This window comes from Lemur catta, chromosome 7 (genome assembly GCF_020740605.2).
Source record: "Lemur catta isolate mLemCat1 chromosome 7, mLemCat1.pri, whole genome shotgun sequence".
Lineage (NCBI taxonomy): Eukaryota > Metazoa > Chordata > Mammalia > Primates > Lemuridae > Lemur > Lemur catta.
In genome coordinates this window covers 16,654,816-16,715,763 of record NC_059134.1, presented here as the reverse complement: position 1 = coordinate 16,715,763, position 60,948 = coordinate 16,654,816, and the positions used below count along the sequence as shown (strand labels likewise).

Here is a 60,948-nt window from a genome sequence, read left to right as displayed (position 1 = left end):
AAAGTGGTTGCCTCTGGGGAGTGGAAGACAGTGTTGCTCCTTTTTAGAATTAAATTTGAGTTTTTTACACTAAGTGCACAATAACAGTGAAAATGAAAAGTACATTTTTTAAAAAGATAGCTTCATGTAGCCTAGAAAGTACCAAATTAAAATCTTAAGAGCACCACTTATAGTGACAAGTTAAAGCGTTATATCCCATTAATACTATAGAGGAAGATCATTAATGATCTCTAACTGGTATTAATCATATTGATAAATAAAATTGAGAATAACCTCTTCCACTAGGGAGGAATTCAGTATCTAAATCAAGTAATTTATTTACATATTGTAAATCAAACCTTATATCAAATCTAAGAAGAACATGGTATATATATTGGTTTGGAAGGCTAAGTTCCCTGGGTATACCAGTATGCCCGAGCCTATCCTTTATGAGCACCATTTTGACTTAATCTAAGTCATATAATTCCTCCTATTTTCTTGAACAGATGATACTAAACAATTACCTTTTGTTAATGACTTAGGGTTTATATATATCAGTGATAGGTCATATGTAGTAAAATACATGCAATGTCTTACTATGCTGAACATAAGGCTCTTTGTCCTGACATGAAATATCCATGGGGGGGGGGGCCGGATAATCCTAGCACTTTGGAAGGCCAAGGCGGGATGATCACTTGAGGCCAGGAGTTCAAGACTAGCCTGAGTTAGAGCGAGACCCTGTCTCTACATAAAATGGGAAAATTAGCTGGGCATGGTGGTACGCACCTGTAATCCCAGGTATTTCAGAGGTTGAGGCACGAGGATCGCTTCAGCCCAGGAGCTTGAGGTTGCAGTGAGCTATGATGATGCCACTGTACTCTAGCCTGGGTGATAGCGTGAAAGACTCTGTCTCAAAAACAAACAACAACAAAAAAAAAAAACCCCAAAACATGGGGACCACTGTGCTTTTGAGTTAAATATTTTTAACAAGTTTCTCTTTTCTTGCAGTCAGTTAGCACTGCTCTCTAAGTACCTGCTACTAGCAATGCTTTCTCCTTCTAATTTGTTGATTATTTGGCAAGGGCTTCAAAACCAGGTAATAGCAACAAATAGGCTATGACTAAGGGAGAAAGAAGCTCACCTTTCGATAAGCACAAGAGTTTTAGTGCACAGTCTAAAGGAAATGAGCAAAGAGCCATTTACTGTGTCATGGACAAGTAAGAGTACTAAAAAGCTAAATTTCAAATAAATATTTATGATTATATTTAAGCTGATTCAAAAGCATCTACTGATCGATCATCAACTCCATACGTAATGTTGGAAAAGTTTCTTCCACTCCATTAACAAAAAATTTCACTCTTTCAGTCTTCAAAACTGCTGATTTAGTCACACTTGATTTATTCCTGCTCAAAATTAAAACAAAACAAAACAAAACAAAACAAAAAAGCCTGGCTAGTCTCGAAGAGTACTGGTGAGATAAGGTCTGGCTAGCCACCATCTGTCCCTTATAAAGTCAAAGAGCCTCTAAGGACAAGAGACATTGAGAATGGAGACACAATAGCAACAAAGCTGCCTTTCCTGCCAAGAAATGGCATTCCTCTGGTCCCACAAACATTTATTCATTCAATAAAAATTTATTGAGTCACACTGTGTACAAGGAATTTTACTAAGTGCTGCAATGAAGAAAGTATGACAAAATGGTTTGTATATCAAGGATCTGAACAAGTCCTTAATAATTTTCCTGATTTGAGAAAGATGTTCCTACCTTAGCTCATTTAGGGAGCTAAGAGCATGGATCAGGTCTGCTATCTGTTCTTCTATCAGCCCAGTATAAACTTTTGTCTTCCTCAAATCAGTTTTAAGTCAAAACAAATAAGGCACATTTTTAAAAAATTCCCCCCTTTAATTGACCAAAGTAAAGCCATGACATTTCATTTGGTAACCTGCTCAGAATTATAAAAATCGTTTCATTTGGCCCAACCCATAGTGCCCAGGACAAAACTTCCAGACAATTCTAATCCCATCCGGCTCTGTTTCTTATAAACTTCGTATTTAAAAAAAAAAAAGTCTTCAACGTCCTAAAATATGATGCGCTCAGTGTGAAGCATGTCAGAGCTGGATGTGATATTTATGTCCTTGACAAGCCTCGATTATCCAGGTCCTTTACCTGCAACATAAAAATGTCAGTTTAATATATACAATCAGATCAACTTCAGAGAGCTTTTCTACTGAAATGGATTCACCCAGAGCAAGAGGGATTACGTTGGGCTCTGCTGCCTGGTTTGGGGCTGTGGATAAACAAACACTGGTTAGAGACTTGCCACTCTCTATTTAGTTTGTCGAATCCTTCATACCTCTGTGAAGAGCAATGTAAATGATCCACCCTCTACATAAATCAAGAGTTCTCAATCTTTTCTTATGTAAGACATAAAACACACTCCCATGTGACTCTGTGTGACTTTATATGGCATAAATTCTTCAGTGGAAGGGAAGAAAATGTAGCTCAAAAAACATAGACATGAACTTTTTTCCTCTTTTTCCCCCCAAGCCTAATAATCACTGAAGCATGTTGAGTCAAGTCCAAACTGGAAAAATATCACTGCAGCAACTGCCAACATGACAGAAGACTGGGATGTCTACTCTCCAAGAACAATCTAAAATAAAAAGTAAAATTTTGAGTGAGTTGCAAGCTACTTTTCAGACACAGGTGTCATTAGAAATTTCCCTATTTGAGAAATATGTGGCCCATTTTTTTAAGCACTAGAACCAATGTGCAAACATGAAAGTTGCTTTCTGAGATAGTATAGCATCTCACCTTGTATATCCTGACCAGCCAATGTTCTGTGGTATATGCTTCCTCAAGGACATCAAGCTCAAAGTCTTTATTCCCAATCTCAGCATTTCGGACACGGTCAAAGCCTGGTGGACGCTCTAGAAAAGGACAAAAAAGAACACACTTCCTTCTACAATGCTGATTTCCTAAAGAAACAGTAAATGGATTTGGTACATCATCTACTAATTGAATGGCTATTCCTTCGCCTGCAGATAGTTAAGGGTCTGCAGAAAAGGGCATCAGGTAGTAAGGGCAAATCAAGTTTAACCCTAACTCAAGTCCTGTCCAAGATGATGCTTGGCAGTCAATGGAGCTTATCTCTCCTAAGAGATAGGAAGCTGACTTCCAAGTTCCTCTATTACTGTGCATTGTCATCCAGAGGACACACTAGTAACCCTTACATGAATCAAAGAAGAACCCATCAGAAGCCAAAGGCCTGCATTCACTTCAGAAATTCTCCCTAGTGCAAAACCAAGAAATTGACGTCAGAAGGAAAGATTTAGCCTGATAAATAACTCTCAAGGTATTCATCTAAAGAAATGAAAAGTCTTTTGTCTCATTCTATCCCCCTTCCCTTTCTCACTGTAATACCCTTCGCTGAGATACAATAAAAAGCAATGGTTAAAAGAATCTGGAGCCAGACTGCCTGAGTCTGAATCCTGACTCTGCTACTAGTCATGTAAGGTTGGGCAGCTGAGTAACCTCTTTGCACCTCAATTTTCTCACATATAAAATGACAATAATATTAGTATCTACCTTTTGGGGTTTTGTGAGGATTAAACAAGTTACTAGATATAAAGCACTTACAGCAGCGCCTGGTATACAAAAAAACACTGTGTATTAGCTATCACTATTATAATACTATTGTTATCAATATTAACATTATTATGAATCACTCACTGGCTTCTGTGTAGACCTGTCCAAAGCGGTAGTAACACATCTTATACATGAGGCAGTTGAGCAACACTGGAGAACCCTCACGGTCCACACGGAATTCCCCAGTTGGAGTGTAATAGTCATTTTCCTTGATATGTTTGCCTGTGTCTGTGCTCCCTCCAATCCGGACCATCCAAAGAAACTTGTTGATATCTAGGGGGAAAAAAAGAAAGAACTGCTACAGCACAAAGGTTGCTAGAGCTAAATCAGGCCAATTTCTTTTTTTTTAGACACAAGGTCTTGCTCTGTTGCCCAGGCTGGAGTGCAGTAGCATGGAGCACTGTAACCTTGAACTCCTGGGCTCAAGCAATGTTCCTTCCTCAGCTTCCCGAATAGCTAGGACTACAGGCATGCACCACCATACCTGGCTTATTTTTTAAAAAATTTTTTGTAGAGATGAGGTCTTGTTATGTTGCCTCCGTTGGTCTTGAACTCCTGGCCTCAAGCGATCCTCCTGCCTTGGCCTCCCAAAGTTCAGAGATTACAGGAGTAAGCCACCGCACCCAGCCAGATGAGTATTTCTAAGAAAATTCCCCAACATATTTTTCTAATGGAGAATGGTACCATTTAACTCTAATTTGCAAAAATAGGAAAAACAATGTGTGGGCAAACATTTTTCCTCAAAATGTACAACTCTTCTTAGAAATTATTAGGCTGCAGAAATCCCATGCTATTAGTCCACACTGAAGCCACAACTAAAATTGGTCCTATGTATCAGCTGGAGCTAAGCTATCTAATATAATAGCCACTGAGCACTTGAAATGTGGCTAGTCCAAAGTAAGATGTGCTGTAAGTATAAAATATGCACTAGATTTCTAAGAGTTAGTAAAAAAAAAAAAAAAAAAAAAAAAAAAACCCAAAACCACAAAGGGGATAAAATACATTGGTTACATGTTTAATTAAATAGCAATGTTTTGATATGACTATATTTAGTTAAATAAAATTATTAAAATTAATTTCACCTGTTTATATTATTTTGATGTGGCTAATAGAAAGGTTAAAATGACACAGCTCCCATTTTATTTCTATTGGACAGTGGAAAGCACTAACTAAATTACCAAAAAAGCAGAGAAGATACAAGTGTGATCCCTCTTGGCTTATAACTGCAAAGTTACAGACCTCCAAAGCATATATATAAGAAATCAGCATTTCTATGTCAAACACACTCCAAGTCTCCAAAAATACTGATACTACCATTGACTCAGGATATCTGTTAGATTTTGTAATTCTCTGTACTGCTTCCACGGGTTTTAGGGAAATCAGTTGCTAGGTGTTTCACTGGATGGTTAGTCTAAAAAGTATTACTGATCCGTAAGAAAGTAAGATTCCTACTGCACTACTGCAAAGGGTTCCAAGGGGTATCACAGTGGTTAAGAACTGACTCTGGATCTAAAACAGCCTGAATTCCAACACTGCCAAATCTAGCTGGGTGACCTTAAGAAAGTTAGTTAACCTCTCTGTGCTTCAGTTTCCTCATCTGTCAATTAGAAAAATAAGGGTATCTACAACAATAGGGCTGTTATGATATTATGAGTAAGAGCATGTAAAGCATTTTAATACATTTTTTGTCACACTGTAAACATCCAAATAATATTACTATCTTCATGCAGTATCTGCATTCTTACCTTCATCTTACAAATGGAAAAAATGAGGCACAGAGACGTGCCTAGATCAGATAGTCAGAAACAGAAGCAAAAACAAAACCCTAGAACATCAACTCAGCTATTATAGAGCACTGGTATTACAGCTTTCTGGCAGGTATGGCTGAAGGAAAAACCTGGCAAGCTTTATGAATGGAAGAGTGAAAATAACAGGAATTGCATGAAGGACAACCCACTGCTCAAAATATTAATATATGGTTATCTACAAAAAAAGAAGTTAAAGAAGGATAGTATCGTATTAAACTCTCCTATGAGAAAATCTGGACTACAAGCAGATCTAAATAGTTTCTTTTAAACCTGCATAAGCATGGAATAGAAAATAAGTAACATAAAATAAACATGACTTACAAAAGGGAAAAATCTTGTTCATGACACTAACATTCAAAGGAAGTTTAAATTAAGAACATTTAAGAATCATAGTTAGATGTGACCATTAAATAATAAAACTTTTAAAAAACATAATAGAATTTTTATACCCAAGTGCCTGTTAAACTCTTTTAAAAATGTCATTTTTATGGCCTGGTGGCCCAAGCCTGTAATCCCAGCAATTTGGAGGCCAAGATGAGAGGATCACTTGAGGCCAGGAGTTCAAGACCAGCCTGAACAAGAGCGAGACCCCATCTCTACAAAAAACAAAAAAATAAGCCAGGCATGGTGGCACATGCACCTGTAGTCCCAGCTACTCAGGAGGCTGAGGCAGGAGGATTGTTTGAGCCCAGGAGTTTGAGGTTGCAGTGAGCTATGAAGACGCCACTGCACTCCAGCCCTGGTGACAGAGCAAGACCCTGTCTCAAAGGAAAAAAAAATTAGAATTGCCTTCAGAGACCAAGACATATGTTTTTTGTTTTTCTCTTTAATAAACTCAGAAGAAGAATAATGACTGAAGATGAGCTGTGAGGACTGAGGGGCTGAGCAGTAGAGGCAATACCAAATACCAGTGAAGTTTGTGTTTTGGAACATATTCTATGTGTGTGTCTATGTGTGTGTGTGAGAGAGAGAGATGCTATTTTAAAATTCTAAAAGTATTCATAGAAGGTCCCAGCTGGAATATTATCATGATTAAATAATAATAACATTAATAATAATCTTGAAACTTTGGGTAGGGTCACTCCTTCTCATTATATAATACCTCTCAAATTTTTCAGAACTCCTATTAATAAAGCCTAACTAATAATTTGACTTTGAGAAATAAATCAATACAGTCCACATCTCTAGATTCAACCAACCTCGGATGGAAAATATTCATAAAAATAAAATGGATCGTTGTGTCTGTACATGGTTTTTGTTTTTGGTCATTATTCCCAAACAATATAGTATTAATTATTTGCATAGCATTTACATTGTATTAAGTATTATAAGTAATCTAGAGATGATTTAAAGTATACAGAAGGATATGTGTAGGTTATATGTAAATACTACACCATTTTGTATAAGGGACTTGAGCATCTGCAGATTTTGGTATCCTCGAGGGGTCCTGGAAACATTCCCCCATGGATACAGAGGGACAACTGTACTGTCTTCTTTTATGATTTTCACATAGATGCTTTCATGGATCTAGCTAATGATAGTGTTCTGCATTGTTATTTAATGGTTATCTTATTATCTTCTTCAAAAAAAAAAAAAAGTCTAACTTACATAGTTGGATCAGAGCAATTGTCAAATTATCATTCAACAATTCAAGAGTATGGCATAATCTCCAAAAAATTTTTTTCCTGTTAAGGTCTTTCTTTCTGAATGAATCTTTATGTATGTACACTTGACTATTATTCTCAAAATTAAGCATCAATCTGACCTCACTAAATCTCTAATTTTTACATATTTATAGTCCTACATGACCAATTTATTTTGAAGGAATAGCTTCTTCATTCTCATTAAGACATCTATTTCACTCTAGCCCGGGCAACAAAGCGAGACTCTGTCTCAAAAAAAAAAAAAAAAAAAAAAGACATCTATTTCACCACTACATACAGGCCCAAATGAAAAGACAAATAATACCCAGTGTAGGCAAGGATGTACAGCAACAGAGAATTACAGATACAGCTGGTAGGAATGTAAATTGGGACCACCAGTCTGAGAATCTCTTTAATAGTATCTCTTTGTTCTCTTAAAGCTGAATAATATACAATCCCTCTAAACCAGTATTTCTACTCTTTGGTATATATATTCATCAAAAACATGTACAAGAATGTTCATAACAGCATTATTCATAATAGCCCTAAATTGGACAGAACACAAATATCCATCAACACTAAAATGGATACACTGTGCTATAATCACACAACAGAATATTATACAGGAATGAGAATGAACAAATTATAACTACCTGCAACATGAATTAATCTTGTATACATAATTCTAACCAAAAAAAGCCAGAAACACAACAAAAAAAGAAAAAAAAATTTTAATTGAAAAAATAAAAGCCAGAAACAGGGGTACCTACTGTATTCTTATTTATAAAGTTCAAAAACAGGCAAAACTTCACAGACGTATATATATGTCAAAATTTACCAAATTATGCATTTTAAATATGTGCAGTGTGCAATATGTCATTTATACTTCAGTAAGTCTGTTTAAAAAACAAATGGCATTAGAAGCCAGGATAGTGGTTACCCTCAGGAGACAGGGATAGATATTACAAGGGAGTGTGAAGAGGAATTCTAGGACACTATTAATGTTCTGTTTCTTGTTCTGGTGCTGGTTACATGGCTGTGTTTTTTGGTGAAAATTCATCAAGCTATATGCAGACAATATCTGCATCTTTTTAAACATTATACTTCAATGCAAAGTTTACTTTAAAATCTAAATCTAATTGAGACTTCCTGACTTTAGTACTATCTCTTTTCATGTTATTTTGTCAAGTATTTCATATGCTAATTGCTAATTTCCTTAATTTCACACAAAAAAATTATACTATATTCCAAATAATGACACTCATTTTTATTCCAACATTAAAAATATTCTTCTATTTACCTCAGCAGCCAACAAAAGATTGATGTTAACAATGGATACTTAAACAGTGGTTAGGCTTCAGGGGACTGTCCTTTCTACCACACATCACACATAAGCGAACATACATATATATGTACATATATACATACACACACATATATACATATGCAATCAAATATATTTCTATAGTATTTAGATTTTATTATTATAAAAAGAAAACCTATTATCACATACAGCCAAATAGGGCTGGGCCCAGTTATGCTGAAAGCTGAAGTCTGCTGACATATGTCCCTGCTATCGTCATTCTTCCTTTGCTTGTATGAGACACACAAGAAAACCAGTCCCCCTACTTGATACTTACGCTTTATACTAACTGGGTGGACTTGTCAAGTCTGTCTATATGAGAAGCCAGAGATAATCTAAAATATCAACATCTTTAAGAAGCAGCCACATATTCAAAGAAAACAAAGATGAAAATATGAGGTAATTATTAACTCCAGGAAAACAAAAGTTATTCCAGGTTAAGACTGTAACCATAGTGTACTGGTTGACTCAACAGTGAATAATATTTACATAGGCATGCTTTTGTAAATACTCTATCTGGATTTAACCAAAAATTATAAATTAACTACACTGAGAAGATGAGAGAGAATATTAAGTGTAACTAAAACTTATCAGTCACTGGATAGCACAATATAATTGTTCCTCAGTATCCATGTGTGATTGGTTCTAGGACCCCTTCCCCCCAGGATAACAATTTCATGGATGCTCAAATCCTTAACAGAAAATGGTATAGCATTTACATGTAACCTACAAATATTCTCCCATATACTTTAAATCATCTCCAGATTACTTATAATAACTAATACTGTATAAATGCAATGTAAACACTTGTTAGGCTGTATTTTTTTTAATTTGTTTTATTTTTATTGTTGTATTTCTTTTTAATTCAAGTACTTTTGATCCATAGTTGGTTGAATCCATGGATGCAAAACCCATGGGTACAAAACCCATGCATACAAAGGGCTAACTGTATGTATACACGTTATTTAGCAACATGAACATAAGTAATAGAAAAAACAGCTGAAGGAATAATTGCCTCTGGGAACTAATGTTAAGGGGGCTTAGGTTTAGGGACAAGGGACTACCATTTTTTATTAAAAACCTTCAGAACTGGGCCTGACGCAGTGGCTCATGCCTGTAATCCTAGCACTCTGAGAGGCCGAGGTGGCAGGATCACTTGAGCTCTAGAGTTTGAGACTAGCCTGAGCAAGAGTGAGACCTCATCTCTACTAAAAACAGAAAAATTAGCTAGGCATGGTGGCAAGCACCTGTAGTCCAAGCTACACAGGAGGCTGAGGCAGGAGAATCGCTTGAGCCCAAGAGTTTGAGGTTGCTGTGAGCTAGGCTGACGCCACGGCACTCTAGCCCAGGTGACAGAGCGAGAGTCTGTCTCCAAAAAAAAAACCTTCAGAACTGTTTAACTTTTTATAAAGTATAAATAGGTATTACTTCAATTTTTAAGGTAGAAATTTTTATTTGGATGTTTCTTCTTAGAACTTTTTTTTGCCCAGAACATGGTAACATGTACCATTTTAAACATAGATACGCATTTTAGATAGATAGATAGATAGATATTTTTTTTTTTTTTTGAGACAGAGTCTCACTTTGTTGCCCAGGCTAGAGTGAGTGCCGTGGCGTCAGCCTAGCTCACAGCAACCTCAAACTCCTGGGCTTTTTAAGCGATCCTACTGCCTCAGCCTCCCGAGTAGCTGGGACTACAGGCATGCGCCACCGGCTAATTTTTTCTATATATATTTTAGTTGGCCAGATAATTTATTTCTATTTTTTAGTAGAGACGGGGTCTCACTCAGACCTCAAGCGATCCACCCGCCTCGGCCTCCCTAGATATATATTTTAAAAAACTTTTTAAGCTGGCCAATGATTATACAGCTTAAACCCTCTAAAAAAAATTGCCTTTTTTTTTTTTGAGACAGTGTCTCACTCTGTTGCCCAGACTAGAGTGCCGTGGTATCAGCCTACCTCACAGCAACTTCAAACTCCTGAGTTCAAGCAATCCTCCTGCCTCAGCCACCCGAGTAGCTGGGACTACAGGCATGCATCACCATGCCCGGCTAATTTTTTCTGTGTATGTTTTTAGTTGTCCATATAATTTCTTTCTATTTTTAGTAGAGACGGGGTCTCGCTCTTGCCCAGGCTGGTCTCGAACTCCTGAGCTCAAACGATCCACCTGCCTCAGCCTCCCAGAGTGCTAGGATTACAGGCATGAGCCACCACGCCCAGCCAAAAATGCTAATTCTTGAGTTCATTTTCACAAGCCTCATGTTGTTTTAATGGTTGTGAAACAATTCCTGTGTCTTCAGACAACCATAGCATGCTGTACCTATATGAGAATTATTTACATTTACTTCCTACTTGTTGCAAAAAAAAAATTTTAAAAATCAAAATACCCCAACCTCAATTTGCAAAAACTTAGGAACTTCCCATGTAAGAAAAGTCTCTTAGTAAGATATTCATAAAAGGACAGAAAAATAGGAGATTCATCTAGTTTTCTTAGAATCTATGCCCTGCAGCTAGAAATAGAATTAAATACATTACCATCAGAGGAATACCCAGTGAGGCCTCCAAAAATGACCAGCACATAGCTAACATCGAGCTCCCTCATGATCTCATAGGCTTTTTCCTCTGTGGATGCCATTGCCTAGAAAAATAAATGTACAATTCTCAGAGCAAAATCCCAAGTCATATGATCACCTCATGGAGACATATTTCCCACTATACTCTGCACACCAAACACTGAAATAATCCCTTCACCTTACCTGCCCTACTCGAGAAATATGGGTATTATTCCATGTGTTATTGTCCACTAAAATTGTCCGATTTGCCATAGCTGTAATCTGGTAGCCATAATCCCACCATGACATGACCTTTGCATCCTGAAAGAATGGGAAGTTGAAATAACAGGTTTCTCACTGCCTCTAAAAATCAAATGCAAGAGAAGGAGTAGAAGGGCATCTTTGGTCTGACAGAAGTGAAGCCTGGCTAATTTATCACTTTCTCCATGCAATTTCTCAAATGCCTAACCAGAATATAAATCTTGGCACCTAGTCTTCCATTCATATGCAATCATGAAATCTCAGCACAAACTACATACAATCTAACATTCCCAACACTTGAATCCCAGATCACTTTATACAAACAAGCATAATGGGGTGGGAAGTGTGGAAGACTGTACAACATAACCAAATAAATAGCCTATCGTCATTACATGACTTTATTAAATAAACCTTTTTAACAATATCACAAAAATTAACTATGATAAAAAATTAGTTATTATAAAGATGAGGTAGAAACACAAATCAAGGGATATAATGGACAAGGATTAAGAGATTCTTAAAGTTTTCACTCCTAATGAATTTGATTCAGAAATGCTATTCCCTATGGGTATTATTACAAAAGAAATCACTTCAGATCCTCAAAAGGTACAAACTAAAATGTTAAAAGTAGTTATCATTAGGTGATCACTTTATATAAGATTTATATCTTTTTTCTTGCTTTTATCTTCTGATTTTTCTATAGTGAAAAGTGTATGTTTTTCTTCTTTTATAATTGGGATTGTCTACCTCATGTTAAAATCACCATGTCAATAAAAGTATCCAAGCAAAGTCTAGATAATTATCAGTAAGTGTCACTGTAAAAGAAATCCCCAAATTGAATGGAGGTTGACCTTTAAGTCTCATTCAAGAGTAGGGTTCCAAAGTTCCAATTTCATCAAGCTTTCCATACATCCAAAAGCTGTATGATTCACTATAAGATCAAATGTCTCCCCCTTCACCCCTAGCCCACAATCCCACTCCTCTTAAATCTTCACCTCTGGTGTATTGTGACGAAGCCAATAATATGCTTCTCGGAAGTCATCAAAAATGATCCTACTGCCATCCCCACCTCGGGCAGACAGCACGATGGAAGGAGAAGAGTAAGCCTCACTGGTCACCCAGGTTGAATGAAAGGTATAGGTGATGAGAAAGAAAGCCATGACCAGTATCATTCCACTTGCCACCTAAATAAGGAAGAAGAATTGTGTAGTAAACCAAACTAAATTTACACAACCCAGGACAGCTTCTTATACAGTCAATAATGTAGATCATATGAATCAAAATAAATCAGGGGCTATATGAGTTCATTGTGACTACCTACAACAGTGTTCTACTCTCCCACTCAAACACATACATGCACGTGCACACACACATACATGCACACAGTTTCCCAAGCCTTTTCTTAGTGTTGCTTAATTCTCACTTCATTCTTAATAGGGTAGGTAGAATCCTGTTGCTTCTTGCTCTTCTTGTCAGGACGACTTATGTCCAGATTCTTCATGTATGTGGACAGCACCTGGGAGACTCCAATGCCAGAAAGAATGCACATAACAGGTGCCAACACTAGCATTAGACGCACCTAACAGAGATAGGAAGCATGATCAGTCTCATCAGTATTTTACAAATTACAGACTTCAACCTACTAGTAAGATATCAATTTAAAGGTTTTCATCAAACATGATTTTCCCATGAAAGTAGAAGAGAAAATACTTAATACTTGATAGAAGTGTGTATTTCTTAAACTTTGTTTCAGCTATAGATATGTACATATGTATATGTACATTAAGTAATGATATGATAAAAATATATTTCTTAACTGTGGTTTGGGATCAAAAAACTGTAAGAAATACTGATTTACTACAATATATAAAAGTCCCTCCTCTCTTTTAACAATCTAGCACTGGGTAATCCTCCCATGCCTTCAAGAAGAAAACAACAACAAAAAAAATCTCCTATTTTATTTTTTTAAGAGACAAAACCATACTCTGTCGCCCAGCTTGGAGTGCAGTGGTGTGATCATAGCTCACTGTAACCTCAAAATCCTGGCCTCAAGCAATCCTCCTACCTCAGCCTCCCAAGTAGCCGGGACTACAGGCATACACCACCACACCTGGCTAATTTTTTTACTTTTTTGTAGAGACAGGGTCTCGCGTTGCCCAGGCTGGTCTCAAACTCCTCGGTTCAAGCAATCCTCCCAGCTGGGCCTCCTAAAGTACTGGGACTGCAGGCATAAGCCACCACATCCAGCCCATTATCTCCATTTTTAAGACACCCAGGGTCACATTCTTCAACAAAGTGCAAAAGTGTCTCTTAGAAAAGATTACAAATCCAAGAAAGTTGGACCCTACAACCAGAATGTATGAGTGTCTCATACATTCCTGGGAAGGATCAACAACAAGCAGCTTTACAACTTAGCCCCTCAAGTGCTCAGAGGGAAGCATCCGCACAATTATCCATACTTTCTGAATCCTGCCAGGCATAAAAAACAAAGCATCTGAGTTAGGAGTGAAAAAGTCTGCTAGGACTCAGGGCATTCCTCACCATTACAGCTGAAAAGTACATGCTGGTCACACCATACATGATGATAAAAATCCGGGCATCAGACAGGTTGCTAAAGCAGTAATAGAGGCCAACTACAAAAGAGGGAAGGAGAAGTAAGCAGTTGAGTCCTGTAGGTAGAAACCTACAAGGGAAAGTATCTTCATTATATGACTGGATGATTCCACACATTTAACCCAGCAATTCCACTTCCAGGAATTTATCCTGAAAAAACAATCATAGAAATGTTGAAAGATGTTTACTACAGCACTCCGTAAAGTAGCAAAAAATCAGAAACTACCTAAATGTCCTACAATAAGGATCTAGTTAATTATAGTACATTCATAAAATGGAACATATTAATTAAATCATTGCTGCATGAGATTATGGACCATTTGCCTTCTTATACACCTTGACAAATCTCTGTACTTTAAAAAAACTAACAAATAATATTATCTTAAATATTTCTAGAAAATAACAACAGAGACATTGATGCTTTATGAAGAGATCCAGAAAAAACTATATGATCTCCTTCTTATTCAATAAATAACTAGATGAATGTATATCAAAATGTTAACATTTGACATTTGATGTTATAGTGTATCATACAGCTTTTAGATGGGTGGAAAGCTTGGTGAAATTGGAACTTTGGAATCCTAGACTTGAATGAGCATTAAAGGTCAACCTCCATTCAATTCGGAAATTTCTTTTATAGCTAGAGATGGGTGGTGAGAGCTCTTACAATTTTTACCTTTTCCTTGTTTACTTCTCTCTATATATATTTTTTACAATACACAAATAACTTCAGAATAAGAAAAAAGAAAGTAAGAGTTATTTTACCAAAGCAAAAGACCACTAACATTGGTAAATTCTAAAACACATCTGGAATGGCCAGAAGATAACTTAGATTGAAGAGGCTTTATAATCAGCAGTGCCCATTATGGAATTTTAATACCGCCAAAAGGAGAAATGGAGATAGAAGGGAAGGAGTATGCTAGAAGTACTAAAAAACAAACAAACAAAAAAAACACTAAATAGAAATTAGAGTTGAATTTTAACTTATAACACAAATGAACAGAAAACCATTAGGCTCTGAACTTGCCAATATCTATAACTGTTCAACTTCTGACTTCTACTCAGCTTCCAATATTAGCAAAATGTGCTTAGCCATGCTGTACTACACAAGCTAAACAAGAAAACAAACACAACAAAAACATGGATGAGGGTAGTTTACATATTTGGAATTAAATGGTGACTCCTAGGAAGAAGGCCACTTGAGAGCACAAGGCAGACAGACCTGGAAACATGAAGACGAGGAGCTGCAGGTCAAAATAGTATGAGGACCAGGTCGTTGGCTGATGCTCAGACACAGAAGCTATGATGGGGATGTTGTTCTTAGCATAAGAAGGATCCAGCAGTGAGTAGAAACGCCCCGTCCAGGGAGATATTTTTCCTAGCAACAAAGAGGCAATAAATATTTCGCAAACACCCCTGAAACAAATTATCTGATCCTAACTAGTCATAATTTCCCATTTTAATAAGAGTCTCAGAGACAGAGAAGGACTAGACTGTTTTCCTTACATGCCACTAATACTTGAGAGTTTTACTCCTCTTCTTTCAAACTTTAGAGTTCTTTCTTAGCATAGCCAGCAGAATAAAGTCAACCTTTATATAATAAACTCAGAAGAAAAGAGGCAGAAACACTTCCTGGAAGGGTTTTAGGCCAAATCTGGTCAAACCAAGGCCAACTCTCAAGTCTGAATCAACTATATCCTCCAGTCCTGCTCTGAATTGGCCAATATCCAGAGACTTGGGCAAAATCAAATTAGCCTCTGAGAAGTGGAAGTGAGGAAATGGAGGAGGAAAATGTGGCATGCCAACTAAACTACACAGCCATGTTTCAGTTCCCATGGGATTAGACAAGTGCCATGTTGTAGGGTATGGCAAACAATATAAAGATTTCTCCTACCTAATCAATAGAAAAGAAAAGGAAAAAAAGAGAGAAAGATTTTCAAGGTAAGATACAGTCCTTCCACCAGGTGTGATTAAGGGCTGTTCTAATAAGGCATGCCGTACTGTGCTGAATCCAAACACTGGGCTGAGAGGTGGACTGAATTTAAAAAGTTGGACTTTATATGCTTGAAAGGAAAAGAGAAATAAGAAGAAAAGAATCTTATGTGGTCAGGAAATACCCTGTCTTTTTGAAGTTTATTCTACGTCTGTACCCATCTGCATTTAATACTGAAATCTGTTGAGCTTTCCATACCTGTTAGCATGAGGAGAGCTCCCACGGTGAGAAGGACAAAGCCTACCAGGGATATGACACTCCGGAAAAGAACTTCAAATTGCTGAGGATTCAACTTGCTACGCAGGTAATCCACAAAGGCGTGGATCTGGCAGAGACCAAAGACCCCAAAGGCTGCCATGTGCTCTGATGAAAGGACCGGCTGTGGGTAAAAGCAAATGTATGATAATAATATTAGGGGAAAAAAATGAATGAGTCCAGCCGAGACCTGTATTGTCCTGATCTAGTTCAGACCAAAGGGTCAAACGAGTTCTGAGGTCCCCAAAGGAATCAGGGCCAAACTAGGGGAGGGTGTAATTTATCTGCCACATTTTCTTTTTTTTTTTTTTTTTTTTTTTGAGACAGAGTGTCACTTTGTTGCCCGGGCTAGAGTGAGTGCCGTGGCATCAGCCTAGCTCACAGCAACCTCAAACTCCTGGGCTTAAGCGATCCTACTGCCTCAGCCTCCCGAGTAGCTGGGACTACAGGCATGAGCCACCATGCCCGGCTAATTTTTTTGTATATATATTTTTTAGTTGGCCAGATAATTTCTTTCTATTTTTAGTAGAGACGGGGTCTCACTCTTGCTCAGGCTGGTCTCGAACTCCTGACCTCGAGCGATCCACCCGCCTCGGCCTCCCAGAGCTAGGATTACAGGCGTGAGCCACCGCGCCCGGCTGCCACATTTTCTAAAGAACACCTGGAGGTCCCCCAAAGCATACCATACACTATCATCATCACATCTCTGGCTTTTGCTTAGCCTACTTCCTTAGCCTGGACTGCAATTTTCTCTAAATTCCGATTCACTGAAATTCTCATCATTCAAGGCCCAACGCACATACCATCTCCTCCTAATCTGCCAATCCGAAACCAATCACTTCCCTCTTTGCTCCACAGCACTTTATTTTTTCTTTAGAGACAGGATCTTGCTACATTGCCCAGGCAAGATTTGAACTCCCAGGCTCAAGAGATCCTCCTGCCTCCACAGCACTTTAGATCTCTTCTAGCACTTAATCATTCTTTGCCTAGCACATTAACTGATATGTGAGTTGTATTTAACTCATGCTAGTTTTGCCCCTGGGGCAAAAGCATATGTTAACTCACACGTTTCTACCTTGGGTGCAGCGTGAACTATTTTTCAAGTTGCATATAACTCACACACAGAAAACAATAAAAAATAACAAACTGTTCATTAAATTAGAAAGGATCATTTTGTTTTCGAAGTTTTTATTCTATTTTTGTAATAAAGTTTTCAAAGTTTTTATTCTATTTTTGTAATAAAGTTTTCGAAGTTTTGCTTTCGAAGTTTTTATTCTATTTTTGTAATAAAGTTTTTGAAGTTTTTATCCTATTTTTGTAATAAAGTTTTTGAAGTTTTGCTTTTGAAGTTTTTATTCTAGGCTGGGGGTGGAAACACAGATTGCTGAGCCTCACCCCCAGAGTTTCTGATTCAGTTGGTCTGAGATGGGGCTCCACAATTTGCATTTCTAACAAGTTCCCAGATGCTGCTGATGCTGCTGGTCCACGAACTACACTTGCAGAACCACTATACTATAGGCTATAGACAGCTACATGTATTTCTTTCCCCCAACAAGACTGAAATGTCCTTAAGGACCAGGACCATATTGTTATCCTTTTCATATTTTCCAGTAATTAGCAAATTGCATATACAAATGCTCCTTGACTTATGATGGCATTATGTCCCAATAAACCCATTATAAGTTGTAAATATCGTTAGCAGAAAATACATTTAATACACCTAGCCTACTGAACATCATAGCTTAGCCTAGCCTACCTTAAATGTGCTCAGAACACTTATATTAGGCCACAGTTGGGCAAAATCATCTAACATAAAGCCTATTTTAATAAAGTGTTGACTATCTCATGTAATTTATTGACTATTGAAAGTGAAAAGCAGAATACCTATACGGGTACTTGAAGTACACAGTTTGTATTGAATGGATATCACTTTCACACTGTTGTAAAGTCAAAATACTGTATTAATAAGTTGCACCGTTGGAAGTCAGTGACCATCTGTAGTAAGTGATCAGTAAAGAAATATTTGCAGACAGTCTAAATAAGGGTTCCACTTTCATGAGAATTTTACAGGAGAAATCAAATACACCACATTATTCCCTGATTTAACATTTGTCTGTTAACCTTATGGAGGACTGTGGTTAAAGGTTTCTGCTTTACTTCCTGAAGAACTTACAATTAGGTACCATCAAGAAGATAAGGATTCCCTGCTATTAAATGGGGTCATTTGCATTAAAAAGGACTGGAAATTTTAACTCTGGCAACTCACATCAACTCTGCTCAACCAAAATATCCCTCCCCCTTCCACAAACATAAGCCGAAGTATCAGCCATTAAATTCAAACTTCATGGAGCAAATATTAACATATTCCTGGAAGCCAACTTCAATGACCAATGATTCTGATGCTTCAGTTAACACAAGCAGTCCAATGTTAAAGCTGTGAATAAGTCTTACTCTTCTTAATAGAATCCAAGATAAATCAATCTGTTGGGGCTGCTTAGGAAAAAATGGAAGAAACTGAAAACCCTACTCAGTCAAAGGCTGACCTGAAAACCCACGAAGGAGATCTGCATAGAAAGAATGGTGCCCAGGCAGTAAACAGTACAATAGGCCACGTAGATCCGGTGGGAGAAACGGCCTGTGAGCATCAGCACCAGGACATGGAGAGGGATCAAGTTGATCAGGAACACATAACCTCCCCAGGAAGAGACCTGTAATAGGATATAAAAGAACAGTTCCTCTGAGCATTCCTCCTCAGACCACTACTACCATATCTTAAGGTATCACCTATGGCCTTTTTAAAGAACATCTCTTTACAGTAACTATAAACTTTATGCCAAAAGGCTTAAAGAGCCTAAATAATTTTTTTAAACAGGAAAATCAAATTCAAACCCATTACTGTAACTCAATCCCCGGCTCCTTTGTGGCTGCTGACATCATGATCATATAACAGGAGGTACCCAAGCCACAGGGTTAACCTACACGTAATGTACTGTAAGGTCACACAGAGGATTTAGGGATACGTGAGTAAACAGAAGCAATTAAGGGAGGACGTCTAAGTATATACAAAAGATTGGGCAGAAAAAATATATGGGAAAAAAATTTAAGGAAAATATACCAGAAAAGGAAGTTGGTTAACCAATACGCACCCATAGGAAATACAGCATTTGGAGAACTTTAAAAATTAAAAACATGTAGAAAAAGTTACCATGTAAAAATATGCAAGGGCACACTTGGCCGCCCAATAGATGGAACCAGTCTTTACTGCCTTGATCCACATGTAGTAGGTGAGTAACATGCAAAAGATGGCAATCCCTGCAGAAAGGACACATCAAAACTTCAACAAGAGGCCATACTAGCATAGTGGTTAAGAAAACTGTTCTGGAACAGATCAAATGGATTCATAACTCAGATCCACTACCTAGTAATAGTGTAATTTTAGGCAAATTACTTACCTCCCTTTGTCTCAGTTTCCTGTGAAAAGGAGTCTGTAAATAGTATCTACATTATAAAACTATTGTGAAGACAAACACAGAAAGCACTTAGAACAGCACCTAACATATAGTAAACATTCAGTAAATGTTGGCCACTATTATTGTTGTTCTTCCCAGGCACTAAATTCCTGCTAGTGTAGTCCTAAAGACATCCTATACCATCATACATCATCCTGCCTCTAAATCTTAACCCAAGGTGGTCTTTATGCTCCAACTGCCCCTCCTCTTAATATCTGCCTAACAAAAGACCCAGTTTAACCTCAACCACTTCCCCAAAACTTTCCTTGATTCCAAATCTCAATTAATCTCTTTTGCACTACATTTTCAAAGTATTCTGTTCATATTCCTATCATGGAACATTGTACTATCTGCCTGTCATTGGAATTATTTTTATAGGTCCATATTAATCTTCCTTAATAGATTATGGGCAAATATAATCTTATTCATTACCTATCTCTTTAATTTCTTAATTATGCACCAAAATAATTTTACTCATTATCTACCTTTATACTATTTAACACTATGTTTTCCCAATAACATTTAATAAATATATGTTGACTTGAACATAAGTCAATAAAAGTCATTATAATTTTAAGGACATTTATTCCCCTTATCTAGGAAAATAACACAAATGATCATAATGTTAAAGCAATAGTTCATTCTGTGAGTCCACAGATGAACGAAAGGCTTGTAAGAAAAGTTGCAAGCTACCTTTCCAGAGGGGATGATGGGAAGAGAATACGAACTTGTCTGACATCCCATCTTGCCCTTCTTATTCAGATACCATTTTTGTTATTGCTAAACAACAAATCTGAACCCAGATTCCCCTGCATTCTACAAAGCTCTGTTGGATGAGGTGAACAGATCCCCTTCAGCATTTTACTTTTTATTTTTTAAACAAAAGGTCTCACATATTTGTTACTGAACCAGCTTATTAGTGCAGAGCATATAAACAAAGAGAAAAATTGTTTTCCCAATGAAATATGCCTGACTGTCTGGATAATAGTGACAATTTCAGCTTGATGTGGTAAGATGATACAGCATAAATATGTGTGCCATCATCTCATGTGCCATTCCTTATGGACTCAGCTTGGTTCTTCTCCAATGTCTCCTCTTGAAATTGTACCTGATTTTATTATCAGTTCTCATTCAAATCCATTGGGGAATGGGATGATTTTGCTTCTGTTTCTTGGTCAGAAATCGGTTGATTCTGAAAGTCTTATGAGAAGACATGGCAAGAGACGGAGTCAACTGCACACACTACGATGGCAGAGGAAGGGAGAAAGAGGGCCCCTTTCAGCAGTTTAAAAGTCTTACCTTCATTATCATAGGAGCCAGCCACAGATCGAGAGATATATCCAGGAACTACAGCAATCATGGCAGCAGCAAGAAGCCCAGCCCCTGCATCCTGTAAGAAAAGGAAGATAATAAGTTAATACTAATACACCTACAAGACAGAATAGAGGATTCACTAGTCCATTCTGTTTATAATGGGCCCAGAAAACATCCAACAATTTCCAAGGTAAATATGAGATGCTAGAAATGCTACAAATGCTCATAGTACAAAAAAGCTAAAAACTTCATGACCAATTGCCCATGACACCAAGTCTGAAACGGAGAACACATATGCTGAGAACAGATAAAAATCAAGGGAGATGTCAAACATCAAACCCTGCCCCAGAATGGGCTGTTTGGCTACCAGTCCCCACAGGCTTATCAGTCCCTACCCCTAACAACACCTCCACATCACAGGAACACCAGTCACACCTCTAAAAGCCATGCAAGGACAAAGGAAGAAAATTATTATTATTTGAGTTAAAAAGCCAACAAAGGTAGGTGATAATCTACCTGGACTGAAGATACCAGGAGCTTAGGTAATAAAGTTGGAACATCACCAGACAACCTTTGAGCTCAGGGGAAAGGAGCAACAAAATATAATCCGCACTCCAAAAACGTAAAGAGTTGATAAAAGTCAAATTTGGGACAAGGGCAGCAAGGAGAAAGATGAAAAGTGTTCCAAACTTAACTCAGACTTCTCAAGCACTCCTAGTAGTGTATCACCTCTCAGGTATCTCCCTGACACCATACCACAAACTAAGAATAGCACCCAGGGTGCCACGGTCAGCAGTGCTGAAACCTGGAAAAACAGAGTCAGCATTATGGAGCCAACTACAGAAGCCAAATGGCTTAAGAATTTTAAAATAAATGCTTTTTAAAAAATCAACAATAATTGCTAAATGCATTTCCGGTAGAAGAACTAAGCACTTTGGAAAACTTCCTGTAGCTTTTTTTCCCTCTCCCTTACATTACAAGGACTTCAAAATCTAAACTTCACGTTTTGCATTTTAAATCGTTTTTTCCTTTATATAGCAATTTATTAATATATTTCTTTCAAATGTTCACTCATTCTTTTTTTTCAGTTTCTTCTTATTTCTTAATCAAATGTTCACTCATAAAAACAAACAGTTGCTAATGATAAGAAACCACATATTCTAGGGAGGCATTGGAGTGAACCCAATTAATTCCCCCCAGCAAAAGCTATCTTTACCCTCTCACTCCCTGCCATCTAAGGCTGTTGGTCTCCCACCCTCCAGCATCTACTAGAGAGGTTCAATAACATTCATTCCCAAGCCTCCTGGCACCCCAAATCTTTCACCTTGAGCTCTTTGGTAAGGTGGTACGTGACGATGGTGGTGAAGGAGGAGAACAGAGGGGCCAGGAACACACAGACATTCCGAATGTCGATGGTGATGTGGAAAAAATGGAGTACATGGTAGATTGCAGCAGAGGTGATCATTAAGCCTGTAACAGGAAGAAGAAACTCCATTAGGCTGTCCTGCTAAGACAAAGAACTTAAGGAAAAGAAAAAGGACAAATTCAACTATCAGTAAAGTAACTACATAGATCTTGTTAAAGTACCAGAAATAGTAAGACAGCAACTCCAGTAAGCCTATAAACTTCTCTCCTAGGATTCAATCAGAAGTCCAGAACACAGTATAAGAAACTACCCATCTACATTCTCCCGATACATATTCTCCTATCTAGATAAGATCCACTGTTAGGAATCTGTAATCAGGATGAAATTATAAGTATCACAAAATGAAGCCATTAGTAATAAAACTGTCCTATAACACACAAGTATCTTATTTCTATCTTTTTTAAAAAAAAAAACCTATTCTCATCCTGGATAGAGCTGGAACCCATTCTACTAAGTGAAGTATCCCAAGAATGAAAAAACAAGCACCACATGTACTCACCATCAAATTGGTATTAACTGATCAACACTTAGGTGCACATATAGTAATAACGTTCATCAGGTATCGGCAGATGGGAAGGGGAAGGAGAGGATGGGTATAAACACACCTAATGGGTGTGGTGCACACCGTCTGGGGGACAGACACACTTGAAACTCTGACTCAGGTGGGGCAACAAGGACAATACACATAACCTAAACATTTGTACCCCCATAATATGCTGAAATAAAAAAGAAAAAAAAAAAACCTGTCCTCCTTACCTGGGTAAATTGTTCCTCCAATAATTCGTCCCAAAGGGTACCAGGCCCGGTCATCAAACCAGTTATGGAATTTATAAAACCCCTCCTCAGCTAGGAACCGTGTAGTCCGATAATTAAAGTACCTATAGCAAGAAAGAAAGATCTGTGTCTCCTCCTCTTCGCACTCAAATACTTGGATTAATTTGTGGTGAATTTTGCTCCCCAGGGTACATCATTGAGGAACTTATCATTACTTGAAAAAAACTCAGTTTAGTACCAAAACTTATGCCATGAAAATCATTTTACACTAGAAAGTCTCCTCATTTCTAGCTCCATGTTTGTCTCAACTAAAGCACCACTTCTCTCATAAGGCAATGAAACTGGAGCCTAACACTGCAACAGAGCAATCAAGCAGCATACTGCATCAGGCTGGTAGCGGGGAGGCATTAGGACCAGTCAGAGAATTCAAGCACCCAGGAGACAAGGCCACTTAAATGTGTGCACCAACAGATTTCGGATCTTTTCAAGTGAAAGGAAAATACCAAAAAAAAAAAAAAAAAAAAAAAAAAAAAATCTATTTCTATACCACACACAAGAACACATGGATAACTTCAAGTAATGAACATCTTTAAAGATGCTGGTGTGGCTGGGCACGGTGGCTCATGCCTGTAATCCTAGCACTCTGGGAGGCCGAGGTGGGCAGATCATTTGAGCTCAGGAGTTTGAGACCAGCCTCAGCAAGAGGGAGACCCTGTCTCTACGAAAAACAGAAAGAAATTATATGGACAACTAAAAAAATATATATATAAAATTAGCCGGGCATGGTGGCGCATGCCTATAGCCCCAGCTACTTGGGAGGCTGAGGCAAGAGGATTGCTTGAGCCCAGGAGTTTGAGGTTGCTGTGAGCTAGGCTGACGCCACGGCACTCTAGCTCGGGCAACAGAGTGAGACTCTGTCTCAAAAATAAAATGAAATAAAATAAAATAAAATAAAGATGCTGGTGTAACACCATACACAGGATAAAAAAATTTTAACCCACTCCAGAACATAAACTTCTTAGTGCTTAAACTTCTAAAGAGGTCTACTCATGTTGTGATTTAAAATATTTCTTAATGTCACCTATATGGTAGCATTAAAATACAGATTACATAAAAAATATTTGATATAAAATGCTTGGACCAACATATGGAAAGACAATTCTTTAGGCCTAAACTATGTAAGCTCTTCTCTTAAATTTCTCATTAAAAAGAAAAAAGCCAGGAGTGGTGGCTCACACCTGTAATTCCAACACTTTGGGAGGCCCAGGAGAGAAGATTGCTTGAGGCCAAGAGTTCAAGACCAGCCTGGGCAACAGAGCGAGAGACCCATCTCTAAAAATAAAAAAAATTAGCTGGGCATGGTAGCACACGCCTGTAGTCCTAGCTACTCAGGAGGCTGAGGCAGGAGGATTGCTTAAGCCCAGGAGTTTGAGGTTATAGTGAGCTATGATCGTCCTACCACACTCCAAGCTGGGCAACAGAGTGAGACCCTATCTCTTAAAAAAAAAAAAGTATGAACGAAAGGCATAAATAAATAAAATGGGTCTCAAACTAGGGATGGTTTAATTGCTACAGATAATCATTACTAACCATCCTCCTTGCCCACCTCTTTAACCCTATTTCCTCCTTGGTCAGTCAAGTTCTGACAGCTGAAGTAAGCAGAAGCAGCAGATGGCAGAAATTTCTATCCTTCTGTTTGTCATTAATGAATGTTATTTTGGTAACCGTTAGAAACAGAAGAGGTGAGGACAGCAGGCATCAACATGTCAGAATTGTGTCCTTTATCTACCAGTAGGAGAGGTAGAGTGCAATGGAGAAAGTTTAAGTGGGAATAGGTATGGACTGGGCTCACACTGTGGGCCTCAGTTTCCTCCTTGGGTCAAATCGTATAATCTTTATGGTCCCTTCCAGCTCTTGACTACAGAGCAGATATTCTTGCTAGCCCTAACCATCTCACCTTAGTATTTGCTCATCTAGAGGCTCTGAGAAAGAAGCCCTAACAGATTGTAATCAAGAAACAAAAAATGTTTCCTCATTCATAAGAAAAATATAAATTGATTTGGGAGGCCCCAAAGACAGTATTTGTAATGCCTCCAAAATGCTTTCAAATATCTACACAAAAGAAAATGATAAATTTGCAAGCAGTTACAAGCATTAAACTTTTGAATCAATGCTCCACAAGCCTGAATATGCTATTTTTAAGATATCAATAATACACCAAGAACCTCTGACTCTGGCTCTCCAAATTTTTTATAAGCCTGAACTTTGGGCAATATAACATAGTGACTCCAGCCTCTAGAGTCAGACAAATCTACATTCAAATCTTGGTTCCTCCATTTACTAAATGTGTAACCTTGGATAGCCTCTCCCAGCCCGAGTCTCTTCATGTGTAAAAAGGGATAATAGTACCTACATCTCAAAGGGTTGTTGTAAGGATTTAGAGATTATCTGTAAAACGATGCTTGGAACAAAATGAAAGCTTAGTAAATGTTAGTTATTAATACTACTGAAAGCTTTCACCTGTATCTTTTTCATATAATGAACAAAATACCTAATCACACTCACAGTTTTGTATTTTTCTCAATGGCCTAGAATTCAACTAATAAGCTCAATTTCTATCATATATATATATATATTTTTTTTTTTTTGAGACAGAGTCTCACTCTGTCACCTGGGCTAGAGTGCCGTGGCGTCAGCCTAGCTCACAGCAACCTCAAACTCCTAGGCTCAACTGATCCTTTGCCTCAGCCTCCTAAGTAGCTGGGACTACAGGCAAATGCCACCACGCCCAGCTAATTTTTCCTATTTTTTGGTAGAGACCTCACTCTTGCTCAGGCTGGTCTGGAACTCCTGAGCTCAAGCGATCCTCCCACCGCAACCTCCCAGAGCACTAGGATTACAGGCATGAGCCATCACGCCTGGCCTATCATATAAATTGTTAAACAGAAAAAAAAAGTTATGAATCTCAAGTTCATGATTTCAGCCTTGAATACGTACATATTCCTTTCCCTCAATCTCCAACACTAACTTGTGACCAAACTGAGAAGCCAGACTTCTGTCAGTCTAGCCAGCTCTTAAGTGATAAGCAGACATACTAGCAATGCCTCTCACATTTTATTTATTTTTTCAGAGACAGGGTCTTGCTATGTTGTGAATGCAGTGGCTATTCACAGGCATGATCATGGTGCACTATAGCTGCGAACTCCTGGGCTTAAACAATCCTCCTGCCTCAGACTTCTGAATAGCTGGGACTATAGGCACATGCTATCATACCCAACTTGGTTCCCTTCTTTTTCTTTCTTTCTTTTCCTTGTTTTTTTTTTTTTTTTGAGATGAGGTTCTCGCTATGTTGCCCAGGCTGATCTCAAACTCCTAGGCTCAAGAGATCCTCCCACCTCAGGATCTTTAATAGCTGGGATTAAAGGCACAAGCCACCATACCCAAAAAATGCCTCTCATACTTTTTAAGTTTGAGAGACTTACTTGGTCATTTCCAACAGAAATGATTCAAAGGGAGATAACTATCTCCTTTGGAAAACTTTAAGGGTTTTTTTTCCCTTAAATGTCCTAAAAGCACATTCCCGTCACTGAGAGCTGCCTGGAATTTGAATCTGAAACCCACGAACCTGGTTGCCTCACAAAGGAAATAATGCCAGATCAAGCAAATGTACTCACGGATCAAACTCGTGGATAACACTTTCAAATCTCAGGACAGCAAAGAGACGAGTGGAGAAAGCTGCAAAAACCAGAGAATTAATATTTTAATTGTAATGTGCCATGAAAGAACAATAGCAGATATAGTGGTATTATAGAGAAAATAGTATTATCTAGCACAGAGGTCACAAAAAATATAAAATAATCCCTGAATAAAATCTTTATCCATCTCTCCCCACGTAAGTGAAACATTTCTACATTTTCTATTTTGGTAGGACACAGTTAACTACTATAAAGCCTGTAACATTACATTTACCTATTAATACTGAACTCAACTTACATGGTCATCTTTTATATATGTTGACTCTTCCCACCCACACAGAACTAACCTTAACCTTGGAGAAAACTAAGAGGTATGGCAAGCAAAGCAAGACTACACTTATGACTCATGAAAAGCCAGAAAATCTAAAAAACAGAGTAAGTTCTCAAGAAACTTTCAAAAACACTAAGGCATCTAAATTGAAGGTAATTATCTTTTACAAAATTCAGTGTCCAAGGTTCCCCAATATGTCTTTCAGCCCTTTAAAAAAACACATTTAGCACAGCATGCTTCCCATTCTTTCCCAGATGATCGTAGCCCTGATTTTTATATTCCCTGTATTTCTTTTATCTTGCCTTCATAAAATTATACTGAGAGGAAGGAAACACATAACAATCTTCTAAAAAGAGCATGGCATTTTAAGAAAGCCACTTTCAATTTTTTTCAGGATTTTCTCCTTTCTCAAAGAAAGGTCCATGTGCACACTCACATAACACGGCAGCCATTGACAGAATGAGAAGCTTCAATAGTGTGTCCTGCTTCTCATAGGACAGTCGCAAAAATCCAAGCTTAGTCATCTTGACATCAATGGGTGGCAACAGATGACACTCAACTAGCTGAAATGGAAAAGTCAAGACCATAGGATATTGAACACCTTCAATTTACTTAACTTTCATATTTTACGGTGAGAGAGAACCATAAAGGACATAAGAGCTAGTGAAAATACCAGAGAGGATCAAGGCTAACACCAATACCCTAGCCTTGCCTAAAGTATGATCTACTGGCAAGAAGTAGGCACAGGTCAGGTCTATGTGTCAAAACTAAAATGGAGAGATCAGAATATACCACCCATAATTCTGTTTCCCACTTCCTCAGACCTAACAAGTACATAAGCATGATTGGCAATAGTATGTTACAAAAGGGGAAAGATGCAAAAATAAATAGGAAAGATTAGAAAGAGAAAAAAAAAATGAAAGAAAGCACTCAGGAAAAAGCAGGAATGTATGGGAAAAAAGTAGGGAATGAACACTGAGTACAAAAGGGAATGTATAAAGAGGAAAAATAGAAGTCGCAACTGAATCAGCACAATTTCCAGCCCTAAATTTAAGCTTCAACTGACTGGCTACAAGCTTCTTCCTGTTTCAAATCCCAATGGGGCTATAGGGTCAACTAAAGAGCAGGACTCATCACTAATACAGGTATGATTATGCAGAACAGGAGGAGATACACAAATCACTGTGCTTTCAATCCCATATATCACATGGTAGCTGCTGCTCCAAGCTATACCCGCTTCCAATTTCTGTCTCAAGGCATCTCTGTAATTGACACTACTGATTTAAGCAACCGATTTCATGAAACAGAGATTTAGTTCATGGCAGCAGATAATAATCTGGAGGAAAAAGAAAATAAATTTTTCCTACTGAAGCAGTAAAAGGTCAGGGAAAAAAAAACTAGATTAAAATAAAATGTTGGCTGGATGCAGCAGCTCATGCCTGTAATCCCAGCACTTTGGGAGGCCAACATAGGAGGGATCACTTGAACCCAAGAGTTCAAGACCAGCCTGAGCAACATAGGGAGACCCTATCTCCACAAAAAACAATCAAACAAACAAAAATTAGTCAGGCATGGTGGTGCATGCCTGTAGTCCCAGCTACTCAGGAAGCTGAGGCAGGAGGATCACTTAAGCCCAGGGATTCAAGCCTGCAGTGAGCTACAATTGCACCACTGCACTCTAGTCTGGGTGATGGAGCAAGATCCTGTCTCTAAAAAATAAGTAAATAAATAAATAATAAAACAAAATAAAATGTTGAAGGAAGCAGTCCACAGATAGTTCAGAATGGTAATCACTTGATGGACAAGAATTATTTATATAGCATTAACCACAGGAGGTTAGCTATGTCTGTATAAAATAGCTACTACACTCTTAAACGATAAGCTTATCAAGGGCTACGTGATAAAAAATATAGTAACAAAGGATAGGTAACATTGTACAAGGCTATGCAGGGGAAAAAAAGAACTTGCATCCCGCCTTATCTTTTTTTTTGCTTTTATTATTATTTTTAATTGACACAGAATAATTGTACATATTTATGGGGTACGGTGTGACATTTCAATACACATATACAATGTATAATGATCAAATCAGGGTAATTAGCACATCTATCACCTCAAACATTTATCATTTCTTTTATGTTGGGAACATTCAAAATCTACTCTTCTGGCTACATACAATAAATTCTTGTTAATTATAGTCACCCTATAGTGCTACAGAACAGTAGAACTTATTCCTCCTATCAAGCTGTACATGCGTATGTGCTAACCAACCTTTGGCTACCCCCTACCCTAATCTTTTTCCCACTATTCCTGGAGGAAAAAGTAACACTGGACTAGGTGGAAGGCATGAAGAATCATACATTCCCTAGCCCTAACACTGAGAAGTCAACATCTTTTCCATAATTAACTGTCCCAGAAGAGCAGTTTTAGATGTGTGTTTAAGTATAATCCCAAAGGAAAACCTTATCGCGCAATCAAAAATAAAGACCTAACTCTGGGAAGCCAACAATCCCGCCATCTCTCTCAGGTTTGTAGCTGTTTCTGAAATGGAAACAAACTTAACACCACTGAGTTGATATGAGCCACACACCCAGAAGAGTAAGCAGAGGAAGTGAGAATGCTAGGCCCTCTGCCTGAAAACCGAGTAAAGGAGCTGGTAATTTAAGGCAGGACTGTGCGCTTCGATCACACCGCACACCACTGAAGTAAATAAGAGTAGAGACACTTAAAACACTTAGCATCTGTTCTCCTCCAACTGTGCCCCGCAAGTCCCACTCTAGCTCCAGTTTCCAAGACTGCAACTTCCCCAGCCCAATTTTCATACACACGTTTCGACACCCTCTCACACCCCTTTACTCCCCTACCCTCCCTCCTTCTGCTCTCTCCTCCAGTTTCCACCTCCGCCTCCTTCCCACCCTCACAGAACTGCCCACCTCTGATACCACCCACCGCGGGACTTCCCAACACTTCCATCGTACGCGCCTTCCCCTCCAGAGCTAGTCCCAGGACCCAGTCTTTCTCCCGCCCTCCTGGCCTAAGCGCACGCCCCACCCCGACCACCGACCCTATGTTCCCTCCCCACACCTTGACATCCTTCCATCCAGGATGTCCCCACACCACACCCCACGCCCCCTCCTCTGCAAGGCCCTAAACTCTATCCTCCACCCCTCCTCTTAAACCCCTGCCTCCCGCACTTAGCTCAGCCCCACCAACGCCCTGGACTGCACCTGCCGCTAATTCTCAAGACCCATCCTACGGCCTTCTCACCTAGCCGGCGTTCCTAAGCAATCCACTCGGCTCTCTCAGCCATCCGTTCAGTAGCGCACCCAACCCTGGCAGTGGCCGGGTTGGCCTCCCGGACCGCTTCCCATTGGCTGGCTCCAGACCAATACTACACTTCGGAAGAGCGATAGGATTGCGACACTGTCCGTCAGGCTCGGAGGCGGGGTTCACACCACGCTCCTGCATGTTAACTGGCCAATGTAGCCATCACTTAGCAGGCTGGAGGCGGGACTGTGTACTCCCGTCGAGCTGTCATAGGCCTGCGCGTGAGAGCCAAGAGCGCGGAAAGAACGTGCCCCGAGCAGTTTGGTTGAGGGCCGAGGAGTTACGTGTCGGTCTGCGGACCGAGCCAGAGTCGCGGTGAGAATGTGTGGTGTTGCCCGGTCACGTGACCGGAAGCGGACCGTAAGCCGCCGAGGAATAGGCTGACTCCAAATCTCAAACAGCAGGTCTGTGAAGCCGCTTGTCTTCGTTATTGAGGAATTTTTTTTTTTTAAGGTAGAAATTGGCCCTTACCTAATATAAGGTTAAAAGAGAGTAAGGAAGAATTTTCTGCCTATTCTCAATGAAAACCCAAACGCTTCCTGGTCGAGACCGTTCCCTCTTGTACAAGATTTGTATGACCTTTGGCTCAAGAGCTGTTTTCTGCTGTGCTCCGGTAACTGTGATAGAGACACGAGAGCCTTGACAGATTCCAGGAGGCGTTTCCCTTTCTTCAGCCCCTGGCTTTGTGAGTGTGCGTAGGCCTAAAGGGATTGGCGGGGCTAAGCTGGAAGCGTCTCCACTGGCGGGCTAATGAGACAATCACCGGGCAAAGTTCTCCCAAGCAGTAGACGGGAACCGGGAGGCAACCCAGCCATAAATTCACCCCTTTGTAAGATACCTGCTAGAGAGAGCTGCTTTTCATACCCTAACTGGCCTCCATGCTCCCTCCGCCCAGCAAAAAAAAAATATTGCTGAGGGCAGTGAGGAAGGTGAAGTTTGAGCAGCAGTTCCATTATCTCTCAGACACACACATAAGCACCAATATACTCTTGCACTCCCTACACTCCCTCCATGCCTCTGAGTAAAGGCTACACAAAAAAGAATGGGAGCATCTGGCAACTGTTCAAATATGCTGCCAGTACCATTCACTTGCCTTCCCATTTACTCTCCCATCAAGGGAACCAACCAAACTAATGAAAGTGCATTATTTCAATAAGTTCTTTAAAATCACATGTATTTTCTTCAAAATTCACATGACTATGCTCACCTCAGAACGTTATGACTCAATAAATCTATTTTGCTTTCGTTTTAATAGTATTCAATGTAATTTTAACAGAAGGCAACTGAAGCTGAACCTGCAGGAATTACAGAACTTCAAGTAAATGCTTCTGCAAAACAAGAGTTTTCTCTTTAAAAGGCGGGGGGGGGGGGGGGAGGGCACTAAAATTAGAAAGATTCCTTTAAAAAAGAAAGGACTGTTTTAAGAATATTAAGATGTTGGAGTTCTCATTTTTAATTTTTTCAACTTTAAATAATTGAACATGTTTCTTAAAGGGAATAAGTTTAAATTTCTAGGTGATGTAGTTAACTTTTTCATAAGTCAAAATATACTATAGAAGAACAGAGTTTAAAATCTAAACCGATTTTTAGGGTGAGTCTTTGATACCAGTCCATAAGAAAAGGAATATCTGCAAGTAAAATCAAAGTCAGGAAAACAATGTAATAGAAAAATTATTACAAATAAACCCAGAGGCCGGAGCACGGTGTCTCACTGTATCCTAGCACTCTGGGAGGCCGAGGCGGGAGGATCGCTCAAGGTCAGGAGTTCAGGACCAGCCTGAGCAAGAGCAAGACCCCGTCTCTACTAAAAAATAGAAAGAAATGATTTGGACAGCTAAAAATATGTAGAAAAAATTAGCCAGGCATGGTGGCGCATGCCTGTAGTCCCAGCTACTCCGGAGGCTGAGGCAGAAGGATTGCTTGAGCCCAGGAGTTTGAGGTTGCTGTGAGCTAGGCTGATGCCACAGCACTCTAGCCAGGGCAAAAGAGTGAGACTCTGTCTCAAAAAAAAAAAAAACAAAAAACCCAGAGATTTTACATGAATTCAGTGTATTAGTTAATCTTCCACCTTCCTGACTTACCAGACCAAAAGTTTTGAGTTGGTTGTTTCAGAAAGCACTGTTTTTACTATTCCATCAGTTGCTTAAAAGAATACTTTCTAGGAGTCATGACTTTCTTGTAGAGCTTTTAGTCTTTCCTGAAGTGTAAGTTTACCTTTCTTCTATATCATTGATCCAAAGAAACACATGCCTTCATTTCATCTGTAACATACCAGACTAATAGTATCTGTTATCTGTTTCCTTCTTGAAGATATTCTTCCTAGAACTCTTTTTTGGTAGAACCCAGCTTTCTAAGTATGCTACAAAGCTGTATTACTGGGCTTTGCTCTCAATGCACTTGTGGATTACACTGTTTCCTCATTTGCTTGGGTGTTTTGTTTTGTTTTGTTTTGTTTTGTTTTTTTGGACAGAGTCTCACTCTGTTGCCCGGGCTAGAGTGCCGTGGCATCAGCCTAGCTCATAGCAACCTCAAACTCCTGGGCTCAAGCAATCCTTCTGCCTCAGCATCCTGAGTAGCTGGGACTACAGGCATGCGCCACCATGCCCAGCTAATTTTTTCTATATATTTTTAGTTGTCCAGCTAATTTCTATTTTTAGTAGAGATGGAGTCTCACTATTGCTCACGCTGGTCTCGAACTCCTGAGCTCAAAGGATCCTCCCACCTCAGCCTCCCAGAGAGCTAGGATTACAGGAGTGGGCCACTGCGCCTGGCCTAAGCTTCTCATTTTTAAAAATTTCCACAACTGCTTTAATTTCAAAGAACTTTCCTATTATGATCCTTTTTCACAGTAATCTGGTTCTTATTTCTGGATGCAGTAGCTTCTCAAATTTCTGGGAAAGTAGTTATTAGAATTTAAATTACCTTTTGTTTCTGTAATTACTTAAATTTCCTCCAGAACCAGGTGTTATGTGTATTTTGGAAAAGCTGCTAAGATGATTCTTATGCCAATTTGTGGTTTAAAATTATGGGGTTTTTTTGTTTGGAGACAGGGTCTTTTTCTGTTGCCAGGACTAGAATGCAATGGTGTCACCATAGCTCACTGCAACCTCAAACACCTGGGCTCAAGAGAGCCTGCTGCCTCCCATTCAGTTAGGACTACAGGCACATGCCCCCACGTCCAGCTAATTTCTTTCTTTCTTTCTTGTGGAGACCAGGTCTTGCTGTGTTGCTCAGGCTGGTCTCCAAACTCCTGACCTTCAGCCATCTTCCCACCTCAGTCTCCCATAGTGCTAGGATTACAGGCCTGAGTCACTGTGCCTGCCTAAAATGACTTATTTAAATGATCAAATGATCACTGTTTTTTGCATAGGTCTCAAAGCATTACAAAACACTTAAATTTGAAATTAGAGAATGAATACAAGAATGAGAGGCCTTATTTCTCATCCTATTCAAAGATTCTCTGAATTCCAGTGTTTTGCCCAGCTTTGAGACCTATGGAAAAATAGCTATCTGATCATAAAAATCTTAAAATTTTGCATGTTCATTTTCTTGTCAGTCTGTTAGGTCCAAGAGAGCAGTAATCATATCTTTCTGGTTCACCCTTGCGTCTCTAGTGCCTGACAGAGGTGTTCAAAAACTTGTTACATGATTTAAGTCATCTGTTCCCCCACTTGATGTCTTATTAGTTCTACAGACTCATTTTAGGTCTGTCCAAAAACTTTTCACTAATATATATGCTACCCTGACCTGAAATCAGCTTCCTTTTAACTTCTGTGGGTCATATAGCATAGGCAGAACACATTAATGTGGGGTGAGATGACTGCTAAACAGTCTATTTCACCCCACTAACTGATTAGTGGATGACCTTTACCAGAGCAATTTCAATGACAGCAATTTTAATGATGGAGCTATATGAATGAACATACTACCACTATAATATCAGTGAACAGAAAATGAGTAGACAGTGAACAACCATAGTTGCCCTTTTTTGCCACAGATGTTATCTTTTACGTGGTTTATAAACCTTTGACCATTAGTTGCCCTCTTCTGGATTTGTTCCTGTTTGTCACAGTTTTTTTTTTTTTTTTTTTTTGAGACAGTCTCACTCTGTTGCCCGGGCTAGAGTGCCGTGGCGTCAGCCTAGCTCACAGCAACCTCAGACTCCTGGGCTCAAGCAATCCTTCTGCCTCAGCCTCCCAAGTAGTTGGGACTACAGGCATGCGCTACCATACCCGGCTAATTTTTCTATATATTTTTAGTTGTCCAGCTAGTTTCTTTCTATTTTTAGTAGAGATGGGGGTCTCGCTGTTGCTCAGGCTGGTCTCGAACTCCTGAGCTCAAAGGATCCTCCCACCTCAGGCTCCCAGAGTGCTAGGATTACAGGCGTGAGCCACCACGCTCGGCCTGTCACAATTCTTAAACTTTATCTTAACCCTTATTAAATGCAGAGCAATTAACACCAGTGCATGAATCTGTCCATTTAGAAGTTTCTAGCAAACTGCATGTACTCAGATCTAAAGCATCTACTTTCTAATTCAAGAGCTGCTGCAACAGACAACTCAGCTATAAAGACAGAATAAAAAGGGTAGTACTCTGAATTATATATACCTGTCCAGCTGTGGCTATCCCTGAAAAAATCTTGTATGAACAATTCCTCAGATCCTACTGGTTGCGATTAAAACTCAAGCTAATTTTCATTTTTAGTGATGTGAGTGAGCTCCCTTGTTTTTGGTTACATGGGTTCCTTTGTTTTTGTTAGTCTGCCTCAAACTGCCATTCTGAACTTAGCAAAATCAGAGCCTAGTCTTTGATTCCAATTTCCTAATCACTGTTCTTAGTGTCCATACCCTAGTAAAAGGCAAGAAAAGTTACACTGCTTTTGTGTGCATAGCTGATTTAGGGTTGTTACAAATTCCTATTATTGCAGATACACCTAATCTAGCCTTTATACAGGCTTGGCCTCTCACTTACACTAATAAAACTTTGGAGACTCCTCACTTCCAGTCACTTAAAGCATTTTTTGTAGCCAGGCACAGTGTTGAGTATAAAATCATGTACCTTCATCCACTCAACCCCTCTCACCATTTGAAACTGAAATGCTTCTACATGGTACAAACTTCAGGCAGCAAAGAGGTGGCTGCTTAAATAACTAAGGTTACTTTTAAAACTTAGTTTTAAAAACTAAGCTTAAACAAGGAAATCACTGATCAGTTACAAACTGATGAAATACTAAGGTCTTCTTTAAAACACCCCTATGATAACCTGGAGGTAGTTCTCTGTGATATTACTGTCAAATAGCCAGAGACGTCATAGGGGAATGCTGTAAATAAATCTTAAACTGTCTTACAATTATTTGTGCACAAGCTAGAAAACAGTGATCACTTCCAAGAAGCTATTTAAAAACCCTCCTTCCATCATTTGCATAAGTACTTCAAACTTGGTTTACAACTCCCAGCAATAATTTTTAATTCCATATTTTGTCTTGCACATAGTAAAGGTTTCTTTTAACCAAATGACTCATCTCTTCCCTTGACTAATGGAATGTTCAATACACTGGAATCTAAAAAGGTCTATCTCCCTCATGGATACACAGTACAGACGTACATATAGACTGAAACAAAAAACTCTAACAATCCCAAAGTCACAAAGTGTAAGTATGATTATGATCATATAAACCAAACTTTCTCAGGGAACATTTTTCAGGGCCAGTCTCTGAAATCTGAAAACTATAACCAAATTATCCAACACAAAGTGTCGTGTCCCATGAATACACTTTTCCAGTGCATAATTTGTAAATTCAACCACTACACACTTTGTGGGAAACCAGCTCACGTTTAATTGTGAAATTTTAAAATTGTACAAGTATTTTGACATTGCCCCCATATTTAGTCTCTTATAATGACAGGAAAACACCAACCAATAACAAGATTTAATGGGTTTAATAGTTTACCCCTTCAGTTCCTATTTGCAGCACCCAATATTCCTTTGAAATACCAGACAGACCTGGCAGTGGCCAACAGTAAATTTCTGCTCCCCCAGAGTTGAAAAGTTCAGGTTCTCTGAGTATTGTGTTGCAGTGGCACTTGCCAGAATTGGTATCTCCCCATAGTTGGGGGCTTTAAATGTACCAGTGAAAAAAGCTTTTTCCCCTTCAAGGGGAAGAAAAAGAAAAATTACTCTAAAACCTGGCAGATCTGGCTGTGAGGTCTTTCCTCTCGTCCCATCGCTTCATCTCTTCAGGCTTTTTTTTTTTCTTTTTTGCAGTGGAGCAAGGGAGACCAAAACCTAACCTGAGTTACAAGAAACAAGACAGTGATGGCTATAAAAGGAGTGACCAGGAGCAACTGACATACTCCTTTACCTCCCACATCCAACATATGTGCTTCACAGAAAAACAAAAATAACAAATCCACAAAATACAACAGCTAGAATTACAAAATCCATTCATCCAAGGGTGGTAGAAGACAGGAAAGGTGGGAGGGTAAAATGGCACAGGGAGAAAAACAAAGTATTCAAATCAGTCCAGGCACAGGGGATGGCAAATGCTAGAAAATAGCTGCAGAAAAACCTGTGGTCCTTTCAGACTCACGGTGGTGTTAAGAATCCACACACTGGTGTCAGGAAGATTCTGCCTTATGTGCACCAGAGACAAACCTTCCAATTCCTCAGAGAGAAGTGAATATGCAGAAGGCCCTTGGCAGCGTGGGTCCTGCTTTCCCTGGCAGACGGAGGTGAAGCAGGGAACAGAGCTGCCACAGCCTCCCTCCAATCCCACCCATCCCCTTTGGGTGGCAGGCAACTCAGTGGCCTGCAGCAGCCTTCAGTTTGGCAGGTGATGGATGCGGTGAAGGGAACTTCTCTGCAGAGGTTGAGCTGCTCAGGGCAGACTGCAGATACACTGTCTTGTGGAAGAGTCTGTTGCTTAAAAAGACCACCAAGGAGAAGAGTCTCAACTGGAAGAGGCTAAAAGGCAAGAGACCCAACTTGTTAGCTTCGGAGTTGATCAAAATTATCATTTCACTTGTGACAATTTATTTGACTACACTGAATTTAGAACTACACAGAGAAAGATAAGAAAACTGAAATTTTTTTTTTAAGACAAGAGTCTCACTCTGTTGCCCGGGCTAGAGTGCCGTGGCTTCAGCCTAGCTCACAGCAACCTCAAACTCCTGGGCTCAAGCGATCCTCCTGCCTCAGCCTCCCGAGTAGCTGGGACTACAGGTATGCACCACTGTGCTCAGCTAATTTTTCTATATATATATATATTTTTTTAGCTGTCTGTATAATTTCTTTCTATTTTTAGTAGAGACAGGATCGCACTCTTGCTCAGGCTGGTCTCGAACTCCTGAGCTCAAATAATCCGCCCGCCTTGGCCTCCCAGAGTGCTAGGATTACAGGCGTGAGCCACCACACCTGGCCGCAGAAAACTGAAATTTGATCAAGGAAGTACAGATATTAAACATACAGATTGAAAAAGCAACTAAAAAATGCACTGGGGCCTTTGTATTTGCATTGTTGGTGTAGAAAAAAAACGTAAAAATGTACTGGGTCCTACTGCTGCTGTGAATGCAATGAAATCACCAGTTTTGAAATACTGGGGCTCTTAGAGGAAAAAGTCATATTCTAATTAATTCTGATTCTAAAAGTACTTTTCTAGAGCTGGTTTCAGGGTATAAACTTCAAGCTATTTCTGAAGATATCATAGGCTATCTGTGGTATCAAAAAGAAGAGTTAAGAGAAAGTCAATTAACCTTCCTAAGACACACAGTGAGCACTGCTGGATAGCAAGAGCATGCAAAAACCCAAAGCAGACCCAAAATTTCTAATATAAGTATCCTCACTGACTTAACCAAAACTGATCAAAGATTGACTGAACTTTTCTTTGAAGTGTTAAAATTTTTGGAGTGATGCTATTATTGCTAAAAAACTCATTTAAAAATATTTTATGAGGCCGGGTACGGTGGCTCATGCCTGTAATCCCAGTACTTTGGGAGGCCAAGGTGGGAGGATTGCTTGAGGTCAGGAGTTCAAGACCAGCCTGAGCAAGAGCTACACTCCATCTCTACTAAAAATATAAAAATTAGCCGGGCATCGTAATATGTGCCTGTAGTCCCAGCTACTCAGGAGGCTGCGGGAGGAGAATCGCCTGAGCCCAGGAATTTGAGGTTGCTACTACGAGCTAGGCTGATGCCACGGCACTCTACTAAGGGCAACAGAGTGAGACTCTGTCTCAAAAAAAAAAAAATGTTATGATTATCAATAAATTCATGTGGCCAAACTATATAGCCCACTACTTTAAAAGTTGGCCATTCTTTTTTTTCCTGCCTGCCTTTTGCTCACCCTTTGCTGTGACCATGGGTCTGGTCGTCATCTGTGGTGTATGTATCACGCTCTGTAAACCTATATCTTGCTCTTGCCCTATAATCCTAGCTTTCTTTCCTCAATAAACCTGATTTTCATGCTTGCCTTAAAAAAAAAAAAAGTTGGCCATTCTTACAAAAATGAGCCTAACTATAGATGTTCACAAGGGCCTTATATTCACTGAATTGTTAAATATTAAGTATATAATAGGATCACTCTAGAAATATACAAGCATGTACATATCATGGGGAAAAGTTTGAGATATATCCCAGAAATATTTTTCTCTCTTCAAACTTGTATAGTAAGGTTTTCCTGTCATGTTAAGAGGTTATTTCTTTTTTTTTTTTAAAAAAAGGTCTCATTGACATAATTGTGGTGTTACCACCCCAATCCTTCACAAAGCAAAAACTTCACTGACTGGCTAATACTTACTACGCTTTGCCAGGGGTCTTTGCTTCATTGGCGCTGATAATGAATAAAGGAAAGAGGATAGAGAAGAGGCAGCCACTGTTTAAAAAAAGAGAGAGAGAGAAAAGAATTAGTCACTTTCATAAAAATCATGACTTTGGAGAAGAGATTAGAAACCCAAAATTCCTTTGCCTCCATTGTAAACATCATGGTTTGATAAAACCTTAATGTATAAAACACACCTTTCAGAAAGAACAAAAGATTTTCCACACTGGACATGTTTAACACTGCTCCAGGAGGCAACATAGAAGGAAGAATATGGGATATGGGGATATGCAGACTAGATTTTAATGCTAATTGACAAATGTCTATGACTCTGTCAAGGAGAAAAATCCTGTAAGTTTCCCGATGGTCAAATAAGAATATAGAATGTATACCATAGAACCAAGCACATAAAAGGTGCTCACTACATGAATTTTTATTTTTACTTGTTTCCTTCAAATCCCTGTAGCCAAATTACCTGATAATGTATGAGGACTGCATTGCTGTGAGAAAAGCCAAGGGCAATCCAAACCCAAAGTAGTAAGGCCAGTTCCTTTCTATGTTTGACAACCGCTGGTGCATTTCAATTCCTAAAAGAAGGGAGCCAATACAATTAGAAATATTTCCTTTTAATAGAGTGATTAAGTAACTATGGTAGACAAACTATTTGAGAGGCTTGAGTTTTAGGTACAGATCTATCATTTAGAACACAGCTAAAGCATATAAATTAGAATTGAATAAATCTGATATAAAGCTTCTATGCAAAGTTTTTACAATTCAGTAATCACAAGCTGACAGGCTAAGTGAATTAAGAATTTCAGCACCAGCAACCCTTTGTCAGTATTAGTTTGGAACAAAGCAATATATTAAATAAAAAGGATGCCATCCTGTAGAAATCAGTTAACCTCTTTCAACCACACACACCTGGATAAATATACCAAGGTCTTTTTAAAAGATCCGAAAGAATCTGAATGCTGATGTAAATCTCATTTCCCTGATTTAGAAGTCAGGCTCGTTTATGCCATCTTACCACCAGTCAGAGCTGTTATGGCATTAACCACCAAAAAGATAATGCTATATACCACTATATCCCCCAGCCTCAAAGTTAAGGGTTAAACCCACTAAGCCAAATGTAAGCTCTCTCTTGCCAACAAGGATATTTCTTTCCGAAGATAGTTTGCCATAGGCCTAACTACTGAATAGCTTAAGAAGTCTCCTTAGCAGTAGTAGCATTTCCAAAGTAAGCTTCGATGTTCTGGGTTTCTTTGGATGGACTTACCTTTGTTGAACCAACGATATTCAAAGCAATACAGTGAGTAGAGAAGGGACATATGCAGGAGACTAACCAGCTGACCAACAAGATGGATGGGAAAGAGACTCACAAACATTCCCTGGAGAACAAATATGGCAAATCTTAATTGCAAAGCTTCAGAGACCTAACACCATTCACCCACCACCCTCCAATAATCACTGAGATAGCTCCCTAGACACTCCTCACGTTTCTGAATGGCAGGAAAGTGGAGACTACTCAGGGTGGCAGGGAAAAGCAGGTAAATTCATGTTTCTTATTAATTTTAAGATTTTTAAATTCTTTTGCTGTTTCCATAAAAAAAGATTTAAAAATCATTACCTCCACAAAGCACATATACCCCAGTATAAATACCATACCCTGTCTTTCTCAAGCTCCTTCTAGTGAAACTGTTTTTTTGTTTTTTTTTTTTTAAGGAGAAAAGAAACATTTATTGCAGAACCACAACATACATTATATCACATACTGCTATTTAACAGAATGTTATTTCACATTTAGCAAGTATCATCCCTACCACTTCACTGGCCATCTAACTGACAGATTTTCCTGTAAGGAGTTACCCAAGATGCCATTAAAATCTAGAGTTTAACAATTTCCAGGCCCTTTTTAGTGAAACTGTTTTTTAAAAAATAAACCTGCCCGTGTGCCCCAAAGGCCAGTCTCACCTGGATAAGGAAAAGAGCCTGCAACAAAAGGTTGAAGAGCATGTCAGCAATTATTTTGCTGACACTAGGAAATGGGTGAGGCTTCCTCCCTGATACCTCAAATGCCAGGTCAGCTATATCCTGTAACAGAGAACATACACCAAAACATTAATTAAATGTCTCTGATATCCATCCCCAAAGCTAAGGCCGCTGCTCTGCCACTAACAACTGCCAGGTAAGAAAAGCCCCCAGACATTTAGCAATAAGAGGAACACAAAGATCACCTTCTGGCTTCTTGGCCAAGAAAGGTCAAGTCTGAAAAATAGGTCCCTACATGGCCACTAACTTCACAGACTGAAACTTGTCATCTGTCAACCCATCATGCTATAACTACCCAGACTCCATTCTGCCCTGGACCTACTTGAAACCAAATGGCATTCACAACTTTGCTAAGCACAAACAGGGGCAGCACCCAAAGAGCACTGAAAATTGATGTGAGGAAGAATTCCAGCCATGACCAAACATCTCCATGTAGTGATGGATCACCTAAGAAAGGGGGAAACGAGTTATTAGATTAATTGGACAAACGGAAAAACAGAAGACCAAATATGGAACTCCTAATTTTTGGACTATTCTTCCCTCCCCAACCCCACATCTTTTTTTCTTGCTAGCATATCACTATACCTAGCTCAAAGAGTCTAATTCATAATAGACACACCACATTCTAGCCACAACTCCAATTCAGAGTAACCATAACTATGTGCTACTTATCTTAAAACAAACCTGCATACATGGTGATGACTGAGATGCCAGTGATTACCAGTATACAATTTGCAGGAAACCTTTAAATCCCAGCTCTGCCACTTACTAGTGGTTTAACCTGGGTAACTAACTTCCATTTTTCTCATTCACAAAATAGATAGAATAGCATCCATCTCAAAGGGTTGTTAAGAAATCTGAGTTAAAAACATCTAAAGCTCCTGGTACACAGGAAATGTTCAGCAAACCAAGGAATATCTCCCACCTCCATCCCCAGAAGACAAGAAGAAGCAAGATATATATTTTACTCACCGATAATTCGGGCTGTTACTGACTGAAGCACAGGAATAAACACTCGATAAAATAAGAGGAGACTAAACTAAAAAAAAGAAACAACAAGGTACACATCAAAACTCTTTCTTTAAAACAACCATTTCAAGTTTCAGTGTAATGATTTTACATGAGAGTAACTTTTATAAATCAGAACCCCGAAAAAGCACTAAAATTGGACCTGTTTCTATTTCCCAATACTCCAGTTGAGAGGTACAAACCTGATACTGGCTATAAAACAGTGAAACTTTTGGGGGCAAAGAACATTTCAAACATTAATAGTATACGCAATGCCTACATTTTGGCCTGAATACTAAGTACAAAGTAATGCTTACTAATTAAACCTAAAATTAACATCTGAAAACATCTGTGAAATGTTTAGATTAAGATGAGTTGAAGGGGGGGCATGGGCAATATACATAACCTAAACTTTTGTACCCCCGTAATATGTTTAAATAAATAAAAAAAAAAAGATGAGTTGGATTACACTGAATTCTAAGTCAAAGGAAATATTAACTACCTGTTCTTCAAAGTACCCAAATTTCACTTAAGCCTATGTTGGTTCTCAATTAATTGTAAGCAACCTTTTCTGCTATGGGTTTCAATAGTAATCAATTCTAGCCAATCATTATGACCAGAAGGAGGGAGAAACTTGCTCTTGTCCAGTAGCATCTGCTCTTCCCATTTGATCCCCATAGTTGCTCTTAGCCAAAATGTCCAGACAATGTCAAGTGAAATTATTACCTATAATACTAAAACTTGTGAATGAGTCCTTTTTTTTTTTTTAAAGGCTGGTGAAGTGAAGCAGTGGGAGCAGAGATGAATGAGTCATTTTAAAAAAAAATAATAAAAGTATATAGGCCGGGCATGGTGGCTCATACTTGTAATTCTAGCTCTCTGGCATGCTGAGGCAGGAGGATTGCTTAAAGCCAGCAATTTGAGACCAGCCTCAGCAACATGGGGAGACCCCATCTCTGCCAAAAATAGAAAAATTACCCAGGCATGGTGGTACACACCTGTAGTCCCAACTACTTGGGAGGCTGAGGCAGGAGGATAGCTTGAGCTCACAAGTTTGAGGTTGCAGTGAGCTATGATGACGCCACTGCACTCTAGCCCAAGCAACAGAGTATATATTCAGGGCTATCTATGTATAGAATCCTGAGTTATATTCCCAAGCATATATCATCAGGTGAAAGCTATTTGTCTCAGTCTTTTAAGAAAACAGTTGAGGCCGGGCACAGTGGCTCACGCCTATAATCCTAGCACTCTGGGAGGCCGAGGTGGGAGGATCGCTCGAGGTCAGGAATTTGAGACCAGCCTGAGCAAGAGTGAGACCCCACCTCTACTAAAAATAGCAAGAAATTATCTGGACAGCTAAAATTATATATTTAGAAAAAAAATTAGCCAGGCATGGTGGTGCATGCCTGTAGTCCCAGCTACTCGGGAGGCTGAGGCAGAAGGATTGCCTAAGCCCAGGAGTTTGAGGTTGCTGTGAGCTTGATGCCACGGCACTCTAGCCTGGGCAACAGAGCAAGACTCTTGTCTCAAAAAAAAAAAAAAAAAAGAAAAGAAAAGAAAGAAAACAGTTGAGAACTATCAATCTAGCAACAATTTGAAGAAACTTATAAGGCACCTGGAATATGAGGAAAAAGAACTTACCCAGAATACTCCACCATTCCAAGCACAACACTGGAATATTCTACTAACAATACGTGGCTCACTGAAAAAGAACACACATATTTAGCTTATGAGGCATACAGGTTATTTCCCAGTTGTCATTCAGTAGCTCTCCATTTCATACCTTTTGTTGGTCCCATATTACTTTGCTGCACTTAATGTTCTCCCAGTATTATAATGTCAGTCAATGAAAAAAGGCTTAAAATATTTCTGGAGAAGCATTTTAAAAAATTATTTTCTAAAATCTCAGGTTGGAGAAAATTAAGAGAAAGTCTAGGCTGGGGCTCTTTTATCAATAAATAAATCCACATAGGCTCCCCTAGAAGTATCCATCAAACCAAATGCTACTTTGTGGTTCTCTATTCAGCATTCTGATTTTTTTTTTTTCTTAACTCTATTCTGAGCAGGGATTATTGATTGTTAGAGCCTAGTTTAAGTCACTGTAGGGGGAGAAATCACCTATAACTTTTTTCTTGGAGAAAGCATTAAAAAACAAATAATAGGATACTGAAACTTCAAGTCACTACCTACGTAGGGTCGTCCCTGCCTTGGACATTGACATCAGCCTGCACTCCTTATTACCTCTCTTGCTTCCGCTCTATACTCTGGGCTCTCCTCTGTGCCAGGACACTAGTCGCCCTTCTTCGACGCTGCTCCTCTCTCTTTTGCTGGATTCGAGCATCCAGCTTTGAGATGGTACAAATACCCCATATGGAGTCTTTGATTCCCTACAGACAAGGATATTATTTTTAAAAGAAAATTATAGATCAGAGAAGATTTTCCAAAGTTACATATAGTAAAGTAGAAACCACTGTATGTATTTTGCTATACAGCTTAAAGGGCCTTTTGATTTTTTTTTTCTAAATTTTAAAATACTGCAATTTACAGAAGAGTTGCAAAAATAATGGAGAACTTCCACATATCTCTTGTCCAGATTCACTAGTTTAATATTTTGCCACAATCATCAATATACGCACACACTTTTTCTGAATCATTTGAGAGCAAGTTGCCACATCAAGTCCCTTTATTTTTAATTCTTCAGTGTACGTTTCCTAAGAACAGTATTTTTTTTACATAACCACAGGGTAGTTATCAATTCAAGAAATTTAATACTGAAATACTTTAATCTGTAGTCCATATTCCAGTTTCTCCATTTGTCCCAATAATGCCCTCTACAGCATTTTACTCAAGAGCTCAGTCCAGAGTCACATATTGCATTTAGTTGTCACATCTCTTTAGTCTCCTTAAATCGGCAACAGTTCCTTAGCCTTTGTCTTTCTTTTTGAAGAATACAGACCAATTATTTTATGGAATTCCCTCATCTTAAGTTTATTTCCTCACAATTAGATGCAAAGTAAGCACTTTGTGGCAGGAATATCACAGATGGTGTGCCCTTCAAGGTATCCTACCAAGAGGCACGTGACAGCCGTACCCTTGTTGGTGATGATTTTACATACCCAATCAAGGTAACATCCAGCTTTTCCATTTTTTCTCCAAATTTTTCCTCTTGCAGCTAATAAGCAATCTGGGGAGACACTTCTAAGACCATGCAAATATCCTGCTCATCAAGGTCTCCACCCTAGATTTAACATCCATTGAGAATTCTTGCCTGAATTAATCTTGATTACCATGGGTGCAAAATTTTCCAGTCCCTCCACACTTAACACTATGAAGCCAAGTTATTGCCTTCCCCTACACTCTTTCAGTATCAATTAAATGTCTACAGTATTCTCTACATCCTGTACTAAATCTAGAGATACACAGAAAAGCAAAACACTTATCTCCAGAAGGGACCACAGTGGGACCAAGGTTGTAGAAAGGCACATAAAGAAATAATTAAAACGTGGGAAAGCCCCAGGATAAGAGCACTCCACATAAAATATAAGCAACACGGTGGTACGGCAGGAGGAAAGAATGTCCTTAAAGAGTGTATGACAAAGGAGGAAGTTGTTGAGTCTAAAGACAGTGGACAGTGTGTTGCTCCAGTGACGGATGTACTTAAGTCTCTGACTTCATCACAGTGCAATATACCAATGTAGCAAAATTGTACTTGTACTCCATGAATATATACAAATAGAAATTTTTAAAAAAAAACAGTGACAGAGGTATTTGCCAACCATATTTGAAGAGCTCTGATAGCAGAATGGTTACTGTCAGTACTATAAACACCAGGATTGCCTATCACCTAATTCGAAAAACTGTATTCACTCATCCATCCACCCACCCACCCACATATTGAGCATCTTCAATGAGTTATATACACTGGTCACAGAGAAATGCTCAAGAAACTTATACCTTAGCATGAAGATACAAGTAAACAAAAAAATATAGCATAGTGGTAGGTAACTGGGGTATTCAATTTCCTATGAAGGCAGAAAAAAGGACTCAGGAAGCAGTGGCCAAGCTGGATCTAACGATGGATGGCATTGTCACCTACTGTCATTAGACAAATTTTAGAAATAACAGTGGGATACAGAGAAATGGGCAAGTTTATATACTACTCGGTGATAGCATAAATTGGCAGAGTGTACCCATGACCTTTTTTTGTCTGAGTAATTTTTAGTCTTAACTTTGCTTTTATCTTCTAAAGCTTCCACCAATAAAATTTTTAATCAGAAAACTCCAAATATCTAAGACAGTTAAGTTCAAATGGCTAAGGTCCTAGAATGTGCTAGGAAGACAGGATCCCCACCTCAGAGACATACAGTCTCCTTGGGCAGACAAACATGTAAAAAGCACATTGAAGGACCCATCCAGGGTTGAAATTTTATAGCATAAGAATGGCAAGACAAGAAGGTAAAGGTATTAAAGGTAGATCATATTGCATAAAGTCTTTTTAGCCCTTCTAGGATACTCCTTCAATTCCCCCTCTTTTCCTCCAAGGTAATACCTTTTAAACTCTCCCATTTAAGAAAGAACCCCCACCCCCATCTCCGGAAGTGGCCTCTCTTATGCTCCTGGGTATAAAGCAAGAGGGGTTACAACTGGGACATCAGATGTCAGACATCCACTAAGAGTAGTAGAATTTTGTGCTACTGGTAATCTGGGTGACTAGGTCCTAAACAGATCTTTATGGGGCATTTTTCTACAGCATCCTTACTCGTACCTTGTAGAATGGGGAGAAAAAAGATAGGTTCTGCAATTTAAATACAAATTAAGTAGTTTAGGTAATAGTACTGTACTAATGTTCATTTCTTAGTTTTGACAATTGTGCCATAGTTATATAAGATGTTAACATTAGGAAAAGCTGGTGAAAGATACACAGGAACTCTCTGTACTATCTTGCAACTTTTCTGTAAGTCTAAAAATATTCCAAAATAAAAAGTTAAAAAAAAGCAAAAAAAAAAAAAAAAAAAAAAGCTCTGGAGCCAAGCTGACCAGGGTTCTAATACTAGAGATATTCACCAGATTAAGTCTCCCAAGTGCCTGCAAGATACAGGATAATACCTCTTGAGTAATGTGACATAGAATGGAAACTTATATGTGAAGGACCCAACAAATATGATAAAAATTCCAAAAACAGCTAAAAGATTTCCTAATCAATTCAGCAAAAAGGTCAAGAATGAATTCCCAGGAACAAGATGTACTCACCCTGCCAAGGTCCTGGAGAAAGGTTTTTACACTGTCAGCCATCTCCTCACCATCCAAACTATCAACTACACAGAGGAGAAAGAAGCACCCCAAAATATCTCATCATGAAGGACCTGGAAACAGAGCATGATGGGGAAAAATATCGTAAACAGAAGTTACATCATATACATTTCTACATCATGACTGCATATACTTGTAGCTCTAATAGAAGAGCAGTAGATTCTAACAATTCAGTAGATACTAGCACTAACACAGTGAACTAAGTAAAGCTACTCCCGTAACAGCTGAAATCTAAAATCCATAAATTTTTTTTTAATCACTCTCTACCCTTTCACTTTTACATCCGGTAAAGTGCTCTTGGACTGGTAGTCTCCTCTGAGCCTTGATGTCTCTAACTATTCCTCCTAGACATTCCAAGCACTTTTAAGGATTTGGAGATAGACGACAACTACATTTCAATATCCTCTTAAGCAGTTTTAGGCTTGCTGTATACACTCAAACACTTGAGTGAAAATACAAGAGCAAGATAAAAATTCTTACAAAAATTACTAACTGTGCACTTTAGTCATGCACAGAACCCTCCAGCACACTGGAAAGTTTAAGGTATAACATGAAATTGCCTACCAAGACGTCAAAATAGGTCTATATTTTGTAACTTTAAATATATACATGCATGTATAACTTTAATAAACATGCAACACTGGATTTTAAACTAGGCCCCCAAAAAGTCCATATAGATACACATACACACACACACACACACACACACATTCTTTAAAACAGTAAGGCTTTCTCTATTTCTCAAATGAATGGGAAATCTAGTTTCAAAACTTAAGAACTTGAGAGTTCATGTGTGTAAATATTCTTAAAATATTATTTCATTTAATTTCTTTAAGATGAAAAGAAAACCCACTTTCAGAAGTTTAAGAATTTGCAATTCTAAAGTTCCCAACCCTTCCCCACTAAACCAAGCTTTGAGATTCTCAGCTTAAGTACGACCATAACATAATGACAAAATTTCACAGGCAGCCTGTACAAACCTCAATTTCAAAACATAAGCACACTTTCCCTGACCATTAACCAGGTCACCAAACAGCACCTCATTGACCCAAATGGACTATTGCCACTCAGAGCTGGGAATACAGCAATAGGAAGGCAACTTGCACAACACCATATATACCATTTGCTCCTTGAGTCAAATCCTACACAGATGGGCTCACTTCAGATAGAGAAATTTCTAGGGTAAGAAACTTCTGTTAATACTCCCACCCTTCCCTCCTAAACAAACACCTCAGAGTTCCAGTCATGTAAGTATAGCCATATAGACACCATTCTCAGGGTTGTGGTAAGGGCAGCTCAGAGGTGGGTGAATGGCAAATGCTCAGTGATGACATGCAAGACATTAGTTTGTAAAGACTATCATGGACCCACAGCTACTTGCTCATATATAAATTAAGGGTACTAAAATTCATAGGTTTTTTTAAATATAGAATGCAACATGAAAATAAAAACTCAGAATTCTATATAGACATAATCCCACTAAAGAATGAGCCAACTTGGAGATTTAAGGAAGCCCATTTCATAGTCTGGATTTCACAGGGCACTGACAGGGAGACTGAAATGTCTTTCCTAGTCCAGAACAGCTGTGTTATTTGAACCTCAGCCAGTTAACACCTGGCTTCTGCATGTACCAAGTGGCAGGGTACCCAATGACCAACAGTAGTCTTTGAAGGATAAGTCACTCCAAATATATACTGAGATTCTAACCTCCTTCCTACAGGAATATATTTGGTGTATTACCCAATTTGACAAATAGCTGAGGTATAGAGAAAATTTTGCCACAATCTGAGACCACATACAGACTGAATAACACAGGAGAAATCCTACAACTGAGCTGGACTGAATTAAGATGCATCTGGTTCCCATCATTTAACAGGTGGGGAACTGAGTCTCAGAAGTCAAATAGCTTGACCAAAGTTAAGGCGAGTGAATGGCAACTACAGCAAATTTCAGAACACAGATGTTGTAACCCTCAGTCGAGATTTCTTTTTACTTTAGCCGTGCAAAGATTTTTGTTTAATCCGAGCATCCCATGGACAAATAATCTCTCTTAAACCTTAAGTACATCTGGCCATTAAATTCCTAACAGTCATTAGAACCTATTAAGCATCTGCTGAGGCACAATCCTGCACTTTCATTTCTGAACCACTAAGCCCAAGCCCCGAAAGCAGGAAGCTGTCACAGCCCACTCCAGGTACAGGGAAGGTAAACAGCCTCACTTCTCACCGGGCTCCACGGACTGCCTCCGATGCTACGGGTCCTGTCAGTCGCGTCTCCCCCGCAACTCCTAGACAAATTCAGCTGAAAACGGGTCTCCCTTCCCAACCACATCTGTGCACCAGATGCGGACCACGCTTCCCTCGGTCACACAGAGAGCTAAAGATAGCCGCGCCGCACCTGGGGCAGCGCCTGTCCGGGAGCTGCGTCTGGCGCCCCGGCCTTGCCCCGCTCTCCGCGGCCCTTCCCGCCACGGGTCCTCTCCCGCAGCCGGGCCGGGAACCTCACAAGCCCACGCTCGGGCCCGGCCTGCCTCGCCTGCCCTCACACGCCCTCCCGGCCCCTGCCGCCCACCCTGGGCTGCGCAGCGACCCGGGGGCCTGGATCGGCCGAGCCCGCACCTACCCGCAGCTCCGCCACCGCGGCTCCCGCCCGGCCCCGCGCCCTCCGGGGGCCGCTCGGCTCCTCCGCGCCCGGCCGCCCGCTCCGCCCGGGCGCTCCCAGGGCCGGGGCCGCTGCGCCCGCACTGGGCATGCCCGGGCCGCACGGGGCCGCCGGGAAGTCGGGAGACGCGGAGGAGCCGCCGGGGCGCAGGGGGCGGGGCCGGCGGCCGGGCGGGGGCGCGGCGCGGGGCGACGCAGCCTGGGAATTGTAGTCGGATCGGCGAGTCCCGGCTCCGCCTGGCGGCCGCGCGCCGCCCGCCACCCGCCGCCCGCCACACCTGCTCCCCAACCTGCTGCTGTTTGCCGAGCCCCCTCCTGTCCTCTGCCCTCCGCGGTTTACCACAGCGTTGCTTGTCTTTCTCCCCCGTTCCTACCCTCTCTGTCACTCCCCATTTCTTCTCTCCTTTCCGCCACCTCTAGCTCAGATTTTTACATCTATTAATAGAAGCTCTTCAGTGCAACCTTCATTTGGGGGAAACCTAAAGCCCAGATTCAAGATCAATGGCAGAACAAATACCCAGGCCTCATGACTCTCCTCCAGTTCAGTGGACTCGGGAGGTCTTGACCTCCACTCCCTGGCCCAATTCCAGCCCCATTCTAGAATAAACTAGCCCCCTACCCCTACGATGAAACCTTACCTTCTTATGGAAGAGGACTGTCGCAGAAAAGGAATGTAAGGATTCACAAGAGTCAAGAAGAGTAGAAACCCTGAAGTAGAGGTCCAACCTAGGACTTATATATGAAAACTCCAGTAGAGAGGAGACCTTTGTTTATTTCAGCCATGGGCAATCATCTCTTTTTCACTAAAAACACATCTAGGAGTATTCTCACAAATCTCCTATTCTCATAAATCTACTGTATTTACTGCACCACTAAAGTCATTATAAAGAGACATTTCTAAACTTTCCTTTTACCCAAATGAGTAAATCTCTTTATTTATTAAAAAGAACTACATAAAAAAGATTACTTCTTTGGAAATTGAATTTTGATTAAAATAAGCAATCCAAGTGCTGAGGCTTAGAATCTTGTTATAAAGAGATTTAAGTGGCTTAATGATAAACTGGTCATTGTAACTATTAATTAAAATAGCACTTCCTCCAAACTATCTTTTATCAAAAGTGTGAATTTAGAAAAGATTTTAGAAAGAATTTCATAGGTGTTGAGATGGCACAAGCACTCCTCTTGGGAGGGGCCTGCTAGCCACCCCAGCATGGAAACAAACAAAAATCCAGAGTCCCTTCAGGGGTAGTCTCAGGAATTTAACTAGCTTTGAAAAGTGAGTGGGCAGGCAGGGCGTAGTGGCTCAGGCCTGTAATCCTAACACTCAGGGAGGCTCAGATGGATCACTTGAGCCCAGGAGTTTGAGGCTGCAGTAAGCTATGATGATTCCACTGCACTCTAGCCCAGGAGACAGAGCAAGACCCTGTTTCCAAAAAAAGAAAGAAAGAAAGAAAGAAAGAAAGGAAGAAAGGAAGAAAGGAAGAAAAGAAAGGAAGAAAGGAAGAAAGGAAGAAAGGAAGGAAAGGAAGGAAAGGAAGGAAAGGAAGAAAGGAAGAAAGGAAGAAAGAAAGAAAGAAAGAAAAGAAAAAGAAAAGTGAATGGGCAACCTGATGAGGACGATGGCCCTCTAAGTAAGCCAGAGTCACCGAGGCTAGGTGTTTTGGTTCTGTATGGAAAGTCAAAGTTGGCATCTTAACATATTTTTTTTTTTAATGAATAGGGCTTTATAAACATGTTTTTGAGCTGTTTTTCAGAAACCCTCACTAGATAGAAAATTCAGAAAAGGGGGAACCAAGGAATTGGACTCTGACCAGAGTTCTTTGTTCTAAGTTTCTCCCTGAGAGGCCTGGAGAGAGCCACACCCATGTTGACATTCCTTTCTGCTAATCCAGGAATCTCTGAATCCACCTTTGATCCCTAGCACACACATCCCACCTCACCCCCATTTTGGGCTAGGCCTATGTATAACTTCCATGCCTTGATTTCAATTTCTGCTTTCCTGAAACATGCCCCTGCTTTAAAAATCCTCGCTTGTAAGCCATTGAGGCGTTCGGGTCCTAAGTTTTAGCTGCCTGTTCTCCTTGTATGGCACCATACAATAAAAATGCCTCTTTCTCCCACTGCAACTCTTGGCTTCAGTGTCTCGCTTTGCTGCACTAGGTGAGTGGACCTCAGTTTGGTTCAGTAATTGTATGAGTCTAACTTGTTTGATGGAAAGAAATCTTACAAATCTCAACACGTATAATAAAATTTAAAGTTAAAAAACAATAATTATGCCTTACATTTTCAAAGAACTCCCACATACTTATGTAAGATTAGATGCCACCGGTGAGACAAGTAGGGAGAACACCATAATTTGGTCAATATGGCTGGAACTTAGAATAGGATGAGAAGAGATAAAATCCCTATTTACTGAGTGTCTTCTATTTGCCAGACTTTTTTCCAATAATAGGATTTAGTGGTAAGCAAAGCAGACAAGACACCTGATAGTAGTATTTCTGTTTACCTGGTGGCCTTGGGTCACACAGGATTGTTAGCAATGTGAATTAGGGTGGGGACTTTGTGTCATGATGTGGTATCAGCTTGACCTATAGAGAGGCTGGAGACAGATCAGCCATGTGGGAAGTCAACCATGCCTACATGATGGAGTCCCAATAAAAAGTGGACACTAAGCTGCCCTGGCTGGCAATATTGCATCGATGTCTTATCACACATCAATGCTGGGAAAATAACATTGACCATGACTCTGTAGGGAGAGGACCATTAGAAGCTCTCTGGAGCTTTCCTAGACTATCCCATGAGACTCTCCCCTTGGCTAATTTTAATCTGTATTTTTTAGCCATAATAAACTGTAATCATGAGTAGAACAGCTTTCAATGAGTTATGTAAGTATCTCTAGCAAATTATCAAAACTAGGGGTAATCTTGGGGACCCCTGTACTTGCAGTAGGTGTCAGCAGTAAGTGAATAGTGCTGTGCTCTTCTCATTTCATGGTTCATCAAAAGGCATTGTAGGCGCCAAAGGAAAATTTCCCCTTTGCCCTCTGAAGGTTAGCTGAAAAATCAACTCACAAAAGGCAGATTAATTGGAGATAGGCATACAAATTTATTAATGTGTACATAGTGTGAATGGAAAAGAATCCAAACTCTGTCAAATAATTTAAAGAGGTTTATTCTGAGCTGAATATGTGGGAACATGGCCTGGAGAGCCATGCCCAAGAAGCCTTAAGCATGTGGTCTCGCTGTGGTTGGGTTACAGTTTTATTTTATACATTTCAGGAATTACATGTAAACCCATAAATCAATTGGAAGGCATACATTGCTTTGGCCCAAAAAGGTGGGACATCTGAAAGGCATTACAGGTTACAGGTGGGTTTAAAGATTCTTTGATTTGTAATTGGTTAAAGAAATGAAGCTTTGTCTAAAGGCTTGGAATGTTTTAAGTTAAGATAAGGACTCAAGTGATCTGGTAAGTAAACTGAGGACCTGCAGGTATGGTTTAAGCTTTGTCTTGCGTAGCCTTAGGTCTGTTAATGAGTTACACAGGATAGCCCCAAGAAGGGAAAGGGGGGAGTCCACTTGCTCAAGGCTTCTTGGGTGTGGCTCCAGATCATGGTCCTCAAATTGGCTCAGAATAAGTCTCTTTAAATTATTTAAAAAAAAAAAAGAAGGGAAAGGGGCATGTTGAGGCATGTCTGTCTCCCTTCTCATAGCCAGCAACTCAGATTTGGGATATTTCTGAGGTCCCGTTGGCCAAAAGGGGATCCATTCAGTCAGCTAAGGGGTTTAAGGTTATATTTTAGTTGACAATGGGGAGAATCACAGAGTGATTACCCACCCTCCAACAGAGTTCATAAGTTTATTTTATCATTCTGGCAAAACAGGGTATGGTGGTACAACAAGTATGGGAGAAGGGAGAAGAGGAATTCTGTTCAGGAGCAATAAAGTATCACTAGGGAGGATGAATGGATGGAGAACAGAGAGTAACTTATTATATAAATAGCTCTCTTTGAAAATTGAATGAGCCTGAGAGACAGATATTACTTTGTGAAAGGGTCAGTTCAGATGTGGTTACATCCTTAGTCTTACAGGGAGGTGAAGAAAAAAAACAGTTGTTCTTTTTGGTGGGTCTGGACTTTAGTCAGAAAAAGGAACTTCAGAGAACAACTTTATCCTGGCTCTGGGAGAGTCTGTTTGGTGCAGGGGAGGTCAGAGAGACATGAGTCTTCTTCAGCCCAGCATGTCAAAGCACCGTATTTTGGGCTATTGATTTCTGAGCCCCAACAGCATGCACTAGAATGTTCACAGCAGTGTAAACTAAATAAAATCCTAAGCCCCCTAGCTGACTGAACGGACCACCTATTGGCCAAGGGGACCCCAGAAAAACCTTAAAACTGAGTTCCTGGCCATGAAGGGAAGGGAGGTCAGATATGGCTCTTCATACCCCCTCCCTTTTGGAGTTTCTTTTCTTTTTTTTTCCAAATTCTCTGATGAGATTTTACCTTTTGGAGTTTAGATATTAATACAACAATTGACCAACATTAACATTAAAACACAGATCATAAGACTGACAAAATAGACTCTTTGTGACAATAAAATACTAAATTATTAACAGGATCTAAGGCCATACAGAGGAAAGGTTAAATTACCTGCAGGCCGTCAATTTACTTAAGAGATCACTTGAGTCTGGGTATATGTCTGGTGGCTTGTCTCTAATTAACAGACTTCCTTAACTTAAAACATTCCAAGCCTTTAGACAAAGCTTCATTTCATTAACCAATTACAAATCAAAGAATCTTTAAGCCCGCCTATAACCTGTAAGCCCCTGCTTTGATATGTCCTGGCTTTTTGGGCCAAACCAATGTATACCTTCCATGTATTGATTTATAATTTTTCCTGCAATTCCTGTCTCCCTAAAATAAATAAAACCAAACTGTAATCCAACCACTGTGGGACCACTTGCTGAAGATTTCTTGGGCATGGTTCCCTGGGCCATGGTAATACATATTCAGCTTAGAATAGACCTCTTTTGGGCCCGGTGTGGTAGCTCACGCCTGTAATCCTAGCACTCTGGGAGGCCGAGGCAGTTGGATCGATTGAGGTTAGCAGTTCAAGGCTAGCCTGAGTGAGAGTGAGACCCTGTCACTACTGAAAATAGAAAAAATTAGTTGGGTGTGGTGGCTCACACCTGTAGTCCCAGCTCCTAGGGAGGCCAAAGCAGGAGGATCGCCTTAAGCCCAGGAGTTTGAGGTTGCTGTGAATTAGGCTGACTCTATGGCTCTCTAGCCCAGGCAACAGAGCAAGACTCTGTCTCAAAAAAAAAAAAAATAGACCTCTTTAAATTATTTTACAGAGTTTGGGGTTTGTTTATTTGTTTGTTTTCTGCTAGCAGCAGCACTATTCCTAACTGCCAAGTTCTGGAAACAACCAAAACATTTACCAACAGTAAATGGATTTAAAAACATTTAGAATCTTTGTACAGCAGAATACTATATAAATAAAAATGTATCAATCTCATGAATATTAAATTAGGCAAAAGAACCAAAAGACACAAAAGAATATACATACTGTAGGCAAAACCAATCTAGGTAATGGAAATCATATTATTGGTCCCTGGTAGTCTAGTAGCTAAGAAAAAAAAAACATATTACTGGTTATATTTGGGAAGGAAGGAGGAAAGGGACATGAGGATATTTGGGTTGCTGGTACTATTCTAGTTATTGGTATGGATGCAGGGGTACATGGATGGGTTCAGTTAGAAAATTTGTTGAGCTGTACAGTTTGTGCTTTTTTTCTGTGTGGTATATTTCAGTGCAAAAATTATCATTAAAAAAGCTTAGCCAGGTGCAGTGGCTTGTGCCTATAAGGAGCTAGTCAGGAGGCTGATGTGGGAGGATTACTTGAGGCCAGCAGTTCAAGCCCAGCCTGGGCAACATAGTGAGACCTCATCTCTAAAAAAAAAAAGAAAGGAAAAGTTAGCTGGGCATGTCGTTATGCACCTGTGGTCCCAACTACCCCAGGAGGCTGGGACAGGATGATTGCTTGAACTCCTGAGTTCAAGGCTGCAGTGAGCTATGATTGTGCCACTGTGTTACCAAACCAAACTGGGGTCTGCTCACCGGGCACAGCAAAGCCAGATGATGAGGCCGAGAGTTTCAGGAGAAAGAGGCATTTTTACCTATGTCACCATGCAAGGAGTATGAGCAGCTAATGCTTAAGACCTGAACTCCTTGGTGGCTTACAAGGCAGAGTTTTTAAAGGCAGAGGCACATTTCAGGCAGCCAAAATTTTAAATCAATACATGGAACTTATACATTGGCCTGGGCCCATTTCATGATATCCAGAAGTGGGGGTTTGGGTCATACAGGTGGATTCAGAGATTCTTACAATGTTAAGATGGATATGGCAGGCCCCTCATAGGAAAATTTAGAACAAAGAACTATAGACAGAGCTCAATTCCTCAGTTCCTCTTTACGTACATTTTCCATCCCGTGTGGATTTCTGAAAAATGACTCAAGAACACATGTTAAGATGCCATCTTTTAGTTTCCATAGGGAACCAAAACACCTAGCCTCAGTGACTGTGGCTTGCTTGGAGGGCCATTGTTCTCATCGGGTTGCCCATTCACTTTTCAAGGCTAGGCAGATGTATAGAACTTCCCCCAAAGGGGATTCAATATTTTCCTTTATTTCCATGCTTGGGGGGCCCAGTAGGCCCCTGAGATGGGTTCCTGCTCTGTCTCAACTGCACTCCAGCTGGGAGACAGAGTGAGACCCTGTTTCAAAAAAAAAAAAATAAAGAAAGAAAGAAAGAAAGAAACTTTAAATATGAAGAAAAAGAAGTTAGAGATTTGAGAGAGGATTAAATCAGAAGTTCTGTGGAGCCTTTTCTATTTCTTAAGGCAAGGAGTAGGAATTTATTAGAAATGCATATTCTAAGGATTGACACTAGAGATTTTGATTCAGTATATCAGGGATGAAACACAGAAATTTACACTTTAAACCAGCCCTCTAAGTCTTTGTGACACAGGTAGTCCTGGACTTACCTTGAGAAACAGTGTCCTGAGGTGGTGATGGATGCAGAAAGGGCACAGGACTTGGCTGATTTTGTCACAGTAGTGGGAAAAACTAGCCCTTTACTAAAGGCTGATTTTTGTCATAGTCCTCAATTTGCCATTTCGCTTTCCATCAGGAAGGTTTTGTGTTTCTTGGTTTGGTTTGGTTTTGGTTTTGGTTTGTTTTGTTTTAGTGCCCACACATCACATAGTATGCAAAGGTCTAGACAAAGTTATTTCATTTCTCCAAGTTTCAAATCATCATCTGTAATAATATTATCTTCCCCAGAGTAATGTTGAGAATCAAATTAAATTGTGTATGATGGGGACATCCTCTTCTGGCCAAGATGTAATAACAGGGACTGGATTTACCATCCCCAAATGAAACAACTGCAAAAACAGACAACATGCATGAAACAACAGCTTTTAGATATTGGACATCAGGTGATATAGGACAATGATCCCTGAGAGGGGGGGAAACAAGTGAGACGAGCTCTACTATTGCTCTATCTTACTGTGTGGAGGCCGCAGCACAGAAAGTAGAAATCAAGGTAGGGCCTAGAAGTCTCCCTAAATTTAGGAGATGGAGTCGGAAATCCTGTGAGGGAAAAGGGGCTGGAGTTTGGAGAGCAGAGATAGGGATGGGAGCTCTAAGATCGTGTCTTCAGCTGACTACACATCAGTGTATGCATGGGAGAAACCACCGTTGTTTGAGGAAGAGTCGCCCACAAGGATGAAAGGAAATAATCCCTAAACTTCACAAAGAGCTAGGAAACTTTGCATTCCCACCACCCAGAGTGAGGGAGGGGTGGGGAATGACATAATATTAATAATTAAAGGACATGGGGTAAAATAATGACTAGAAGGGTATTGCCTTAGTAGTGGGAAAAACTAGCCATTTACTAAAGGCTGCCCTGGTCCTGCTTGACAAAGTTTAACAGTTACACCCATCTTTGAAAGTACTAAAATGTATACAAGTAAGTTAACTATATCCCAGAACAAAAGCTCAAGAACATGTATTTAAATACAAAAATATCCAACTCCCAACAAAGAAACATTCACAATATTTGTCATCAAATGACTAGGGGAAAAAAATGACTAGGCATGGAAAGTAGCAGGAAAATGTGACATATAATTAGGAGAATAATCAATCAATAAAACAGATCCATAAATGATACAAATTATAGAATAACTAAAGACATAAAAAGAGTTACTATAACTACATTCCATACGTTCAATAAGGTTGACAAAAAATTGAGCAAGTTCAGAAGACACAGGAAGACATAAAAAAGGTCCAAGCTGAACTTCTGCAGATTTAAAAACTTCAATGTCTGAGATGAAAAATACATTACATAAAATTAAAGATTAGGCACCACAAAAGAAAATATGACTGAATTAAAAGACAAAACAATAGAGAAAAGAATCTGGGCTACGGAACACATTCAAAGGACCTCATATACATGCAGTTAGAGTGCTTAAAGGAGAGTGTGGTGGGGAGGAGAAGAATAAACATTTTTGAGGAAGTAATGGCAGAAAATTTTCTAAACTTGATGAAAATTATAAACCTTCAGATCCAAGAAACTCAACCACAAGAATCATGAAGAAAACTACACCAACACACATTATAAGCAAATTGTTTAAAACCAATGATAAAAAGAAGATAAAGTAGTTAGGGAAAAAAGAAACATTATGTTTAGAGGAACAAACATAAAAATGACAACAGACTTCTCAAAGGGGACCGTGCAAGCCATAAAAGAATGGAGAAGTATTTTTAAAGTACTGAAATCAAGTAACTGGCAACCTACAATTCTATACCCAGCAAAAACATTCTTCAAAAATGAAAGTGACAGAAAAGAACTGAAAACGGGTACTCAAATACCTTTGTGTACACAAATGTTCATAGCAACACTATTTGCAATAGCCAAAATGTGGAAACAGTTTAAATGTCCATCAATGAATGAATAGATAAACAAATTGTGGCATATACATACAATGGGATATTATTCAGTCAAAAAAATAATGAAATTCTGGTACATATTATAACATGGATGAACCTCAAAAACATGCTAAGAGAAACCAGTCACAAAGGTTATATATTAGATAAAATCATAAGACAGAATGCAGATTGATGATTACCAGGGGCTGGGGAGATGGCGGGAAAGGATAAAGAGAAACTCCTTAATAGGTACAGGATTTTATTTTGGAGTAACAGAAATGTTTTAGAACTAGTTAGAGATGGTGGTTGTACAACATCATAAATGGACTAAATGCCACTGAATTATTCACTTAAAAATGATTAATTTTATGTTATATGAATTTTACCTCAAACTTATTTTAAAGTGAAATAAAGACTTTTTCAGATATAGAAAAGCTAAGAAAATGCATCACCAGCAGACTTACACCACAAGAAATGTTAAATAAAGTTCTTCAGGAAGAAGGAAAATCATACCAGATGGAAACCCAGATCTATATAAAGGAATGAAGAGCATTGAGAATGATAAATATGTGAGTAAATATAAATTTTTTTTCTTATTTTCTAGCTCTCCTCAAAGATAATGGACTGTTTAAAAGAACAGTAACAATATATTAGAGTTTAGTAACATACGTAGAAGTAAAATGTAAGGAAATAGCACAAAGGCCAGGAAAAGGGTAATGGAAGTATACTGTCTTAAGATTATTATAATATACATAAAGTAATATGTATATGTAAAATAACAAAGAGTTAGAATTTGTCAATATGGGAGATAAGATGAAATCATATAAGATAATCAGTTAAACCAAAAAAGGCAGAAACAGAGAACAAAGGGGAAAAAGAATAGAGGGGACAAATAGAAATCAACAAGATGTTATATTTAAATGCAGCCATATCAATAATCATATTCAAGGCCGGGCACGGTGGCTACGCCTGTAATCCTATCACTCTGGGAGGCTGAGGTGGGAGGATTGCTTGAGCTCAGGAGTTTGAGACCAGCCTGAGCAAGATCAAGACCCCATCTCTACTAAAAAGAGAAAAATTAACCAGGCGTGGTGGCCTGAGCCTTTAGTCCCAACTATTCGGGAGGCTGACACAGGAGGATTGCTTAAGGCAGAGTCTGAGGTTGCTGTGAGCTAGGCTGATGCCACGGCACTCTACTCAGGACAACAGAATGAGAGACTCTGTCTCAAGAAAAAAAATCATGTTCAAAATAATTAATCTAAACACCCCAATTTAAATCTGTGTATTTAATAAGAAAAATGCATTATAAACTGTATCAGTAAGGTTTTGCTAGCTACTTCTTTGGCTATCATTGGAATTAGATATGCTAAGAGTCTTGTCTACATGGTCTGTAGGTAGATAATTAGAAGAAGCCTCAACTCATTTGGCAAAGATCCTCTACACAAATAAACCAGTAAAAACATATTTCAGCCATTGAAAGGCATTATAAATAATAGATTATGAAGCCAGGCATGGTGGCTCACACCTCTAATCCTAGCACTCTGGGAGGCCAAGGTGGAAGTATCACTCATGCTCAGCAGTTCAAGACTAGCCTGAGCAAAAGCGAGAGCCCATCTCTACAAAAAA

General features: G+C 39.4%; 2 protein-coding genes and 1 pseudogene across 3 annotated transcripts; all 3 read right to left on the bottom strand.

Moving 5' to 3' along the window:
- Positions 1-1,592: 1,592 nt before the first annotated feature.
- Positions 1,593-30,510, bottom strand: STT3A (STT3 oligosaccharyltransferase complex catalytic subunit A). Its single transcript, XM_045555746.1, has 18 exons — positions 30,433-30,510; positions 27,602-27,728; positions 26,814-26,874; positions 23,122-23,243; positions 22,264-22,409; positions 20,925-21,015; positions 19,322-19,428; positions 18,660-18,824; positions 16,060-16,240; positions 15,091-15,246; positions 13,797-13,888; positions 12,679-12,834; positions 12,251-12,439; positions 11,199-11,315; positions 10,978-11,080; positions 3,713-3,901; positions 2,795-2,910; positions 1,593-2,146 (listed from the first exon to the last, which is right to left on the bottom strand). The coding sequence occupies exons 2-18, from the start codon at positions 27,687-27,689 to the stop codon at positions 2,108-2,110; spliced, it is 2,118 nt and encodes a 705-aa protein (XP_045411702.1). The 5' UTR covers positions 27,690-27,728; positions 30,433-30,510; the 3' UTR covers positions 1,593-2,107.
- On the bottom strand, positions 19,652-20,912 carry LOC123641205 (annotated as a pseudogene).
- A 5,798-nt stretch (positions 30,511-36,308) lies between the features above and the next one.
- On the bottom strand, positions 36,309-50,380 carry EI24 (EI24 autophagy associated transmembrane protein). Of its 2 annotated transcripts, none has more exons than XM_045555744.1 (11): positions 50,296-50,380; positions 47,614-47,726; positions 44,605-44,750; positions 44,005-44,065; positions 42,328-42,394; positions 41,678-41,802; positions 41,278-41,397; positions 40,583-40,694; positions 39,782-39,893; positions 39,286-39,360; positions 36,309-37,455 (listed from the first exon to the last, which is right to left on the bottom strand). In XM_045555744.1, exons 2-11 carry the CDS (start codon positions 47,653-47,655, stop codon positions 37,293-37,295), a joined length of 1,023 nt encoding a protein of 340 aa, XP_045411700.1. In that variant the 5' UTR covers positions 47,656-47,726; positions 50,296-50,380; the 3' UTR covers positions 36,309-37,292. The 2 variants fall into 2 exon arrangements, with proteins under 2 accessions (XP_045411700.1, XP_045411701.1); XM_045555745.1 differs by lacking the exon at positions 50,296-50,380 and adding an exon at positions 49,900-49,938.
- Positions 50,381-60,948: the final 10,568 nt, after the last annotated feature.

Bases quoted from the DNA above. Each gene is read 5' to 3' on its own strand.
- EI24 (XM_045555744.1), bottom strand. From the start codon at position 47,655: ATGGCTGACAGTGTAAAAACCTTTCTCCAGGACCTTGGCAGG. The intron at 44,066-44,604 runs GTAATAAGGAGT...GTTCTTTTTCAG, and splicing joins ATAGAGCGGAAGCAAGAGAG to TGAGCCACGTATTGTTAGTA. The intron at 40,695-41,277 runs GTGAGACTGGCC...TTTGTTCTCCAG, and splicing joins AGGCTCTTTTCCTTATCCAG to GGAATGTTTGTGAGTCTCTT.
- STT3A (XM_045555746.1), bottom strand. From the start codon at position 27,689: ATGACTAAGCTTGGATTTTTGCGACTGTCCTATGAGAAGCAGGACACA. The intron at 22,410-23,121 runs GTAAGGAGGACA...TTCCTGTTACAG, and splicing joins TGGAGGAACAATTTACCCAG to GCTTAATGATCACCTCTGCT. The intron at 11,316-12,250 runs GTGAAGATTTAA...CCATTCTTTCAG, and splicing joins TTCGTCACAATACACCAGAG to GATGCAAAGGTCATGTCATG.